Genomic DNA, 60279 nt, shown 5'->3' with positions numbered 1-60279 from the left:
CGGCCACTCGACCAGCTGCACCCGAGCAGCGGGACCGCGAGGCGCGGTTCTGCCCTCGGTGCCCCTGCGAAGCTGGGTGTCCACCCTCCCGAGCCACCTCCACCCTCGCCATCCTGTTAACTCTCATCTTTGCCAGCCTGGGACTTTCTACCCTCCTGGATCTTCTGCCTCCCCCCAATTTTTTTTTTTTTTGGGGGGGGAGTCATTTTTGGCAGTCCCGCGCATAGGGAGCTCCCAGGCCAGGGATCAGAGCCACAGTCCCGACCTAAGCCACAGCTGTGGTAATGCCGGATCCTTAACCCACTGTGCCAGGCTGGGGATTGAACTTGCATCCCAGCAACTCCCAAGAGGCCGCGGATCCCGTTGTAGCACAGCGGGCACTCCCTTAGCGGGAGTGTCTCTCCTGTGTCTGAAGAGTGTGGGACAGGAGCTCCTCTCAGCCCGAGGCTCCTTAATTGGGGAGGGGGTCAGTCAGCAAACAGAGACAGGGATGCCGAGTTCCCCCTCAGGGACTGATGGCGAGAGGCTCACAGAGGTGAGGAACCCCATCTTTTGAGAGAGATCGCAAGTCACTGCTCTGTTCCAGCTGCAACCAAACTGTCAGGTCATTTTAGGAACCATTTTAGGTTCTGACCTGCAGTTGGCAAGACCCCTACCTATCCCTCCCAGCGGGTTGGAATCCTTGGGTCCCATGTCCTGCAGGAGCCAGTCTGCTACCCCATTGCCTGAGCTGGGCGACATCCTGATCCCCACCTTACAGAGGGGGTGACAATACCAGGCACGGGACCCAGGTCTCCTATAGGGTCCAGTGCTCTTTCCTCTGCCCCAACTCCCTCTGTTGTGAAGCGGGGAGGAGATTGGGAGTGATTCTATCCTATCTGGGCCCCTGAGGGCTGCACCCCCACGGAGCTAGCTGCAGGAGAGGTGGCTCTGGGCCTAGATTGTGGGGGGATGGGAAAGAGGGAGAGGGAGAGTCTGGAGGACTTCCCTCCCCTCCCCGCTTCCCTCCCCCTTACTAGAAGGCCCAGGAGCCCTGGTGTCCTATATTGTCATGAGTTCTCTGCTGTATCAGGCACCGGGGCCTAGTCTCCGCACTCTAGGCCTCACCATCTCGGCCGGGCCAGGCCAAGAAACGTCCCTGGTCTCGCCACCTCGCTCCCGCTCCACTTCTTGGCTGTCTCTGGAAAACTGGAGATGAGAGCTGGACTCACGTGACCCAGCCCAGACTCCAGTTAGGATGGGGCCGCTGGGGGAGCGAGGCGGGTGGGTGGTGGTGGGGGGGGTTAGGTGAGGGTCTGTGATGACATAAGGGTAAGAACCATTTTGGAGGCCTGATGGGTGAGGCTAGCAGAGGGATCCGACTCCCCAGGGTGGGGGTGAGGATGAGGGAACTAGCAAGTCCAGGTATGGAAGCGCCTGACTCTCCTAATCATCCAGACAACCCCTCAGCGTAGCAGGTTCGCAGACAGCATTAAAGCCTGACAATATCTGGGTCTCTGAGGAGCAGGAGGTGGTATGCATTGGAGTGCACGCCTGAGTTTGGAGATGGTTCTGTATGAGTCATTTGCAGTCCCTGGGCAGCCATTATGGCACAGAAAGACCTCGAAAACCCTCTGTATTGAAGTGGGCTCTTTGGGGAAATTGGGTGCCCTCTTGTGGACTCTTGAGGAACTACACTAGATCTTCATTCTCCAGGTAGTTCCATTCTCCAGGTAGTTCCACTGTCCTAGTTCCATCTCCACTCCCCTATCGCCCAGCACTCACAGACCACTGAGGCGTCTCTTTGTTAAGGATGAAAGAGTTCTGGGATCCTGAGATTGGATTTAAACACTTGAAACCCTAGTGTAATCTCTTTTTTTTTGTCTTTTTTTGCCATTTCTTGGGCCGCTCCTGCGGCATATGGAGGTACCCAGGCTAGGGGTCAAATCAGAGCTGTAGCCGCCGGCCTACACTAGAGCCACAGCAACACAGGATCCGCCACCTACACCACAGCTCACGGCAACGCCAGATCCTTAACCCACTGAGCAAGGCCAAGGATCAAACCCGCAACCTCATGGTTCCTAGTCAGATTCGTTAACCACTGTGCCACGATGAGAATTCCACCCTAGTGTAATCTAAACAAGCATTTATGTAATACTCAGTATGTGTACTATATGCTTTACAAGTAGCAACTCCTGTATCCCTCATAGCTACTCATGGAATAAATACTATTATCATTCTTATTTTGCAGATGCGGAAATTGTGGCACAGAGAAGTTAAGTGACGCCTAAGGTCACACAGCCACTCTGGATTCCAGACACACCACCATACCACTTCTCACTGGTGAAGAGGTGCAGCCAGAGGACATGTGTGGGTAACGGAGAGACTCTCCCCCCGGCCCCTTCCCAGGCTCCCCCAAAGCTCACCCCACACCTCCAAGAAATGAGGCTGCCATTTATCCTGCCACGTGAATGGAGGGCCAGGAGATTTCCAAGAGCCTCCCTCCTCTGACCTCGTTGGTTCTGGGAGGTGGAAAGTGAAGGAGGCGTCAGGGCTCCCCAAAGCTCCACACAACTCAGGGCGAGGAGTTCCCATCATGGCGTGGTAATGAACCCAACTAGTATCCATGAGGATGCAAGTTCAATCCCTGGCCTTGCTCAGTGGGTTAAGGATCCAGCTTTGCCGTGAGCTATGGTGTAGGTCACCAGCGCAGCTTGGATCTGGCATTGCTGTGGCTGTAGCGTAGGCCCGCAGCTAAAGCTCAGATTCAACCCTTAGCCTGGGAACCTCCATATGCCGTGGTGCAGCCCTGAAAAAAAAAGCAACAACTCTTAGAGTCAGAGTTCTCTAAGGCAACATGGTCTGATCCCTAACTGAACCAGGAGCCAGCGTAGACACAGGCCAGTCAGATGGCATCCACGCTGCCTTCCCATTCTCTACCCTCTTGGCATGGAGGGGGTCCTGGGGAGGGATCCCATGACTCAGCTCTCTTCTGAAACCTGAAACCTGGGGGTGTGAGGGGTCAGGAGAGCTCCCTTTTTACCCTTTAACAGATGAGGAAATGAAGCCTCCACTCACTCACCACAGGCTCGTTGACACCGTGCAGTGGGAGCCGGGGACTCCCGGCTCCCACTGGATAAAGAGTGCTGGATAAAGAGCAGCTCCCTGCGCTGAAGGAGCTCTGTCTAGGACAGAGGAGTGAAGGACAGGTGCAATTCAGAGCCCCGGGGGGACCGTGGGGGCGGCGGCTGCAGAAAAGAGGGCTGGACTCTGCTTGGGCAGGGGGTGGGGGTGGGTAAGCTTTGAAGGAGGTGCCTCTTGAGACTGGCCTTGGAGGGTGAGTGGGGACTCTTGGGCAGGGGGGAGCATTCCAGGCTGAGGCTCAGGCAACGATGCAGCAGTTAGAAGCAGCAGGGCAAGTGTGGAACCAGGAGCAATGATCTGGCTGGCCCAGAGGCTGCCTGGAAAAATGACAGGAGACTGGCCGGGGATTTGGGGGTCAGATCACAAAGGTCTCATCTGCCAGGCGGGGGGAAGGGGGGGTCCAGACTTGACATCACGAGTACAGGCAACCCCTCCGAAGAGCCTAGATGAGGAGGCATCTCGCTGTGCTCAGAGGGAGCCCGTGGGAGAGAGGAGCCCTGGAAATGGGTCACTTGGCTTATTAATGTTGACATTAAACTTTTATGGCTTTTACATTATGTGAAGTTTTAGATAAACTTCTATTAGTCAGAACTCTTTCAGTTCAAGTGGTAGAAACCCACCCTAACACCTTAACCAGAAAGGAAATTTGTTGGTTTGCAGGACTGGGGATGGCACCGTGACAGCCCATAGAAGTGAGGGAAGGGCTCCAGGAGCCGGCAGAGTCCCACCCCTGCCCGTGGCTCCATGTCTGCTTGGCTCTGCTCTGCGGAGACCCCTTCCCGTGGAGAGGAGGTAGCCGCCCACAGCCCCGAACCTGTAGCATCGCAACTCTCTCTCCTAAGGTGGAGAGGAGCATAAATTAACCCCAAGGCAGGGTCTCGGCAGTCCTGCTGGGTCAGCGCTACCCGTGGGTCTAGTCACTGTTGCTGAGACTGTGTCAACCAAGGCAGGGTCACATGTTCATCTCTCTGGAGGAGGCAGAAGTGAGCAAGCACCCCAACTCCTCAGGACCACGTGGAGTGAAGGAGGGAGTTCCTCAAAGTAAGAGGGATTCCGTCACCAGGGGTTACGTATGAAATGAACCAGGCAGCTTCCTGTTTTGAGTGCCCAACGATCTACTAAATGCTGGGGATTCAGAGATGAGATCCCATCGCTATGGTCAAATAGCTACCCTCTGGATGAGGGTTCGAATGGTTAGAAATCATCACGAGGAGTTCCCGTCCTGGCTCAGTGACAACGAATATGACTAGTATCCATGAGGACGCAGGTTCGATCCCTGGCCTCGCTCAGTGGGTTAAGGATCTGGCGTTGCCATGAGCTGCAGTGTAGGTTGCAGATGCAGCTCAGATCTGGCATCACTGTGGCTGTGGTACAGGCCAGCAGCTACAGCTCCAATTGGACCCCTAGCCTGGGAACCTCCATGTGCCACGGATGTAGCCCTAAAAAACAGACAGAAAGACAGAGACAGAGAGACAGAGAGACAGAGAGACAGAGAGACAGAGAGAAAGACAGAAAGACAGAAAGACAGAAAGACAGACAGAAAGAAAGAAAGAAAGAAAGAAAGAAAGAAAGAAAGAAAGAAAGAAAGAAAGAAAGAAAGAAAGAAAGAAAGAAAGAAAGAAAGTCATCATAAGGAAGATGAGATCCAGGGACCCTCCAGACACCTTGGGAACCCAAGAGAGGGCCACTCGGCCCAGACTGAGGCAGAAAAAGACCAGAAAACACTTTTCCTCTCAAAGTCGACCCTCAGCTGGTTTTTTATTTTTGTCTTTTTGCCATTTCTTGGGCCGCTCCAGCGGCATATGGAGGTTCCCAGGCTAAGGGTCTAATCGGAGCTGTAGCCGCTGGCCTACACCAGAGCCACAGCAACGCGGGATCCGAGCCGCGTCTGCAACCTACACTACAGCTCACGGCAACACCGGGTCGTTAACCCACTGAGCAAGGGCAGGGACCGAACCCGCAACCTCATGGTTCCTAGTCGGATTCGTTAACCACTGCGCCACGACGGGAACTCCTCAGCTGGATTATGAAAGAAGAGCAGGAATTAGCCCAGGGAAGAGAGGAACAAGGAAGTTCAGGGTCAAATAGCAAGGCAGAGGGGATGCGCCACTCAGAAAAGGCAGTTCCTGGCAGGCGCAGAAGGGAAAACTGCTGGCAGTTTCTCAAGAGAGGGACATAGAGGGGGTTCCTGTTGTGGTCCGAGGGTTAAGAACCCGACGAGTATCCATGAGGATGTGGGTTGATCCCCAGCCTTGTTCAGTGGGTTAAGGATCCAGCGCTGCCGCAGCTGCAGCGTAGATTGCGGATGTGGCTCAGAACTGGTGTTGCTGTGGTGTAGGCCAGCAGTGGTAGCTCCGTTTTGGCCCCTAGTCCAAGGACTTCCATGTGCTGCAGGTGTGGCTGTTTAAAAAAAAAAAACAAAAAAAAACAAAAAAGGAGTTCCCGTCGTGGCGCAGTGGTTAACGAATCCGACTAGGAACCATGAGGTTGCGGGTTCGGTCCCTGCCCTTGCTCAGTGGGTTAACGATCCGGTGTTGCCATTAGCTGTGGTGTAGGATGCAGACGAGGCTCAGATCCCGCGTTGCTGTGGCTCTGGCATAGGCTGGTGGCTACAGCTCCGATTGGACCCCTAGCCTGGGAACCTCCATATGCCGCGAGAGCGGCCCAAGAAATAGTAACAACAACAACAACAACAACAAAAAGACAAAAGACAAAAAAAAAAAAAAAAGGGACACTGAGCAGTTGCCCACTGGGGTGAGAGGAACAGGAGGGGTCTGGGGGCCCGTGGGGTGGTCAAGTCGAAAGACCAGTTGGTGATTGGATTGTTTGAGAAAAAGGCTTCCCCTGTGAAAATCACTTTGGGATTCATCCCAGTGGGTGGTAGCGAAAGTCACAGGAGGATGCTTGTCAAGAGGCAAGCTGGGCACACCCACGTTGCCTGAGTGGGTGGACACAGAGGACACAGGAAGCAGTCTGAGAAAGAGCCAGGGCAGGTCAGCAGCACGTGGTGGGAACACGATTGGTGCTCTTGGGTCCCAAGTCCTTTGCAAATGCAATCCTCTTCCCACTTGAAGTCTTCCAGGGGAAAGGACAGGTTACCTGCAAAGGAATGAGAATCAGATTGTCCCCAGACATCTCATTGACAACCCCCGATGCAAGAAGCAGGTGGCGCAAAACCTACAAAGGGGAGGGGCAGTGGCAAGACTGCTAGCTGTCCCCAGTGTCTGCACCCCCATTCTTCCTTGGTAATAGAACCGTGGGTGTTCAGCTCTGCACAAAGCCATCCGGGATGAAGCTTTCACTTCCAGCCTCCTTGAAGTTGTGTGGCCATGTGAGTAGGTGCCAGCTGTCCCTCCCACCTTTGCATCTTCTTCCATCCATTCTGTAGCCTGGGAAGCCAATAAGAGGCCATCATCTTGGACCATAAGGACAAGGACCACTTATGTGTGGCAGGAGATTGGGAGAAGCCTAGGCTCCTGCTGTCTTTTACATGAGGAAAAAAACAAAAACAAAAACCCAAACTTCCAACTCATTTGAGCCACTGCTCTTTTAGGTCTCATATTTACAGCTAAACCTGATTCGAAGTGATATAGAGGGGAAAGTATACCCAGCCAAAATGTCAATCAAATACAAAAATAAAATGAAGTCAATTTTGTACAGGCAGCAGTCCCAAGAGAAGTCAGGAAATAGATGTCAAAAAGTATTATTTAAAGCCCTAAAAGTAAATAAAAGAAGTAAATTAATAGGTGATGGGGAGTTTCCCGTGTGGTGCAGCGGGTTAAGGATCAAGATTGCTCCTGCTGAGGCTTAGGTCGCAGCTGCAGCTTGGATTCTATCCCTGGCCCAGGAATGTCCATATGCCACAGGGTCAGTCATTAAAAAAATAAGTAAGTAAGGGAGTTCCTGTCGTGGAACAGTGGTTAACAAATCCGAATAGGAACCACGAGGTTGCGGGTTCAATCCCTGGCCTTGCTCAGTGGGTTAGGGATTCAGCATTGCCGTGAGCTGTGGTGTTGGTTGCAGACTCGGCTCGGATCCCACATTGCTGTGGCTGTGGCATAGGCCGGCGGCCACAGCTCCAATTAGACCCCTAGCCTGGGAACCTCCATATGCCACGGGTGTGGCCCTAGAAATGGCAAAAAAAAAAAAAAAAAAAAGGAGCACTTACTATGTTTGAAAAAAATTGTATGGAGTGGCTCAGCGATAACGAACCTGACTAGGATCCATAAGGACTCAGGTTCCATCCCTGGCCTTGCTCAGGAGGTTAAGGATCCAGCATTGGGGTGAGCTGTGGTGTAGGTCGCAGAAGCAGCTCAGATCCCAAGTTGCTGTGGCTGTGGTGGAGGCCGGCAGCTGTATCTCCCATTTGACCCCGAGCCTGGGAACTTCTACATGCCTCGGGTGCAGCCCTAAAAAAAAAAAAAATTGTAATGTATTTATTTATTTATTCGTTATGAATTTCTTTTTACTGCTACATTTCTGTAGCACATGGAAGTTCCCAGGCTAAGGGTCGAATCAGAGCTGCAGCTACAAGCCTGTACCACAGCCACAGCCACACCAGATCTGAGCCACATCTGTGACCTGCACCACAGCTTGTGGCAACACTGGATCCTTAGCCTCTGAGCAAAGCCAGGGATCAAACCCGTATCCTCATGGATACTAGTCAGGTTCTTAATCCCCTGAGCCACAATGGGAGCTCCTTGTAATGTATATTTTTTAAAAGAGTGTGGAATAACAGACAGGAGTCCACAGCCTGGTAAATACCACAGGCAGAAAGGATTTGCAAAGTCTCACTTCCCTGGCAGTGAAATCAGGTTTCTTTCAGCAAAAGCCTGATGTCCCTGATTTTGGCCACTGCCTGGCTGTATCTCATCCACGGTCCTCCATGGCCAGACCTGAGAGGAGTTTAAAGAGAATCCGCCTCTCGGGAAGTGTCCTGCTCAAGTGCTCCATTTCCTGCTGGCATAGTTATAGCTGGAATTATCTCAGGGCTGAGCAATCAGAGGCCCCTGTTTACCAGGCGTGGGATTGTTCCAGTGATACGATTCTCTTGAACCCTTGCTGGCTGGCTGCCATTTCAGTTCCTAGGGATGCCACGTCCAAGTAACCAGTGCCAGAAATCTTGCCCAGTTATGAAACTTGACTCTGAACCCACTTCTTGTGGTTTGTCTCTTAGCAACAAGCTCAGGGGCTCTGACTATCCACCTGTGTCTTAGGTTAAGATTCTTCCTTTGGTATCACAGCCCAGCATCCTTTCTGTAACCGAGACCTTGAATGTCCTTTGGGGAACCATCTTTTCCCCTCCCATTCTCAGCCAGGAGATTTGCTCTGGGGTTGTTTTGCACCCCCCACATCTAGGGATGTGCCAATCAGTATGTTCCCATCTCCCTCGCCAAAGGGTTGTTCTGGGATGGGCATATGGTCTATGGCAGCGCATTCAGAATTAGTCACAGGACTTTTGCTGAAAATGCTGGGACACGGACTTCTTTCTCTCTCCCTCTCTCTCTCCCTTTTTTTTTTTTTTGCTTTTTAGGGCTGCACCTGTGGCATATGGAGGTTCTCAGGCTAGGGGTCCAATTGGAGCTACAGCTGTTGGCCCATGCCACAGCCACAGCAATATCAGATCCGAGCCACATCTGTGACCTGCGCCACAGCTCACGGCAACACCGGATCCTTAACCCACTGGGTGAGGTCAGGGATCAAACTCACATCCTCAGGGATACTAGTCGGATTCCTTTCCACTGCACCGCAGTGGGAACTCCACATTCTCTTTTGATAATATGTCGAATGTGGAAGCTTGTGGCCCCAGGAGCTGCTGTCAGCTGGGAGGGCTATTGAGACAATGAGAGGAGCATCCAACAATGAGGAAACAGACCAAAAAGACAAAGAAAAAAACCTAGGTTATGACTACAATGGATTGTTTCTTCTGGCTCCTCTTAACTTGAGCATAGAAAAGAAAATTCAGCTCTTGCAGTTACAGGTAGTTCCCGATTGTCTCTCAGTGGTCTTGGAGGATTGGTCTTAGATCATTGGTTAGATCATTATTAACCAAGCTAATTATCCTATCTCCTCTGGTGGTCTGGTTTAAAAGAAAGATTTTTGTTATCTGGTAGCGTCATACGAAGACCACAAGCAATATACCATATTCAATATCTAAAACAAATATCCGATATTTTTCTATCAAACCTCCAGTAACTCCAACAGCATTGGGCATATAGTCTGAGCCCTAAAGTACAAGAGGATGGTCAGATGAGCTGATCCATTTCCATGAGGATAATGAGATTGGAAAGAATGGTTTATTACTGCTTTCCACACCACTCGGCCAAGTCCACCTTTTAAATTCTGTTGCATAAAACAACCCACTTCTGGTACCAGTTCTTCACAGTCAAGATTCTTTTGGTTGCAAATGAAGCAACCTCATTCAAAGTCATGGAAGGGAGGTCCCATCATGGCTCAGGGGCAATGAACCCGACTAGGATTCATGAGGATGTGAGTTTGATCCCTGGCCTTGCTCGTGGGGTCGAGGATCCAGCATGGCCATGAGCCGCGGTGTAGGTCCAGACATGTCTCGGATCTGGAGTGGCTGTGGCTATGGCTGTGGTGTAGGCTGGCAGCCGTAGCTCTGATTTGAGCCCTAGCCTGGGAACTCCCATGTGCCCCAGGTGCGTCCCTAAAAAAGCAAAAATCAAACAAAACCAAAAAAAGTCATTTAAAGAAGAGGAGGCTTTTTGGCTCATAGGATAGGAAAGGCAGGGATGTGGAAAATAGGGACAAAGTACTGCTCTCTCTCAAATGTCTTACTTTCACACTCTATCTCAGCTTCACTGTCTTCTAAGTTAGGGTGCTTTTCTCTAAGCAAATTAGAGATCATTGGGTACCAGTGGCATCCAGGATTATACCTGACAACTGCATAACCAGAAAAGAAACCCACCTCCTTCCTGTCCACAACAACCATAAAGAGTTTCAGGAAGGGTTTCGATGGGTTTATGTTGGGTCATGTGTACACCTTTTCATCCAAGAGCATAAGATGCTGTAATTGAGTTGCACTGGATTATATACGCAGTCCTGCAACTGCTGCCAGAAGAAATGGAGAAGGAGATGATTAAGAGAGAAAAAAAGACCAGTGAAAAAAACGTTTGAGGAGTTACCCTCATGGCGCAGTGGTTAACGAATCTGACTAGGAACCATGAGGTTGCGGGTTCGATCCCTGGCCTTGCTCGGTGGGTTAAGGATCCGGCGTTGCTGTGAGCTGTGGTGTAGCTTGCTGACACGGCTCGGATCTTGCGTTGCTGTGGCTCTGGCGTAGGCTGGTGGCTACAGCTCTGATTTGAGCCCTAGCCTGGGAACTTCCATATGCTGCGGGAGCGGCCCTAGAAAAGGCAAAAAGACAGAAAAAAAAAAGTTTGATAATATTGTGTCCAGATAACAAGATAAATACATAGAAAGCAATGACTCTATATACACTCACAATTACTAACTAGAAAGTGCTCGTTAATAATATCCCGTTTACAAGTTTTAAAAAAATCTATGGATCTTCAATGAAGAACATAAAATACAACATGAATAAAAACAGATTTTGATCTTAGACGGAACAAGTTAATATTCTAATACAGTGGCCCCCTGCAATTAATTTATTGATTTAATGTAATTCTAATCAAAATCCTAGTGGGATTTTTATTTGTTATTTTTTATTTATTTTTGTTGTTTTTAGGGCCACACCCGTGGCATATGGAAGTTCCCAGGCTAGGGCTCGAATCAGAACTACAGCTGCCACACACAGCTGCAGCCACAGCCACACCAGATCCGAGCCCAGTCTGCAACCTACACCACCACTCATGGCAACGCTGGATCCTTAACCCACTGAGCAAGGCCAGGGATTGAACCCATGTCCTCGTGGATAATAGCTGGGTTCGATACTGCTGAGCCACGAGAGGAACTCCCTCCCCTAGCGGGATTTTTAAAAAGGGAATTTGCAGTGTTGAGTCTAAAGTTAATCTGGAAAATAAGTGCATGAGTATAACCGACAAAATTAAAACAGGAAAGTAATGGAGTTCCCACTGTAGCACCGTGGGTTGAGAATCCAACTGCAGTGGCTCGGGTCACTGCCGAGGCATGGGTTGGATCCCTGGCCCAGTGCACTGGATTAAAGGATCCAGCGTTGCCACAGCTGTTGGCATAGGTCGCAGTTGTGGCTCAGATTCAATCCCGGGTCCAGACCCAGGAAAGGAGGTTAGCCTCCTGAGGGATCGGAACATAATTTCCCCTTAGAGTCTCTACCTTGCTAAAATAATAATAACAATAATAATAATAATAATAATAAATTCTCACAGGGGTAAAGTGAGGATGTCGCCTCTGCCCCCCCCCCACCCCCCGCACCCACGCTTGTTCACCTCACTTCCTAATCATCTGATCTTACTTCGGGATGAGCTGGAGACACAGCCTCCCACCAGAGGAAACAGAATGTGAAACCTCTTTTTCATCCTCTTACTCACGATGATATGAGTTGCTTATTATGCCGAGGAAGGGGTGGCTTCCTCAGCGTTCTCTGAGTCGTCCCAGCCTCCTCCTCCAGACTAAAGGGAAACGGTTGTTGGCACATGGATGTGGCTCCGAGGACAGAGAGGAAGTTCGGGAGGACCTGAAGGGGAACTGGAACAGGACGCTCCTGCTCAGTGCACTCTCGCTCTTGCTGTCCCTCCTTCCCTCTCCTGCTTTATTCCCCTGTCTCTTTGCCGCCTTCTTCCGCTCCTCGATCCACAAACTGTATTCTCTGCATTTGCATGTGTACGTGGATGCCCTGTGGCCCCACAGTTTATACAACCTAAAGGCAAGCAATCCCCCCACACCAGCTGGAGAAACCCGTTCCTTCGTGCCTCAATCCTCTTTCAGCCAGCTCTGGTGGGGTATGAGGTGAGCAAGGTCACACAAGCATGACCTTAGGGTCTTACCCCTACAGCGAAGGGGGGTGTGGAAGAGTTTTCATAAAGAAGGCGTATGCGCTACGGACGCAGGTCTCTCCTTTTTTTTTTTTTTTTTTTTGGCCATCCCATGGCATAGGGAGCTCCCAGGCCGGGGATCCAATCTGAGCCACAGTTGCCACCTAAGCCGCAGCTGCGACGACCTTGGATCCTGAACCCCCTGGGCCAAGCTGGGGATCCAACCTGCATCTCAAGACGCTGTCAATCCCGTGGCGCCACAGCGGCGATTCCACAATCTGTTATTTTGCCCCTAGAGCACAACTGTTCAACTTTTCATGTGACTGATGAGTAGGTAAGAATCCCAAGTCGTAAATTGCTTCACTCAATTATTGCACCATTTCAAGATCCAAAAGAAAATTCCAGGGACCTATTCAGCCTCCTCAATTAAATAAAAGAAATCTGTTAGGAGAGAATTGTGATCCCAGGATAAGCAGGCTGGGATGAAGGGAGGATAGAGGAGGTAAGACAAAATTAAAAAGAAAATGAAAATCTAATAGAATTAAAACTCTCAGTGAAGGCTCTAAAGAGCACAACTGAGCTGAAGGAAAACTGAATCAGTGTAGTGAAAGACCTTTTTTTTTTTTGGCTTTTTGTCTTTTTAGGGGTCGAATTGGTGCTACAGCTACCAGCCTACACCACAGCCACAGCAACATCAGATCTGAGTCACATCTGTGACCTACACCACAGCCCACGGCAACGTCGGATCCTTAACCCACTGAGCGAGGCCAGGGATTGAACCCGAATCCTCATGGATCCTAGTCAGGTTTGTTAACCACTGAGCCACGATGGGGACCCCATGAAAGGCCCTTCTGATGGATGCAATTGCACGTGATTCCACCACATGTCTGTGCCACTATATCTCTTTTGTCACAGGATACTTGTCGTGTAAGGACTGGAGCATAGGCAGTTATGTTTTCTCATATTTCCTGAAGTAATTTCTGTGCCCCTTTTCCCCACTTGGAGGAACCACTGGTAATCTATACATAAGCTACTCAAACAGGCTGGGTTTTGCTAAATCTAACTGGTAATGTAGTTTCACACCTTAATCCCAACAGTTACTTTTATATCTAGCTATTTAGAACTCTTGCCATTTTTTGTTTGTTTGTTTGTTTTTTGCCATTTCTTGGGCCACTCCTGAGGCATATGGAGGTCCCCAGGCTAGGGGTCTAATCGGAGCTGTAGCCACCAGCCTACACCATAGCCAACTCGGGGATCCAAGCTGTGTCTGCAACCTACACCACAGCTCAGGGCAACGCCCGATCCTTAACCCACTGAGCAAGGCCAGGGATCGAACCCTCAACCTCATGGTTCCCAGTTGGATTCATTAACCACTGTGCCACAACGGGAATTCCACCCCCCCTTTGTTTTTTTGTCTTTCATCTTTAGACCTTCACCTGCGGCACATGGAGGTTCCCAGGCTAGAGGTCCAATTGGAGCTGTAGCTTCCAGCCTACCCCACAGCTCATGGCAACACCAGATCCTTAACCCACTGAGCGAGGCCAGGGATTGAACCTGCATCCTCATGGAACCTAGTCAGGTTCATTAAATACTGAGCCACAGTGGGAATTCCTTGCCATTATTAACTCTTATAAAACATCAATATTGAGGCACAGCTGTAACCATAGACTTTTACAAAGGTATTCATGTAAATTATAAGTACAGGTATTAACCTTCTGGATCACTCTCCCCTTAGAAATTAGTCTTTAGGGAGTTCCTATTATGGTTCTGTGAACCGAATCCAACAAGTATTCATGAAGTTGCAGGTTCGATCCCAGGCCTTGCTCAGTGGGTCAGGAAGTCAGGAATCCAGCACTGCCGTGAGCTGTGGTATAGTTCTCAGATATGGCTTGGATCCTACATTGCTGTGGCTGTGGTATAGGCCAGCAGCTGTAGCTCCAATTTGACCCTAGTCTGGAACTTCCACGTGCAGCCCTAAAAAGCAAAAAAAAAAAAAAAAAAAGGAAAGAAAGAAACAAAAGAAATAGTCTCCAGCCATCCCCAAGTTAATATTCCATATCTGAGATAAATTTGGAAATCTCTCTCAGAGTACAGAATGTAAGTTTTAAAAGATGAAAATAAAATCATAGGGAGAGAAACAGGGTAGAGATCAAGTCAGAGTATTATAGATGTCCCCGAAAAACGAAAAACACTGACTGTATGAAGGGTAATCAGAGACAAAATTAAATAAAACTTTCCTAAGAACAGGGAATAAAATGCCAACTTATAAAGATGGAAAGGTTTACAAGTTTCCATTCAAAATCAATGAAGAGTATTTAGTTTAAAAATTTTTTATATTAGCCCTGCCCCCCTACCCCACAATCAGCCACCCTTGGAAATAAGCCCACCCACCAGTGGGCTGGGACCAGCCCCAGGACCCCTGGATGCACAGCCAGCTGCAGTGGGACATAGCCCCACCTACCCACTATGCAAGGCAGGGCCTGGCAGCCAACCATGATGGAGGCTTCCTACCAGCTTGCCCGCAATAGTTAGTCCCATCACAACAGAAAGGCCCACGCAGCCCACATACTGGGTACCCCTAGAGCATATTCCCCTAGTGACCAGAGAGGAGTATGCTGCTGGATCCCATAGGATATCTTCTACATAAGGCCACTTCTCCAAATCCAGAAAATGTAACCAGTCTATCTAATACATAGAAATAGACACAGACGAGTTCCCATAATGGCGCAGTGGTTAACGAATCTGACTAGGAACCATGAGGTTGCGGGTTTGATCCATGACCTTGCTCAGTGGGTTAAGGATCCAGCGTTGCCCTGAGCTGTGGTGTAGGTTGCAGACACGGCTTGGGATCCCGCATTGCTGTGGCTGTGGTGTAGGCCGGCGGCTACAGCTCCGATTGGACTCCTAGCCTGGGAACCTCCATATACCGCGGGAGAAAAGGCAGCCCTAGAAAAGGCAAAAAGACAAAAAAAAAAAGAAAGAAAGAAACACAGAAAATTAGGCAAAACGAGGAGACTGAGGAATATGCTCCAGAGAAACAAGGCAAAACCTGAGAAAAAGAATTAAGTGAAGAGGAGATAAACAATCCCTCCAATAAAGAGTTCAAAGCAATGATTATAAGATGCTCAACAAACTCAGGGGAAGAATGGATGAACACAGTAAGGATTTTAACAAAGACTTGGGAGATACAAAGAAGAACCAAACAGAGCTGAAGAATACAATAACTGAAATAAAAAATGCACTAGAGAGTTCCTGTCGTGGCTCAGTGGTTAACGAATCTGACTAGGAACCATGAAGTTGTGGGTTAAGGATCCCTCATTGCTGTGGCTGTGGTGTAGGCTGTTGGCTACAGTCCGATTCGACCCCTAGCCTGGGAACCTCCATATGCTGCAGGAGCAGCCCTAGAAATGGCAAAAAGACTGAAAAAAAAAAAAAAAAAAAAGCCCTAGAAGGAATTGGCAGTAGATTAGATGATACAAAGGAACAGATCAGCAAACTGGAGGAAAGTATTGGGAGTCACTCAAGTTAAATAAGAAAAATAAAACAAGAATTTTCTTAAATGAGTATAGTTTAAGAGACCAATGGTATAACATCAAGTGAACTAACATTTGCATTATAGGGGTCCCAGATGGAGAAGGAAGAGAGAAGAGGGCAGAAATAATTTTTTTTTTTTTGCTTTTTAGGGCCACGCCCACAGCATATGGAGTTTCCCAGAATTGGGGTCAAATCAGAGCTGTAGCCACCAGCCTGCACCACAACCTCAGCAACGCCAGATCTGAGCCACATGTGCAACTTACACCACAGCTCATGGCAACGCTGGATCCTTAACCCACGGAGCAAGGCCAGAGATCGAACCTGCATCCTCATGGATACTAGTCAGATTCGTTTCCATTGAGCCATGATGGGAACTCCAAGGGCAGAAAATTTATTTGAAGAAATAATAGCTGAAGATTTCCCTAACCTAGGAAAGGAAGCCGACATCTAGGTCCAGAAAGCACAGAGAGTCCCCAGCAAGAGGAACCCAAAGAGATTCAGAGCAAAACACATTATAATTCAAGTGGCAAAAATTAAAGCTAAAGGGAGAATCTTAAAAGCCTAAGAGAAAAAAGCAATTACTTACATTCACAGGAATTCTCCTAAGACTATCAGCTGACTTTTCAGCAGAAACTTTGCAGGCCAGAAGGGAGTGGTACAATATATTCCAAGTGATAAAAGGAAGAAAATCTCCCCTCACGAATACCCTACGTAGCAATGCTATCATTCATATTTGCAGAGCTTTACAGACAAGCAAAACCTAAAAAAGTTCAGCCCTACTAAACTGGCTTTATCAGAAATGCTAAAGGAAATCCTCCTCCTGGAAGAGAAAAGACCACAACTGAAAAAATGAAAATTATGAAAGAAAACATGTCATTGGGAAAGGCAAAAATCCACAATATATTAAGCAGGTAGGAAGGTTAAAGTAGGAAGATCTAGATCCACAATCAGTTGGTTAAAGGATGCACAAAACAAGAAGGTATAAACAACGTCAAAATCATGGGCTGACGGGAATAAAAGGCAGAGTTGCTAGAATGGGTTTGAACTTAAGTGATCATCAACGTAGAACAATCGCAAACTAAAGTCTCAGTAAATTTAAGAAGGTTGAAATCATATCTTATCAAGCATCTTTTCCAACCACAATGACTTGAGACTAGAAATCAACCGCACACATACACAAAAGCCCTGCAAAAACATGGGGGAAAAAAAAAAAACCCCACAAATGCGTGGAGGCTAAACAATATGCTACTTAACAAACAACGGGTCACTGGAGAAATCCAAGAAGAAATTAAAAATACCTGTAGAACGGTGAAAATGGAAACCCACCAATCCTAAATCCATGGGACACAGCAAAAGTAGTTCTAGGAGGGACTGTTACAGCGATACAAGCCTACTTCAGGAAATAAGAAACACCTAACTTGGTGCAGCCACTATGGAAAACAGCATGGGGAATCCTCAAAAAGTTAAAAATAATCCAGCCGTTCCACTTCTGGGTCCTTAGCTAAAGAATACAAAAATACTAATTTGAAAAGCTATACGCACCTCTATGTTCACTGAAGCATTATACAACGGGCAAAATATGGAAGCAACTAAGTATCCATCGATGGATGCATGGATTAAAAAAAAATGTGGTATATACTTAGCAGGGTTACTCAGCTATAAAGAAGAATGAAATCTGGACATTGGCAACAATGTGGATGGACTTAGAGGGTTTATGCTTAGTGAAAGAAGTCAGAAAGAGAAAGATGAAAAAAAAAACTATAAAATAAATAAATAAATAGAATAAAAAATAAAAAAAGAATAAAAAAAGGAGAAAGAAAATACTCCATGATCTCATGTATATGTGGAGTCCAAAAAACAAAACAAATGAACAAGCCAAATAAAACAGAAACAGACTCACAGATACAGAGAGCAAACTGCTGGTTGCCAGAGGGGAGGGAGGTGGAGGGGTTTGGTGAAGGTGAAACGGATTAAGCAGTACAAACTTCCAGTTACAAAATAAACTAGTCACCGGCATGTAATGCATAGCTTGGAAATACTGTCAACAATGTTGTGATAACTTGCATATGACAGATGGTAACAAGACCTATCCTGATGATCATTAATAATGTATTTGATGTCAAATCATTGTTGTATGCAAACCAATATCTGTCAACTACACTTTACTAATAAAGCATCTAATTTAGAAAAAAACAGTGGAGGAGTTCCCACTGTGGTGCATCAGGATTGGAGGCATCTCTGCAGCAGCAGGATGCAGGTTTGCTCCCTGGCCTGGCACAGTGGGTTAAAGGATCTGGTATTGCCGAAGCTGCGGCATAGGTTGCAACTTTGGCTTGGATCTGACCTCTGGCCTGGGAACTCCATATGCTGGGGGAAGCCAAAAAAGGAAAAAAAAAAAGTAAGAAAGAAAAAGGAGTTCCCATCGTGGCTCAGTGGTTAACCAATCCGACTAGGAACCATGAGGTTGCAGGTTCGATCCCTGGCCTCGCTCAGTGGGTTAAGGATCTGGCATTGCCATGAGCTGTGGTGTAGGCCGAAGACGAGGCTCGTATCCCATGTTGCTGTGGTTGTGGTGTAGGCTGGCGGCTACAACTCCGATTAGACCCCTAGCCAGGGAACCTCCATATGCTGCAGGAGTGGCCCTGGAAAAGGCAAAAAGACAAAAAAAAAAAAAAGAAAAAAAGCTAAAGACCACTGACAACCACCCTTAACCAACTCTTGCCCTGGAGGTAACTATTATTGAGTTTAAAAAAAAAAAGAAAGAAAGAAAACAAACAAACAAACAAAACGGGTAGAGAAGATCAATGAAATAAAGAGAGGTTCTTTGGAAAGATTTAAAAAGTTGACAAACCTTTACCTAGTCTCATCAAGAAAAAAAAAACGTGAGAGGGCCCAAACAACTAAAATCAGAAACGAAAGAGAAGTCACAACCAACACCACAGAAATACGACGGATCAGGAGTTCCTGTAATGGCGCAGTGGTTAACGAATCTGACTAGGAACCATGAGGTTGCGGGTTCAATCCCTGGCCTTGCTCAGTGGGTTAGGGATCCGGCGTTGCCGTGTGTGGTGTGGGTCACAGATGCGGCTTGGATCCCACGTTGCTGTGGCTGTCTCGTGGGCCAGCGGCTACAGCTCCAGTTTGACCCCTCGCCTGGGAACCTCCATTTGCTGCGGGAGCTACTCAAGAAAAGGCAAAAAGACAAAAAAAAAGAGAGAGAGAGAGAAAGAAATACAATGGATCATAAGAGATTACTAAAGACAATTATATGACAATAAAATGGACAACTTGGAAGTAATGGACACATTTCTAGAAATGAACACTCTCCCAAGACTGAGTTAGGAAGAAATATAAAATACCAGAGTTCCTGTCGTGGCTCAGTGGTTAACGAACCCAAGTAATAGCCATGAGGATGTGGGTTTGATCCCTGGCCTTGCTCAGTGGGTTAAGGATCAGAGCTCCCATTCAATCTCTAGCCTGGGAATTTCCATATGCTGCAGGTGTGACCCCAAAAAGCAAAAAAAAAAAAGGAGGGAGAGAAAATAATCTCCAGAAAGAACAAACCTGGAAGTATCATGCTCCCTGATTTCAAATATATTACAAAGTTACCATAGTCAAAACAGTACTATAGAACTAGCACAAAACAGACACATAGATCAAGGGAACAGACTTGAGAGCCCAGAAGCAAACCCACACTTATATGGTCAATTAATATATGACAAAGGAAGCAAGAATACACAATGGGGAAAAGACAAAAGATAAATTGCAACAAAAGATAAATTGCATTGGGAAAACTATGCAGCTACATGCAAAATAATCAAACTGGACTACTTTTCTCATACCATATGCAAAAACAAACTCAAAATAGATTAAAAACTTAAATAAATATAAAACATGAATCCAGAGTTCCCGTCGTGGCGCAGTGGTTAACGAATCTGACCAGGAACCATGAGGTTGCAGGTTTGATCCCTGGCCTCACTCAGTGGATTAAGGATCTGGCGTTGCCATGAGCTGTGGTGTAGGTTGCAGACGTGGCTCGGATCCTGCGTTGCTGTGGCTCTGTCGTAGGCCGGGGGCTATAGCTCTGATTCGACCCCTAGCCTGGGAACCTCCATATGCTGCAGGAGCATAGAAATAGCAAAAAGACCAAAAAAAAATAAATAAATAATTTAAAAAGTTTATAAAAAAAAAAACATGAATCCATATAACTCCTAGAAGAAAACATAGGCAGTATGTTCTTTGACATCCGTTTTAATAATATGTTTGTGGATATGTCTCTTCAAGCAAGAGAAACAAAACCAAAAATAAACAAATGTTACTACCTCAAACTAAAAAGCTTTTGTAGGAGTTCCTATTGTTCCATTCTTTTTTTTTTTTTTGTCTTTTTGTTATTTCTTGGGCCGCTCCCGCAGCACATGGAGGTCCCCAGGCTAGGGGTCGAATTGGAGCTGTAGCCACTGGCCTACGCCAGAGCCACAGCAACGCGGGATCCGAGCCGCGTCTGCAACCTACACCACAGCTCACGGCAACGCCGGATTGTTAACCCACTGAGCAAGGGCAGGGACCGAACCCGCAACCTCATGGTTCCTAGTCGGATTCGTTAACCACTGAGCCACGATGGGAACTCCTATTGTTCCATTCTCAGTGGGTTAAGAACCCGACTAGTATCCATGAAGATGTGGATTCGATTCCTGGCCTCCATCAGTGGGTTAAAAATTCGGCATTACTGCAAGCTGCAGTGTAGTTCATAGATTCAGCTTGGATTCCCCTTTGCTGTGGCTGAGGTGTAGGTGGCAGCTGCAGCTCCGATTCAACCCCTAGCCTGGGAACTTCCTAGGCTGTGGGTGTGGCCCTAACAAGGACAAAAGACAAGAGGCAAAAAAAAAAAAATCAATGCAACAAACAACCCAATTTAAAAATGGGCAGAGGATCTCAAAGAGACATTTTCCCAAAGAAGACATACAAAGAGCCAACAGATGTGTAAGAAAATGCTTTCCATCCCTAGTCATCAGAGAAATGCAAATGAAAACCACAGTGAGATACTATCTCACACCTGTCAGAATGGCTTTCATCGAAAAGATAACAAATAACAAATATTGGTGAGGATGTGGAGAAAAAAAAAAACACTTGTGCACAGTCGATGGTATTGTTCATTGGTGCAGCCACTATGGAAAGGTTTTGAGGTTCCTCCAAAAATTAAAAATAGAACTCCAATATGATTCAGCAATTTCATTTCTATTTAACCAAAGAAAACAAAAACACTTATTTGAAAAGATATACGCACTTCAATGTTCATTGCAGTATTATTTACAATAACCAAGGTATGGAAGCAACTTAAAGGCCCATCAATAAATGAATGGATAAAGATGTGGTATATATCTACAGTGGAATATTATTCCGTCATTAAAATTGAAATCTTGCCATTTCTGACAAAATGTATGGATCTAGAGGGTATTTTTAAATTACAGTTGAATTACAATGTTCTGTCAATTTCTGCTGTACAGCAAAGTGACCTAGTTATACATTTATATACATTATCTTTTCTCATCATCCTCCATCATGTTCCATCACAAGTGATTTGTGATTGTTCCCTGTGCTATACAGCAGAGTCTCATTGCTTATCCACTGCAAATGCAATAGTTTGTATCTACTAATCTCAAACTCCCAGTCCCTCCCACTCCCTCCCAGCAGAGGGTGTTATGCTAAGTGAAATAAATCTGGCAGAGAAAGACAAATACCACACGATCTCACTCCTATGTGGAAACTAAAAAACAAAACAAATAGGAGTTTCAGTCATGGCTCAGCGGTTAATGAATTTGACTAGCACCCATGAGGACACAGGTTTGATCCCTGGCCTTGCTCAGTGGGTTAAGGATCTGGCATTGCTGTGAGCTGTGGTATAGATTGCAGACATGGCTCAGATCTTGCGTTGCTGTGGCCATTGGCGTAGCCCAGCGGCTGCAGCTCTGATTCGACCCCTACCCTGGGAACCTCCATATGCCACGAGTGTGGCCCTAAAAAGCAAAACTAAAAAAAAAAAAGGAAATGTAATTGTAATGTATACATGTAAGGATAACCTGACCCCCTTGCTATACAGTGGGAAAATAAAAAAAATTTTTAAAAATTAAAAAAAAAAGGGCAGAAACAGACTCAGATACAGAGAAAAAAACATGTGGTTGCTGAAGGGAGATGGGTAGAGAGCAGAAAAAAATGGTGAAGAGGATTAAGTGGTGTAAATCTCCAATTATATAATAAAGTCATGAGGAACACAGCACAAGGAATATGGTCAATAATGTAATACCTTTGGGGACAGCTGATTAGTAGATCATTTCATAATGTATGCAAATGTCAGATCATTATGTAGTACACCTGAAATTAATATAATATTGTAGGAGTTCCCATTGTGGTGCAGCGGAAACAAATCCAAGTAGGAACCATGAGGTTGTAGGTTCCATCCCTGGCCTCACTCAAAGGATTAAGGATCTGCTGTGCCATGAGCTGTGGTGTAGGTTGCAGATGCAGCTCGGATCCTGCGTTGCTGTGGCTGTGCGTAGGCGGCAGCTGTAGCTCCCATTTGACTCCTAGCCTGGGAACCTCCATATGCCGCAGGTGCAGCCCTAAAAAAAAAATAATAATAAAACAAAGAAGATGCAACAAGAGCAAAAATGGACAAGTGAGACTAGTGAGAGTATATCAAAAGTTTCCATACAGCAAAAGAATCAATCAACAAAATGAACCCCCCCAAAATATATAATATTGTACATCAACTATATTTCAAAGAAAATTGTACATTGATTACAAAAATGATAATATGAGACTTTTTTGTGTTTTTAGGGCCACACCTGCAGCATATGGAAATTCCCAGGCTAGGGGTCAAATCAGAGCAGCAGCTCCAGCCTACACAACAGCCACAGCAATACCAGATCCAGCCTCATCCTCAACCTATGCCACAGCTTGCAGCAACCCCAGATCCTTAACCCGCTGAGTGAGGCCAGGGATCAAACCCACATCCTCATGGAGATGCTGCTGGGTTTTTAACCTGCTGAGGCACAGTGGGAACTCCAAGACTTTTCTTTTTTCTTTTCTTTCTTTTTTTTTTTTCCTTTTTAGGGCTGCACCTGAGGCGTGGAAGTTCCCAGGCTAGGGGTCAAATCGGAGCTACAGCCACTGGCCTACCCCATAGTCACAGCAACATGGGATCTGAGCCTTGTCTGCCACGTATACCACAGCCACGGCAACACCAGATCCCAACCCACTGAGTGAGGCCGGGTGTTGAACCCGCATCCTCGTGGATACTAGTCAGATTCATTTCCACTGCGCCACAGCGAGAACTCCCCAAGACTTGTGTTCAAGTATAGAACCACAGAAGCAAAAAGAATAAGAGAGGCAAAGGAAGGAGACATTAAATTCCACACATTTTTGGAATATAGAAAACCGATGGAGGGAGTTCCCGTTGTGGCTCAATGAATCCATGAGGATTGAGGGTTCGGTCCCAGGTCTCGCTCCATGGGTTAAAGATCCGTCGTTGCTGGAGTTCCCGTCGTGGTGCAGTGGTTAACTAATCCGACTAGGAACCATGAGGTTGCGGGTTCGGTCCCTGGCCTTGCTCAGTGGGTTAAGGATCCGGCGTTGCTGTGAGCTGTGGTGTAGGTCGCAGACGCGGCCCTGAACCCGCATTGCTGTGGCTCTGGCATTGGCTGGTGGCTACAGCTCCAATTAGACCCCTAGCCTGGGAACCTCCATATGCCATGGGAGCGGCCCAAGAAATGGCAAAAAGACACACACACACACACACACACACACACACACACACACACACACACAAATTGGAAGACAAGAAGAGGTTGTAGAATTTTAAAAAAACAAGATAGGAAAAATTTAAAAAATAAAATCAGAAGATAAAGACTGAAACCTTCCTTAAAATAATGATAGAAAAGGATTAAAGTTAGGAAATAAAATAAGAAATTGCCTTGGATATCTACCATATGATTAAAAGAAGTTGAGAAACAAAAGAATGTAAACCAACTGTAGTGGAAAAAATAAAAATCATTAATAAAAAAATGGATAAAAGGGAAACGTTGGGAGTTCCCGTCGTGGCGCAGTGGTTAACAAATCCGACTAGGAACCATGAGGTTGTGGGTTCAGTCCCTGCCCTTGCTCAGTGGGTTAACGATCTGGCGTTGCCGTGAACTGTGGTGTAGGTTGCAGACACAGGTCGGATCCCGCGTTGCTGTGGCTCTGGTGTAGGCCAGTGGCTACAGCTCCGATTCGACCCCTAGCCTGGGGACCTCCATGTGCCGCGGGAGCGGCCCAAAGAAATAGCAAAAAGACAAAAAAAAAAGGAAATGTTATAAAAATTAAGAACAGAGTCTCCAAATTGGTAGGTCTTATTGAGTTTCCCAGAATAATAAATAGACAAAAAAATCTTTCCACCAAGACATATAATCTAGAATGTTCAAGGTTCTGGGGATTAGGTGTTCCTTCATGGCTCAGCTGATTGAGGATCTGGTGTTACCATTGCTGTGGCCCTGGTTACAGCTATGGCATGGGTTTGATCCCTGGCCTGGGAACTTATGCACGCTATAGGTGTGGGGGAAAAAAAAAAAAACACTGGAGATAAAGAGAAGATCCAAAAACCTAATACAAAGGATCATGAATCAAAAAGACATCAGACTGATTTAGGACCAATACTGAAAAATAAATACAAAGGAAAAATGCCTTGAAAATTTCAAGAGAAAATTATTTCCGGCTGAGGACTTTATTTATTTATTTATTTATTTATTTATTTATTTATTTATTATTTTTTGGTCTTTTTCTAGGGCTGCACCCGAGGCATATGGAGGTTCCCAGGCTAGGGGTCTAATTGGAGCTGTAGCTGCTGGCCTACACCACAGCCACAGCAATGTGGGATCCGTGTCACATCTGTGACCTACACCACAGCTCACAGCGACACCAGACCCATAACCCACTGAGTGAGGTCAGGGATCGAACATGCAACCTCCTGCAACCTGCAGGAACTCCCAGCTGAGGCTTTTATACTCACTCAGAAGAGCAAGTGAAATAATCAAACAAGTGAAATTTTCAAACATGTTAAAAACTTACGTGTTTTATCTCCTGTGCACCATAAAACTCCTTCGGGGAGGGGGGGAATGTCCTTCAGAAAAACAAGAAAATAAGCAAACAGTAAGACTATCATGATAAAGAGGAGTTCCCGTCGTGGAGCAGCGGAAACAAATCCGACTAGGAACCATGAGGTTCGATCCCTGGCCTCACTCAGTGGGTTAAGGATCCGGTGTGGCCGTGAGCTGTGGCATAGGTCACAGATACGGCTTGGTAGGCTGGCAGCTGTAGCTCCAATTAGACCCCTGGACTTGGAACCTCCATATGTCTCGAATGTGGCCCTAAAAAAAAAAAAAAAAAGACATCATAAAGAAGATCTAGGAGTTCCTGTAGTGGCTCAGTGGGTTAAGAACCTGACACTGTCTCCATGAGGACATGGGTTCGATCCCCTGGCCTTGCTCAGTGGGTTAAGAATCTAGTGTTGCTGAAAGCTTAGGTATAAATCATAGATGGGGCTCAGATCCATTGTTGCTGTGGCTGTGGCATAGGCCTCAGCTGTAGCTCTGATTTGACCCCTAGCCTGGGAACTTCCATGTGCCAAGAGTGCAGCCCTAAAAAGCCAAAAAAAAAAAAAAAAGTCAAGGACAGGATAAACACAAAATTCAGGGTATTGGTTATCCATAAAGGAAAGACAGGAGATGGGATGAGGTGATTTATAGCTGGCTATGATGCTATAAATGTTTTAGTTCATAAGTTGTGTGGTGGGTTAATAAGTGATCATTATATTTATAAATTAGTAGAAAATATTTTAAAAGTCTTAAAATGTGTTTTTAAGTTCATTAGCTTGCTGCTTAACACAGGAAAAACTCAACAAAATGAAACAAAGGCGCTATCAACTAAAAATGAGAAAAATTTATCACATGAGTTCAAATAAAAACAAAGCACATTAGCATATTAATACCAGACTGTATAAAATTCATTACATTAACTAAAGGCTCTGTGTACTTGTATTCATATATAAATATAGCATATATTTATATATATATAAATATAGCATGTTTATTCCAACGTATATATATATATTTTTTTCAGTCAAAGCTACATCAAATAGTGAAGAAAGTATAATAATGAACTTTTGTGAGTCAAATAACAAAGCATCAAAACTTCTGCAGCCACATTTCTGGAAAAGATAGAAGAGTGTGACTTGATCACAACGCCCCGCACTGCATATCTAATGAAATGAACAAGCATCTCAAAATAGTGAAGGATGGAGTTCCCTTCCTGGCTCAGTAGTTAACGAACCTGACTAGTATCCATGAGGATGTGGGTTCCATCCCTGGCCTCGCTCAGTGGGTTAGAGATCCAGCGTTGCCGTGTGCTATGGTGTAGGCCCCAGATGCAACTTGGATCCCTCGTTGCTGTGGCTGTGGCATAGGCCCAGCTGTAGCTCCAATTTGACCCTTAGCCTGGGAAACTCCATATGCTGCTGGTTTGGCCCTAAAAAAAAATAAAAATAAAAATAAATTTAAAAAGAGCAACAAATAAATAGCAAAGGGAAAGAAAATAATAGTAATAATAATAATAAAAATAGTGAAGGAGAAGAGTGTTGTAGTGACCCAGAGCAGTTCTCCAAGAAAGGAAATTGGCTCAACTTAATTCTATTCACTCCAAAGAGTGGCAGCCAAGGCGTGCGGTGATGAGGATTTAATCTGCATTCACGGAGTGCAGCATGGTGGGACTCCTAATGTCCTTTTATTATTTTTTATTTAATTAATTACTTTTATTTAATTAATTTTGCTTTTTTAGGGCTGCACCCTCGGCATATGGAAGTTCCCGGGCTAGGGACTGAATCAGAGTTGCAGCTGTCAGCCTGTACCACGGCCACGGCAACGTGGGATCCTGGGCGCATCCATGACCTACACCACAGCGCACAGCAATGCCAGATCCTTCACCCACTGAGCGAGGCCAGGGATTGAACCTGCGTCCTCATGGATACTAGTCAGATCCGTTTCCGCTACACCACAGTGGGAACTCGCCTAATGTCATTTTAGAAACGTGAGTTTCCAAATCCAAAGAGGATGGAACCAAAAATGTCTCTTTATCTTTTCCTCCTTCGGACTAGATGGTGATGAAAATTACCTCTGGGCAGAGACCAGTAAAGGAGAGGACATGCACTGTGTGACATAAATGAAGTTTTCCAGACCTCAAACAGATTTGGAAGAATACCCCAAAGCCCGTAACGGTGTTCCCACATTAGAATGGGGTACCCTCTGGATGGGGGTGAAACAAACTTAGTACCTCCAACCTCTTTTTTTTTTTTTAAGGCCGCATCCACAGAGGTTCCCAGGCTAGGAGTCAAATCGGAGCTGTAGAACCTGCCACAGCAACTCAGAATCTGAGCCACGTCTACAACCTATACCACAGCTCATGGCAACGCCAGATCCTTAACTCACTGAGCGAGGCCAGGGACTGAACCTGAATCCTCATGGATGCTAGTTAGATTCGTTAACCGTTGAGTCACAACGGGAACGCCAGGACCTCCAACCTCTTAATGTTTCACACAAGCTCCTTTTTTAACCTTAGAGTACTCTTTCAGGAAATATATCTTATCATGAACGAAGATTTATTTTGTTTTTATTTTTTCTTTTTTGTCTTTTTAGCACCGCACCCTAGGCATATGGATGTTCCCAGTCTAGGGGTTGAATCGGAGCTGCAGCTGCCGACCTACGCCAGAGCCACAGCAACATGGGATCCAGCTGTGTCTGCGACCCACACCACAGCTCATGGCAGCACCGGATCCTTAGCCCACTGAGTGAGGCCAGGGATCGAACCCACATCCTCATGGATACTAGTCGGGTCCCTTACCACTGAGCCACAGTGGGAACTCCGGAAGATTTGAGTCCAGCAAAACCCTTCATTTGATTGAGAGTTTTGGGGGTTTTGATGGTTTAGTGGGTTATTATTATTAAATTCTGTTAACTCAAATCCAACAGCTTTAATTAAGAAAAAACATATTCAGGAGTTCACATTGTGTTTCAGTAGTAACTAACCCAACTAGTATCCATGAGGATGTGAGTTTGATCCCTGGCCTTGCTCAGTGGATTAAGGATCCGGTGTTGCCATGAGCTGTAGTGTAGGTCGCTGACACAGCTCAGATCCCATGTGGCTGTGGCTGTGGTGTAGGCCTGCAGCTGTAGTTCTGATTTGACACCTAGCCTGGGAAATTCCATATGCTGCAGGTGCGGCCCTAAAAAAGCAAAAAAAGGAAAAAAAGAAAAATCATATTGAGTATTATTCCAATATTATAAAAATCTTTCCAGAGTTCCTGCTGTGGTACAGCGGGTTAATGATGCAGTTTGTCTCTGTGGTGTTGCCAGTTCCATCCCCAGCCCAGCGCCATGGGTTAAGGATCAATTGTCATTAAAGCTTTCGTGTAGGTTGAAGATGTGGCTCAGATTTGATCCCCGGCCCAGGAACTTCCATATGCCTCAAGTGCAGCTGAAAAAGGATAAAAAAAGCTTTTTCTATCTAATCCACCTAATGTTAATAATAATTATTGATAGGTAGGTGGTACATTTTGGGATAATATATGGTTGTTTTTATACTTTTCTGCATTGCTTCAAATCTTTAAAAGAAGCAGGTATTATTTGGAGTTCCCGTTGTTGTGCAGTGGTTAACAAATCTGACTAGGAACCATGAGGTTGCGGGTTCAGCTCCTGGCCTTGCTCAGTGGGTTAATGATCCGGTGTTGCCTTGAGCTGTGGTGTAGGTTGCAGACGCGGCTCGGATCCTGCGTTGCTGTGGCTCTGGCGTGGGCTGGTGGCTGCGGCTCCAATTCGACCCCTAGACTGGGAATCTTCATATGCCACTGGTGCGGCCCCAGAAAAGACAAAAAGACAAAAAGACAAAAAAAAAATGAAGATGGAGATCCAAAGCTTCTAGAAATGCATAGAAATCAAGTGCCATCCTTCTCCACAGAGCCCCCACCCCCCCATCAGCCCCCCTCCTCTGACCTTGCCCCACTCCAGGGTCAAGAGGTCTCAAGAAGCCTTAATAGGTGGCATCCACCATCAACCTGAGCACCAAAGGCAGGACCCGTGGACTTGCTCTAACTCAGTCTGTCCTCTGAATGAAGCCACCTCTGGTTTTGAGGAGGTATGGGGTCTTCAGAACTTCAGAGAGCACAGAGAATAGCTTTGGTACCCTTGTGATTTTCAGTGGAGTCCCTGCCCACGTCCCCAACCCAGGCACCGAAGCAGCACACACTTGACAGTTTTGTGTTTATTTTCAGAAAGTGATGGAGACAAAAGCAATATATCCAGACACCACTTTCTGTACAATAAATAGCCATTCCAAAAAAATAAAAATAAAAAAGAGAACAGAAAAATGCAAATTCGCACCCCATTACCACCCAAGACTTTGTTGTTGAGTGGTGCCCTGTCCCCCCCACTTCCCAGCCCCTTCCTCATGACCCCACTGTCTCTGAGCTGGCGGAGCCCAGGCCAGTTGCCCAGCATCACTTGGCTCCTCCCACTGACCCTGGCTGGCTGGCTGGCTGGCTGGCTGGCTGTTATCAAACTCATGTGTCTTTATTTCCAGATCAGGGCATAAACACACGCACAAACATGTTCAAAGTTCCTCTGCAAAGGAAGAGATCTGAGTCTCCAGTCCCACCTGACCCTGACCCTGACCCCGATCCCAACCCCCACCCCCACCCCCACCCCGCAGAAGAGAGGAAGCTCCTTCGTGTCCCAGAACTTCTGTTGTCCGTTTTCTGTTCTCCAGCTGGGGACCCACAGCCAGAAGCAGCACCAGGTAAAAGACTGTAGTTCGCGCGGAGGAAGGGGCAGCAGACTCCTCTCGGGTTTCCTTGTGGGCCAGGAAGCCGCAAGTGAACCCCAGAACCTTTCTGCGCCCACCCTCTTCCCCCACCAACGACAAAAGGAGACGGGGCGGAGGGAGCTGGGGACCGCTCAGTCCTGAGTCTGTGGTCAACGCCAGTCAGCGTCCCCCAACCTCATCACACTCTCGCTGTTCCTTTCATCCTCATCTGCTCAGTTGGGAAAATAGTTATAAAACTGGCCTTCGGTCTCCTTATCAAAAGGAGAGGGGGCCCCCGCAGGGGAGGAGCTGTCCCCACTGGAGGGATAGGGGGACACACGCCTCCGCTTAGAGTCTCCTTCGCCCAGTCCTGAGTCACTGGACTCTGGCCGGATGGGGGTGATCTCAGTCCACAAGGAAGGGGAGCCCTGGTCCTCCGGCCCCCGCCCCTCTGAGGCTCCAGGGCCAGGTTCCATGGGCAGAGTCCGCATGGAGCGGAACCAGCCAGCTGGGCCCATCTTGGGAGGGTACTGCGGAGCCACAGGCCAGCCAGCTCCGGGCGCCAGGACCTCTTGGCTTCGGAAGTAGGACATGGTTGGCCCAGGGGCTGAGGGCAGGAATGTAGGCTTCATGCTGACAGCTCGAAATTCGGCCTCGTAGCTGTGGTCCCGGGGGGCCCCCAGCCAGTAAGGCTGGGGAACCGCATCCTTGGCCTGGCCGGGAAGGTCGGGGTAGAAACGGCTGGGAACGGGATACTGGTTGGGGAGGAGAGGAGAGTAGTGGTCTCCCCCAAGCAATTGACAGTTGGGTCCAGGAGGGGAGGGGACGCTGGGGTCAACAGATGCATACATGCTAAAAAAAAAAAAAAAAATCCAGGTAAGAAGACAGGGGTCACTTATGAGCCTGCCTGGTGCCCATCCCACCCCCAGGCCCTCCTGCCTGCCCCACCCCCCACCCCCCACTTTCCCACCCTCAGAATGCCTTAGGGGGACGTGCTGAGCACGTGTCTGGAGTCCCAGTCTCAGAGGGACCAGAGGAGACCTCCCTTGGCAGAGGTGAGTTGAACCCAGGGGCACTTACGACTCAAAATTCTCCCGGAATCCTTTGGCGAAAGGGTTATTATCAATTTTCAACTGAGTAATCTAGAGAGAGGGAAACAGAGTCGCTGGAGCCTGAGGCTGGGGCAGTTCCAAAAATCCCTCCCAGGGGAGAACCTCCACCCCCAGCCCCGCCACCCTGGCTCAGCCAGCCCTCACCTCTGCATTCTGGTAGGCGGTCACAGCAATGAACTGGGTTTCTTGGAAAGTAAAGATGTGTGTGTTGGAAGCGTTGCAGGCTGCCTCTGGCTCACCATCATTGACCTCGACAATGTGCAGCCGGGGCTGGTACTTATGGAGGGACTGCAGCACGATCATCTGAGAGGGAGAGGGAGCCACAAGGCTGTGAGGGCAGGAGGAGGGCGTTCAAAGCCCCCCCTCCCCGAGGCCGGCCCCACAGCCAAGCTAGAAAGGACCCTGGCATCATCATGGCCATTCCCCTGCCCTGCCACTGAGGAACTTCCCCCTGGCCTTCCGACCCCAGTCCCCGTCCTCCTGAGGGCACCAATTCTATCTTTTTTTTTTTTTTTTTGGTCTTTTGCCATTTCTAGGGCGGCTCCCATGGCATATGGAGGTTCCCAGGCTAGGGGTCTAATCAGAGCTGTAGCCTCGGGCCTACACCAGAGCTACAGCAACGTGGGATCTGAGCCGAGTCTGCAACCTACACCACAGCTCATGGCAACGCCAGATCCTTAACCCACTGAGCAAGGCCAGGGATCGAACCCCCAACCTCACGGTTCCTAGTTGGATTCGCCAACCACTGCGCCATGACGGGAACTCCCAATTCTATCTTCTTGCCTCCTTTCCTTTCACCTGATGTCCACCGAGACCAAGGTATTAGCACACACTAGGCTTTTCAGGGATCAGGGTACTTTGAACAGACTTGCTGAACTCAAACTCTGCATCCATTCCCTGGGACCACTGGTGCCGACCCTTACCCACAGGGTACACGGAAAAATGGCAGCCTGGGATTCAGTGAAGAAACTCCGAGGCTGGTTTGGGCCGTGTGGTGACTGACCCCTGTCTGCCCTGAGATTTAGCTTCCTCCCAAAGTGGGTGGGAAGGAACCTGAGTCTGAGGAGAAGAAGAAACGTCATTCTTACAGAAGAGAATCGGCCTGCGCGGGACCCACTGCGGCCGCAGGGATGGGGAGGGGGCGGGGCTATCCCGGGGGCGGAGTCCCACCTGCGTCATGTTGTTGGAGGCTCCCTTGTTATTCGTGAGCTTTAATTTCCCGAATGAAACTTCCTGGCGCATCCAGTGGGCTCCAGTGTTGGGGGAATCTGGGTGGACGTACAGGCGGTTCCCTGTGGACAGTTAATCTCTTTGGCATGCAGCCCCTGGGACCAGACCCCTGGTGAGGTGGGGCTTCGTTGCCTGTTCTGAGGGGGATGGCAAGAAGGATGCAGGGGGAGGACGGATGGGGCCGGGCAGCGGGAGGTGTTGGCAGAGGACTGAGCTGAAGACAGTCTAGGGCAAAGCAGAAAAGAGAAGACGAACAGAATGGAAGTGAGGAGTGGGAGGGGCTTGGGCAAGTGGGATGGGATGGGATGGGACAAGGGGGGACAGAACGGAGAATGAGCCCCCTAGGAGTCGCGGCGGGGCCTGGGGCACCTTTTGGATCCACCAGGGGGCGCACAGTCTTAGGAAAAAAGCGCTCCCACGGCTCCCAAGGAGGTGCATACCTGGCATGCTCCCCTCGGCCTTTCCACACTGCACCCACTTGCCGCTCTGATACCGCCAGTGGTGCTGGTCCACCAAGACCACGTCCACGAACATCCGGTAATGGCTGGTGGGCTCCAACCCGGCCACAGTAAATGACAGGAATGGGAACATCCGCCTGGGGAGAACAGAGAGAGGCCCACCAATCTCCATCAGCCCCCGACTCCCTCCCACAGCCGTCTCTTGTGCAAAGCCCATCCGTCCGTGGTGTGCTGGATCCGGCCCCCAACACAACCACCAGGGCCAGCTGGCGGTGTCGTCCAGGAAGTCTGCCAGCCAGTTGTTAAACAGTCATGATTAACAATTAAATTGTATAAACTTACAATTAAATACATGACATTACAAGCCAAGCAATAAATACTCAAAGATCGTCACGTCTCAATTTTTTTTTTTCTGCATTTTACTATATCTCTTTCCTGGAGATTGGTGAGGTCCACTCTACCCATATGGTGGAGACACTGGACAATGTGAGCTACCACACATCTCTTCCTGACTCAAAGTGCACTGATATCACTTGGGGAGCTTACAAGTGGCTATTTTAGGGGTCTTTACCATGGAAATCAGCAAACACTGTGAATCAGGGCTTTAAAAAGGTTTTTCCTTCAGAGGCTCAGTTGCTAGACATTAGCTGTACACCACTGTCTCCAGCGGTAGATGGTTTTGGGGGGGGAGCAGGAGGGGGCAAAGCCACAAGCCAGCCCCATACAGGTGGTTCCTAATGGTCCTTATCTTTCAGTTCCCCAAACCCGGGTCTGTCATCCATCCCCTCCACTGTAGCTCTCACGGCGCTAACAGGTGCCTAACCCCAGAGCACCCATCCACAGGCTCTTCCTGCCCCGTCCTCCTGGGCCTGATGTCTGTAGCCCAGCCTGCTCTAGGCCTGGGCCTTCAGAAGCAGCTGACGTCCTAGTTGGAGCTTTCTATCCACTTCAAAGAGGACTCTATTGAACACAGTTCTCATGTTCGAGGTCCTGGTTCTTAGAAAAGGAGAGAAAGTTGGATTTGGGATGCTGGGCTATTATGTCAGAGTAATAGATTCAGAGCAAGAAATACTACCATACCACTACCATCTCCGCCACCTCCACCACCCCATCACCCCATCACTCCAGCCACCCCCCTATCCTCGCCGCCACTCCAACCATCACCACCCCATCACCCCACCCCCACTCCAACCACCCCCATCCTCACCCCACTCCAACCACCACCACCCCATCACCCCACCACTACAAATGTCCTCACCTCTACCACCACTACCATTACAACCATCACCAACCCCATCACCGTCACCCCTACAACCACCACCACCCGAATCACTAGCCCCACTACACGTACCTCACCACCCCCATCACCTCCATTGCGCCAACCATCCCCACGCCTATCACCATCCCCATCACCCCCGTCACCTCCGTCATCACTGCCCCCAACACCACCGCTACAACAATTAACACCTCCACCCTCCCCACCCCCACCCTCCCCACTCCAACCAGCACCGCCCCCATCACTGCGCCCGTCCCCTCTGCTGTCACCATCACTGCAATCATCTCCTCCACCATCGCTGGCATCACTATAACCACCACCTCTACGGGTTAGCCTTTTTCTTCTAAGGAGGAAGAGCAGAGTTGTTAAGATGGCAGAGCCACCCCTCACCCAAAAACTTATCATTGCGACATCCGTCTCCCCTCCTCCTGTAAGAAGCCCTGCAGGATGGGAAGAAAGGTCCATGAGTCAGGGAACCTGAGGGAGGGGGAGTTCCAGGGGCCTAGGAACACTTTGGGGTGGACACTACTCCCCAGAGAGTCCCAGAGCAACATCCCTGACAACCTTGGAAAGATCCCCTGGCGGGGGCGGCGGGGGGAGGGGGGGGGGAACAGTCCCATCACTGTCTTCCCCAGACTCTCCTGTGCTGAGAAAAAGAGACTTATTGGCCTGATGACCTTGGTTAAGGTCATTCTCCAACCAAGCCTCAGTTTCTTTCCCTGTAAATGGAGAGATAACTCCTGTCCGTCTTTCCTCTGAGAGCTGTTAAGAAGTTCAAAAGATGTGCCACTCAGCTCAGCCTCTCTCCTGTCCACCCCCATCCCGCCTTTTCCCAGGCCCAGCGCTGTCAAAGCCCCCTGGCCTGGCCGAAGGACCCCAAGCAAGAGTCTGGAGTTCCTGTTTGAGGCCCTCGGTCCCAGGAGATCAGCACAGCAGTCAACTGAAGAAATCAAAGCTTAGAGATGAGGCTGTGAGCCATCGAGAGTGAGAGAATATTTTTAACCTCTTTCTTTCCCTGGCCGCACCCTTGGGCACGTAGAAGTCCCCAGGCCAGGGATCGAAGCTGCGCCACAGCAGTGACGACACCGGCTCCTTCACCTGCTGCGCCACCAGGGAAGTCCTCAACCTACTTCTACCAGCAACTCATTCTATAACAGCAGTCGCGTCACTCGTGTTTCCTACCCAAACGTGTCGGAGTAAGAAAGAGAAAGGAACAGGTTCATTGAGCCTCTACTTATGCGGCAGCCAGTTCACTGAAGCAGTGCTTTGAGATATAAAATGTTATTTCTAATTTTACACCTGAAGAAAACGGGCCTCCGAGAGGTCTGGTGACGGCTCCTTGGTGGGAAGGCAGAGCCGTGTTCTTATGATTGCAAGGTGCATGCCGTCGTTGCCTCTGCTCCTCCACCCTGCTTATCACTCGTGGAGGGAAAGGCAGGAGACACAGGAAGCCAGTGGGGAAGAGGGAGGGGAGAACGGAGGTCCCACCTCTGCCCGAAAAGGCTAGCTAGGATCACCACCAGCTGGGATCCCAAAATAGCCCCTGATTTCCATGACACTCTGCTACGAAGGAACTGGGAGTAAAGATGGGTCTGGCACCAAACCAAGTCCCCCCAAAAGACCACTTACCACCTCTGCCCTCAGAAGACAGGGTCCAAGACCCCAAATTCCTCTGCTGCCCCAAAGAACCCTCCCACCTTGAAAGGATTCTCAGGGAGTTCTTGTTGTGGCTCAGCAGGTTAAGGACCCAAGATAGTGTCCATGATGATGCGGGTTCAAGCCCTGGCCTCATTCAGTGGGTTAAGGATCCAGCATTGCTGCAAGCTTCGGCATAGGTCGAAGATGCAGCTCGGATCTGGCGTTGCTGTGGCTGTGGTATGGGCCGGCAGCTGCTGCTCTGATGGGACCCCTAACCTAGGAACTTCCGTATGCCACAGGTGCGTCTGTAAAAACAAACAAACAAACAAAACAAACAAACAAGCAGCCACAGCAACGCCAGATCCGAGCTGCATCTTCAACCTATGCCGATTCTTGGGGTCATTTTATCCCTTCTCCATCCTGAATATCTCTGACAATGCTCCAATTCACCATCGTTAAGTACAACTTAAAAGGAGATGAGGAGTTCCCGTCGTGGCGCAGTGGTTAACGAATCTGACTAGGAACCATGAGGTTGCGGGTTCGGTCCCTGCCCTTGCTCAGTGGGTTAACGATCCGGCGTTGCCGTGAGCTGTGGTGTAGGTCGCAGACGCGGCTCAGATCCCGCATTGCTGTGGCTCTGGTGTAGGCCGGTGGCTACAGCTCCGATTCAACCCCTAGCCTGGGAACCTCCATATGCCGCGGGAGCGGCCCAAGAAATAGCAACAACAACAACAACAACAAAATAATAAATAAAAAATAAAAAAAAATAAAAGGAGATGGTTTTGGAGTTCCTATCATCATGGTTCAGTGGTTAATGAATCCAACTAGGAACCGTGAGGTTGCGGGTTTGATTCCTGGCCTTGCTCAGTGGGTTAAGGATCTGGTGTTGCCGTGAGCTGTGGTGTAGGTTGCAGACACGGCTCAGATCCCACGTTGCTGTGGCTCTGGTGTAAGCCAGCAACTACAGCTCTGATTAGACCCCTAGCCTGGGAAACTCCATATGCCATGGGAGCAGCCCTAGAAATGGCAAAAAGACAAAATAAATAAATAAATAAAAGGAGATGGTTTTTATCAGTTATGTTGGCAAAATATTTGAAAAATAATACTATCTAATGCTGATGAACCTATGGGAAAAAATGGGTCCTCTCAACCACTACTGGGGAGGGTGTGAATTGGTACCACCTTTTTTTTTTTTTTTTTGGCCTTACCCACAGCATGCAGAAGTTCCTGGGCCACACACCGAACCCGTGCCACAGCAGCAACCCAAGCCACAGCTGTGTCAATAGCTGATCCTTAACTCACTGCACCCCCATGGAACTCCAGGTACTACATTTTACAAGGGTATTCAGGCAGTGTCTGTGCTGATCCAAATACAAAAGGCTCTACATCAAGAGACGCCTTCTCCCACCAACCTCAGACCCACTCGACAGAATCAGACAGCCACCAGCAATGGGCCGAAGAGAAAGCAAAGCCACTTTTACCTGCCCAAGAGAAATGAAGCCAGTCAGCTCAAATTAAAGCAGGCTTAAAGCTACATTTTTTTTTTTTTCTTTTTAGGGCCACACCCATGGCATCTGGAAGTTCCCAGGCTTAGGGGTCGAATCAGAGCTGTAGCTGCCAGCCACAGCCACAGCCACAGCCACAGCCACAGCAACGCAGGATCCGAGCTGCATCTGCAACATACACCACAGCTCACATCATCGCTGGATCCTTAACCTACTGAGCGAGGCCAGGGATTGAACTTGCTTCCTCATGGATCCTAGTCAGGTTCATTAACCACTGAGCCACGAAGGGAACTCTTAAAATTTTTTTCTTTAAGATCTGGGAGTTCCTGTTGTGGCTCAGCAGGTTAAGAACCTGATGTTGTCTCTGAGGGTCTGGGTTCCATCCCTGGCCTCACTCAGTGAGTTAGGGATCTGGCGCTACCGTAAGCAGTGGCGTGGGTCACAGATGCGGCTCAGATCCTGTGTGGCCGTGACTGTGGCGTAGTCTTCAGCAGTGGCTTGGACTGGACACCCCCCCAAGCCCCGGGCCTGGGAACATTCACGTACCACAAGGTACGGCCTTAAAAACAAAAATTAAAAAAAACTTTCAGTGGGAGTTCCCGTCGTGGCACAGTGGTTAACGAATCCGACTAGGAACCATGAGGTTGCAGGTTCGGTCCCTGCCCTTGCTCAGTGGGTTAACGATCCGGCGTTGCCGTGAGCTGTGGTGTAGGTTGCAGACACGGCTCGGATCCCGCGTTTCTGTGGCCCTCGTGTAGGTCGATGGCTACAGCTCCGATTCGACCCCTAGCCTGGGAACCTCCATCTGCCGCGGGAGCGGCCCAAGAAATAGCAACAACAACAAAAAAAAAGACAAAAGACAAAAAAAAAACTTTCAGGAGTTCCCGTCATGGCTCAGTGGTTAACAAATCCAACTAGGAACCATGACGTTGCGGGTTCAATCCCTGGCCTTGCTCAGTGGGTTAGGCTGTGGTGTAGGTTGCAGAGGTGGCTTGGATCTGGCATTGCTGTGGCTGTGGCGTAGGCCGGCAGTTGTAGCTCCGATTAGACCCCTAGCCTGGGAACCTCCATAATATGCTGCGGCTGTGGCCCTAAAAGGAAAAAAAAAAAAAATTCAAAGCTCTACAAAGTCTCGAAGTTGGAAGGTAGAGAAGAGAACACCAAAAGGGCTGAGGCAGGCAATCGAAGACAGTGCGGGACCGAAATTGTTTTATCCAGCCCGAGCTTCGCACATACACACACAAATGCAAATTGAACTGCTTAAAAACAGAGCTACCCAACGTTATCTTAATTATAATAATCAACTAATCACACCCAGAAAAGTGGGGATTGCCAGCAATTACAGCACATCCACACACCCACACACGGAGACAGCCGCCTCTCTCTTCCTCTCCCGAGAGCGCCTGCCATTGACTGCTATTCGCCGGCTAACTCGGCGCCGCACACAGACCACCACCCTCACCAAAAAAAAGGCCCCAAACCGCCCCAAACACACAAACTTGAGCTCCCAACCCTCCAGATGGCCAGTCCATCTCCTCGTGCTCAGTGGCCCATCCGAGCCCCATCTGAGCCACCTGGATGGGTCTCTGGACCCCGGAATGACCCCCTCCTCCCCACCCCATTTCTGCCCATGGAGGAGAGCATGACGGTGTCGCTTCTCCACACCGAGGGATGGGTCTAGGGTGGGTGGGAGAGGAAGGATCTGGGAGAGAGTGAGTCAGCCTAGGGCGAAAGGCTATGGGGCTGTGGGTGGGCCGGGTTGGAAGGATTTTTCAAAAAGGAAGAAGCCTGTGGGTGACGTGGTGGTGACTGGTGGGCCGCCGAAAGCCATGGAGGGACGGGCCAGCCCGCCAAAGCAGGAGGACAGAAGGGAGCCGGTCTCGGAGCCCAGGTCTCCCTTTTTTCAAAAGCCAGTAGCAGAACGAAATGGCTGCCGACTTCCCAGATCACTGGAGCCCCAGCTCAGAAACGGGGGTGCCGACCTGGCGGCGGCGTGTCCTCTGTCCCCTCCACCCCGCCCTGGGCCCCCGATCCAAGAGGCGGCATCAAAGGGAGTGGTGAGGGTGTCCCTCAGCATCCGACACCCCCCGCAGTGTCTGAAGCAGTCCCTCGGGGTAGACGGAACGTGCAAGGATTGTATAACACACACACACACTCTCACGCGCACGTATGAAACAATCAGGGAAATTTAATAACATTTAAGAGTTTCTTTTCAGGTGCGTTAATGGTACTGTGTTTATTTTTAAAAAGCCATTTTTAGAGGGGCACAGAGAACTACTTAAGGATAAAGTAATATAGTGTCTAGGATACTTAACTAATGACCAAGACTATCGCTACCACGGTTCCAGAGCAGAGGGGGGCAAGGTGAATGAGCGAGGATAAAGAAGAAACAATATTGGACCCGTACTGACAACTGCTGAAGGTGGATAATGGCCAGATGGAGATGGGACTTTTTTTTTTCCATTTTGGTGTATATTGGAATTTTTCATAATAAAGGAAATTGTGTGTGTGGATCTAAAAGAGAGACAATAAAAGTCATCAAGAGAGAATTTTTTGGCAGGAACATAAAGAAAAAAAGGAGGTCATAGGAGAGATGGCGACCTGTACTGGGAGATGCAACCCCCTCTCCCCCCAGACCTCCAGTTAGCCCAGCGCCCCCAAGATCCCTGAAGTTCTGGCTGAAGCTTCGTCTCCGCCATCCCTCAGGACTGCAGGGGCCGGGGCCTGGCAGCAGGGCTGTGGGGAGATCCCACCAGGCCCCAGGTGGGACGGCTTTGGGACCACCTCACAGAGTGGAGGCCTGAGTTTGGGTCTGCCATGTGACAAGTGCCAGCCACCAGCCCCCCTGCGCCTCAGTGCCTTCAGCTGTAAGTGGGGAGGCTGCCTGGCCTACCTAGTGCAGAGTGAAATAATGGAAGTGAAAGCACTCTGAATGCATCAAGGCCTTCGGACAGTGTGGGTGGCTGTTTTTAACTCCTAGCCATGGGGGGCTGGAGAAAGAAACCCCAGCACATACCATCTGGGCGCTGGCGCCCATTGTGCCAGCCATGGGTATGCAGTGCAACCTCAGAAGAGTCTCCAACCATCTCTGCACCCATTTCCCCGTCTGTCCACAGAAGAGACATGACAGGATCTTCTGGGTCCCCTCCAATTCAGACACGATAGCCTGGAAGCCTGGGCTGTGCCTGGGTGTGCCCAGCCAGGGGGCTAGCGTTGGGGGAGCAGAGAGGAATTATCAGAAGGCTTAGAAGATGAAGGCCGTGCCATAAAAGAAAATGCCAACTTTCGTGGGGGCATCCCAGAAAAAGAGGACCAGCTCAGCAACTTGATACCAATTGAGGCCAGTGGACAAGGCCCTCGATCCCAAGCCACCTTGTAGAAATCACCGGGAGAGACGAATATTTCAGCAGTGCCCAGGTTGAATGCCAACCCCCTCTCCCCAGGCCCAGCATGGCCTCTCCCCTCTCCCTCCCCAAGCCCCACACTTGGTATCTGCTCCTCAACACCTGCCGGGTCCACTGATGACACAGCCCTGCCACACAGAGGTTCTCCCTGGTCCCCTGCCCACAGGGCTCCCCCACTGGGAGGGGTGGGTGCACACTCTGACACACCAGACACAGGCAGGGCTCACTCAGAGCGTTGCTTACTAAACAAACAGCACACAAATCGCAAGTTTCTCTTTCTTGCCCTCACGAAGAAGGCTCTCTCCGGAAGCAACACCCTTGGCCCCAAACCCTACCCTGCATGCACTGGGCTCAGGGGCGCCTGGGCCCATGGAACCATGGCTCTCCCAGGATGGACTGGTGAATAAATATCTGGATACGGGTGGGGAAGGGTTTCAGGAGACAGGCTTTGAAGGGTCCAGAGTGTGGGACTGAGCTGCCAGCTGGGACCCACGGGTTAGCTTCACCTGCTCAGGCCCATGGGCATCTGGGCCTTCGGGCATGGGGCTGTGCCTGGAAGGAATCTGTGCCTCCTCCCATTTGACCGCCATTCCCCACACACACACACACACACACACACACACACACACACACACACGACATATGATCTCAAAGTCCTACCGGAAAGGAAACTTGGCGACTGCTTCTCCATGTCACCAAATCCCAGTCTTACTCTCCTCCCTCCACACCACCACCACCACCGGAGCTGATCTGTACCCAACAGCAAGGGGGCTGGGAGAGGTGGGCACAGGGGCGGTGCCCTGGACATGGGGGCTGTATAATCGTTCACACACACACACACAAGACTCTGCCCTCCCCTCTGTTTCCCACACCTAGGGGCTAAGAGGTGCCTTGCTCCATCAGACCCGTGGCCAGGCTTCCCCTGTGCCCACGGCGTCCCCCACTCAGGCAGAGAAACCACAGGCACCCTCCCCCAGATCAGGACGAGGGTTTGAGGCGCCCCTCTCCTCCATCTCCCCTTGGAGTTCAGCCAGTTGGTATAACGTCCTGAGAGTAAAAAACCCCAGAACGTTCCTGTCCCCGGTACGACTTCTTCCTTCTCACCAAAGCCTGAGCCAGAACTATGGGGGCCACGGAGACACAGCAAAGTCAAGACAAAAAAAAAGAAAGAGCGTGTCCCTGTCTGGGCAGGACCGAGGCTCCCGCTGCTCGGCGCTCTCGGCGCGCGCCTCACTCACCGTCCCTGCTTGGTGATGATCATCTCGGTTTGGTGCTGATTAAACTTGGACCACAACAGGTGGTTGTTGAGCGCGACTCTCAGCTTCCCGGACACCTCCAGCCCTGCCGGCAGCGCGTAGTCCTCCCGCGGCCCGGGATAGAGGGCTGCGCGCGGGTCTGGGGCCGCGTAGCCGTCCCCCGGCTGATAGCCCTCGGCGCCCGGCGTCGGCGGGAAGGGCTCGCCCGCCCCAGGGAAGCCGGAGGCCTGGGGCCGGGGCGGGTAGGCATAGGCTCCGAGGAAGCGGCCCTGCGGGGCCGGCACCAGGGCGCCCCCGGCGTAGGGCGCCCCCAGGCTGGGACCCCCGCGACGGTCGGCCGCGTCCTGCGCGCCCGGCTCCGGGTAGAAGTAGCGGTTCTGTGGGTCGGCGCCTGGCGCCCGGCCCTCGTCGCTCGCCGGCATCGGCTCGGTGCCCGTCAGCATGTCTCTGCAGCCCGGCTCCACGATGCCCATCCGGGGCGGGCTGGCACCTTCCCGAGGCCGTCGAGGAGCGGCCCCTCTCCGCGCGGGGGCGGGCGCGGGGGCCCGCGGGGCGGGGGCGGGGCGGGGGCCCCGGGGTTGGGGGGCGGAGGCCGGGGCCCCACCGGAGCCCGGGCTCGGACGCCTGGGTCCTGCGCCCGCGTTTGGCGGGCGCGCGGCAGCTCCCGGGCTCCCTCTCCAGCGGGCCGCTGTTACTAGCGTCGCGGCGCCTTTGCTGTGGCTTTATGAAGCTCTCCGGGCCTCCCCCAACCCCGCCACCTTGGCCCCGCCCCGCCTCACCCCGCCCCTCGTGGCTGATCCTGGGCAAGTTCTGCGCGCTTGACAGGGACTGGGGGGACCCCCCGCCGTGTGGACCAGCGAGTCCCCGCGCGCCTGGTAGTTGGCGCTCAAAGACTTTGCCTTCTGAGAGTTCCCCCGCTCCACCTGTTTCCCTCCTCTGGACCCTCGTGGAAATTCCATCCATCCTTGAAGCCTCAGCTCAAAGGCCCCATCGTCCAGGAAGATGGAACTCACGAGGCCTTCTCACCGCACTCGCAGGCCCTCTGCCGCTTCACCTACAGGCATGTGGCTGATATTCACGGATGCCCACTATGTGCCCAGGATCCGTGCTCGGTGGCCTTGCGGGAAGTGCAGGCCTCCCTTTCCAGAGGCCCCAGGGGGCTGTATCAGAAGTGTCTCATTCATTCCTTCTCCAGCCCCCGGGCAGACCCGGGACCTGGAGGGCAGCAGGAAAAGCTCCTTGAAGCAGATTGCATCGCAGCAGCTGTGGGTTTGCAGGGCCCACAAAAGCCCCCACCTGGGCCTGGCAGCCCTGGGCACAGGAAGCAGTGCTGGGCTGCCAGTGCTCAGAGACCCAGGACTGGCTCTGCCTGTCACTCAGGTAGAGGTGGCCTGGGCAAGTCACTTCCCTTGCCTGAAAGTCAGCCTCAAGTGCCTCAAGTCCCCTAGGCTTAGGAAAAACACACCAATGTACTTTTCAGAGGGGCTGTGAGCCTTCCATAAGAGGGGACATCTGTGTGGCACTTTCCAGTCTAGTATCATACCTGGATGGAAAAGCCACTTTGAACAGCTTCAGAGCCGGGTGACAGGAAGGAAACCCACCACATGTTCTGAAGGGCTGCCTTGGTGATAGCACCGCGGGCGCTTGTCTTTCTCTATTTTTCTTTTCTGTTGACTAATGTAGTTATATTCCTTTTGTGATGGAAAGAATCCCCCCCCCATTGAAAATATTATTGGGCATTTTCCTACGTAAAGGTAAAACACACTCATATAGAAATTTTCAGCAGTACCAAAAGGTAAAAATAGCAGAGGCACGCAGGATTAAGATTTTGGCGAATATTCTTCCAGACATCACTCCCCAAATACCACTCTTTTGCATGTGTGCACACGCACACACGCGCACACACACACACACACACGTATATATGTCATTTTATGTAAACGCCACACATGCTGCTTTGTAATACATTTTTTTTCACTCAACAAGTTGTCATGGAATTTTTTGCATGGCAGTGTGTACAGATTTGTTAGAGTGTTTTGAAAAATACTATAATATTTTCGTCATGCAAAGGTCAGCCTCTCCTCTCCCAGCTTCCACCCCAGCCCCCTCAGTTCTCCCCTGGGAGGCTGGCCCCATCTCTGCATCTCTGTCCCAGCCCAACAAGGGTTCACCCTTAGGGGCCCACGGGGACTCTCTGCTCCCAACTAGAGCTGAACCAAGAGGCAGGTTGGCAGGTGAAGGCGAAGCTGGGGACCCCAGGAGGCGGGCATGACCTAGGAAGGGTGGGAGGGAGAGAGAATCAGTGCATCCTCTGAGTGTGGAGGCCAGACCCCAACTACACCTGAACCAGGGACTGATCTCCTCCTGGCCCTTTACCCACCATTCCCCATCCTTAAGGAGGGGGGATGTTTCTGCCTGCTGTTCCAAGTGGGCAGCATTGCTTGAAAGAGAGGGTGACTTTGGGACCCTTGGCTACTTTGGGGGAAACATGAAAGATTTAAGTCTTCCCTGAATGACTGGATTTCCCCAGGAGACCTGAGACGGTTGAATGCTGACACCTCCTTCGGGAGACATTTTTGCTAAGTGCTTGGCTGTGGCGGCCCAGTGGAGCCTTGTTCCTGCCTCTCTCTTTCACTCCTCTTCTCCATGCTCATCCTCAGGTCAAGTGAGCCACCCCCCTACCTTTGAACAGAAGGACCTGAGCTCCCACCAGCTTTCTGGGGCAGGAGGGATTAGGAATCTCAGAATCAGGTGGACCTGGGGACACATCCCAGGAGGCAGAGGGTGGCGAGGGGGGGGGGTGCAGTTTTTCTGTAACCTGTAGGCTGGTAGAGGGTTGTCTTGCAGCCTGGCTCATCAACCCCAGATTCCTCACCCCCTCCCTCCAATTCCTTCCACCCAAAAAAGAAAGTGCTTGCGAAAAGCGGGGGCTGAGTGGCCCTGGTGTCACCACTGCCAGCCCCGCCCCTCTGCCAGCTTGGGTGAGAAGAAGAACCCTGGCAGTGACACCTCCTCCTCCTGTCGCCACCTCACCCTCTTCCCAGGCCCCAGGGCTGGAGAGGTGGAGAAGATGGAGCAGAAGACAGGCCCCCTGGGATCCCCTCACTTCCCATCACTGCCCGGCCCGGCCCCTCTCTCATGGATCAGCCTCTGAGCATCCAAAAGGCTGGACCTGGGTGCAGGGAGCAAAGGTACACAGAGTGTGTGTCCAGGATGGGAGAGACACAGTCGCTAATGAACAGCAAAGGTTACCAGACAGACTGGAATCTGTCTGACTTCCTGAACTCTCATACCCCCTTCACGGCAGAGCCAGGGTTGGAAACCTAGTTTCTCTCTCTCTCTCTCTTTTTTTTTTTGGTCGCCCCTTGGCATACGGAGTTCCCGGGCTGGGGATCAGATCCCAGACACAGTCATGACCTAAAGCCACAGCTGTGGCAACACCAGCTCCTTAACACTTTGTGCCGGGCTGGGGATTGAACCTGGATCCCAGTGCTTCCAAGATGCTGCTGATCCTATTGCATCACAGAAGGAACTCCTGAAACGGCAGCCTCTTGACTCCTGATCCATGGCTCTTCCCACAAGAGTATTTGTCTTCCCATTTTTGAGAGAAAACAATCATAATACGATCATGTCAGAAAGGGCTTGGAAAAGAGAAAGGAAAATTGCCCTTAGGCCACCAGTGTGGACAGCACTTTTCTTCACCCTGGTGCCCTCTGCCTGTAGCCAAGTCTTCTTTTCAAGCCATTTCCTCTCAAGGCTCAAAAGGAGCGGAGTTCCCGTCGTGGCGCTGTGGTTAACGAATCCGACTAGGAACCATGAGGTTGTGGGTTCGATCCCTGCCCTTGCTCAGTGGGTTAACGATCCGGCGTTGCCGTGAGCTGTGGTGTAGGTTGCAGACGAGGCTCGGATCCCGCATTGCTGTGGCTCTGGCGTAGGCCGGTGGCTACAGCTCCGATTCAACCCCTAGCCTGGGAACCTCCATATGCCGCGGGAGCGGCCCAAGAAATAGCAACAACAACAACAAAAAGACAAAAAAAAAAAAAAGGAGCATGGCTCCCTGATGTCACATAGCACCTGCCATGCCTGTGGGTCCTGGGCCATTCTAGGAAGCTGTTTAGAGTATGGATTCCTGGGACCTGCCTCTAGAGATTCTGATTCTCAGGCCTATGGTAGGTCTTCAGAATCTGTGTGTTTAAGAAGGACTCCAGGTGGAGTTCCTGCCTTGGCTCAGTGGTTAACGAACCAGAGTAGCATTCATGAGGACTCGGGTTTGATCCCTGGCCTTCCTCAGTGGGTTAAGGATCTGGCGTTGCTGTGGTTGTGGTGTAGGGTAGCAGCTACAGCTCTGATTCGACCCCTAGCCTGGGAGCCTCCATATACGGCAGGTGCGGCCCTCAAAAGACCCCAAAAAAATAAAAGGACTCCAGATGATGCTGGGCCCCACAGAGTCCATGCCTCCCACTCTCAGGCCCCGTCCCACTTTGCTTGTCCACCTCCAAGTCCCAGCCTGAGAGCCTGTGCCCTGACCCTGCTTTCTGTGTGCGCCTCAGCGCTTAGAAGAGTGTATAATGGCCGAGGACGGCCGCTACAGGCTTCGTAATCGAAGATTTTCTTTCTTTCTCTTTCTTTTTCCCCACTTTTTAGGGCCGTACCTGAAGCATATGGAGGTTCCCAGGCTAGGAGTCGAATCAGAACTACAGCTGCCGGCCTACACCACAGCCACAGCAATGCCAGATCCAGCCGTGTCCTGCGACCTACAGCACAGCTCATGGCAACGCCAGATCCTTAACCCACTGAACGAAGCCAGGGATCGAACCTCATGGATACTAGTCAGATTCGTTTCCACTGAGCCATGATGGTAACTACCTAAGAAGATTTTCTTATTAAAGCTCCAAGACCAGACACTTCCTCACCCCAGAATCTAATAGTCACTTGGGTCCTGTTCTTAAATCGTGTGGGTGCTGAGCCCTCCCAGGACCAGAAGGCTCTTGAAGGGGTGCATGCTGCATGGTTCGGGGAGGGCTGAGCGGCCACTGGGGGAGTTGAGGGGCTGCTGTTAGTGGGGACCCAGCGCACAGGGGCCTCAGGACCCAGGATTTCTGCCCTCCACCCTGCTGGGCACAGCCAGGGAGGCTGTGGGAGGGTAGATGTGTGATGTGGGGGTAGCTGGGTGGGGATGAGGCAGGACAGAAAGGAGAGAGCCCAGGGCAAGTCCTGGGCTGAGTTTCTGAGAGATTCAGAGGTGGGGATGGAACATGACTCAATGAGAAAGTCCCAGGCCTGGCAAGAGGAGGATTCGAGAGAGAAGACGAGAGGGAGACAGGCCAGGGAGAGGGAGCTCTGCAGAGGCTGGGATGCCTGCGGGAGCTGGAGGCCGGGGCAGAGGGAAACGGGGTAACTGGTTAGGAACGCTAATTCCATCTGGCTGTGTGGCCTAGTCAAGTATCTTCACGTCTCTGGTTTCCTTGTCTGTGGATGGAGCTGACAGACATTCTGCCAGGACCAACTTGGTCTCAAGTGAGGTGAAAGGTAGTGAGTGTATAGGCTGAGGGGTTCGGCCCCAAGGCAGGACCAGCGCAGAGGCGCAGGCTTCGCTAAGTTGTCTCTTCTTCCTCCCCTCCAAGCTGCCTGCCGTGTCCCTTTCCCCCTCAGGCATCCACTGGTTCCCCACAAAGGGTCCTTCAACTAGATTTCTGCCTCCACTAGGGCCTTGTCTTTTTTCTTTTTTGTCTTTTTGCCTTTCTAGGGCTGCTCCTGCGGCATATGGAGGTTCCCAGGCTAGGGGTTGAATCGGAGCTGTAGCCACCGGCCTACGCCAGAGCCACAGCAACGTGGGATCTGAGCCACGTCTGCGACCTACACCACAGCTCACGGCCACACCGGATCCTTAACCCATTGAGCAAGGCCAGGGATCGGACCCGCAATCTCATGGTTCCTAGTCGGATTCGTTAACCACTGAGCCACAATGGGAACTCCCTAAGGGCCTTGTCTTGTAAGACCCCATCTCAGAAAGGACAGGCTTCCCCTCCTGATGCCCAGACACCATTCCCTGGAGACTGGGATATGCCAGACCCCGGGGACACTGGGGTCACAGAGATAAATTGGGCTCAGCTCCTACCCCAAAGAACTCCTAGCAAGGTGGCCCCAGGGTCAGAGTTCTCGGCACATGTGCCCTTCAGATTCGGACTCAAAACACACCAGCTTGGAGTTCCGTCGTGGCGCAGTGGTTAATGAATCTGACTAAGAACCATGAGGTTGCGGGTTCGATCCCTGCCCTTGCTCAGTGGGTTAACAATCCGGCGTTGCCGTGAGCTGTGGTGTAGGTCAAAGACGCGGCTTAGATCCCGCGTTGCTGTGGCTCTGGCGTAGGCTGGCAGCTACAGCTCCAATTGGACCCTTAGCCTGGGAACCTCCATGTGCCGCGGGAGCAGCCCAAGAAATGGCAAAAAGACAAAAAAACAAAAAAACAAAAAACACACCAGCTTGTGGACATACATCACCCACCAGTGCATACACATGGCTCACGGAGCAAAACTGGACAAATCCCTGTGGTCCAGTTCCTGCACCCACACCCCCCCTTTTTTTTTTCTTTTTTGGCCACACCTGTGGTATGTGGAAGTTCCCAGGCCAGGGACTGAACCCATGCCACTGCAGCAACCCAAGCCACCACAGGGACGATAATGGCTCCTTAACCCTCTGCGCCACGAGGGAACTCCTGCACCCTCTTCTCTTGTCCCACATGCAGCCTCCCTGAGCTCCTTGGGCGTCTGCTCCTGCCCCCTCTTCCACCCGCCCTGAACCCCCTCCCGCTCTGGGCCCAGATTGGCAGTCCTTCAGAGACCACTGCCAGCCGGAATCATCGGATTAACAGCCAGGGAGGGCAGAAGGGGAGCGACAAGCACCTGTAGGAGCCCCTCCCCCCGTGACAGCTGCAGGAGTTCCAAGGCCCCAGCACCCAGCGCCAGGTGGTCGGCGTGGGCTCATTCTAAGGTCAAGGGCTCCGGCTTCTCACCTCCAGGCTGGCTCCCCTGCCCCACCCCATACACGTTCAAGGCTGGGCAGCCTTACCCTCTGGCTCCAGGCATGCCCGGGTCCCTCTGCACTTCAGTCTTCACTCTGTGGGCATTCTATTTGAGTTCAGCTCCTCTCTCTGTCTAACCGCTGTCACTCTAGTCCCCAGCTCTTCACACTAGTATCAGCCCCTACACCCACACCCACACAGCACCGCACTCCCACTGTGCCCCGGGCTTAGGGCTCCTGCCCCTCTCGAAAGGACCTGAAGATGTTGGATACATGAACAGTCTGTAGTCTTGGGGGGCATGGCTGGTTATGGGTGGGCAAGCCTGAGCTTTGGGGAGGCCCCGGGGAGAGACTAGTGTCCCTCCCCTTCCTGGGGAATCTCAGCAGACAGGCCCTTAATCTCAGGCAGGAAGCAGGGTCCGGTTACCAGGGGCGGGGGCAGGGGGGGGTACTACCCAGGGCTTTGGGTAAAGGGAGATGGGGTTTGGGGGGGAGGGGGAAGAAGGGCTGAGCAGTGGGATGAAGGCCGAGGGGTTCACCCCTCCACAGCCGGGTTCCTCTCTGCCCCCCACCCTGTGCTCCTGGAGATCAGGCAAGCCCTGGGCACAGTCAGGCCTCCCACGGAAGGCCAGTCCCAGGGGCCTCTGGCCACAGGACAGCCAAACAGCCTCTGCTCGGGTTCCCTCTGTCCCCAAGCCCCCTCCTGGCTTCCTGTACGTGTCCCTGTTTGCGCCGTGACTCTACTGGTCTCTCAGGGCTTCTGAGTCTCGGTGTTTCTCCACTGTGTTTGTCTGATTCTGTGTCTCTCAGGGTCCCTGGGGCTTCTGCCTGCCTCGCTGCGTGTCTTCATTGCGTCCACCTCTATCTCTGGGGTCTGTAAAATCTTGACGTGCTTGTTCTGGGCCGACCCCTCGGTTTTCATCCCTCTGCTTCCTCGGGGGCCGAGTCTGCAAACATCCCTGTATCTCCACGTCGCTGTCATTGAGGTCTCTCTGGGTCTGGGTGTACCTGCTGCATGTCTGTCTGTCTGCCTGTCTGTCTGGGACCCGCCTCCATCTGTGAGTCTGCTCTGGGCCTGTCCCTGGGCAGAGGCCCTTTGGCTTGTAGGGTGGGGATGAGATGGGGCAGCATTATGGATTGGACCAGGCATAAACTGAAGCAGGAGGGAAAAGGGGGACACAGGCAGGAGTGGGGGAGGCAGTGAAGGGACAAATCCCATTCCTCAGTGTTGCCTGGAGCAAGCTGGATGGCCCCGAACAACCAGGATGAAGTTCTTCCAGGCCAGTAGGCAAGGGGGAGAGGGCGAGGGCGCACTCTGGTCAGGGCGGAGGGTGGAGTCAGTTTCACAAAAACTGAAACAGGCACCAAAGGGGGAGAACCCCAAAGCAAATGGAAAGACAGAAGGGGAGCTCTGGGTTCTGACCCTGGCGCCGCCACCAGCCCCTGATCACCTGGGGCCCCGGTGCGTCCCCTCTCTGGGTCTCAGTTTTCTGCTCTGTAAAATGAAACAGTCAATACAGAATCCTCTAGAATTCTGTAAGAGAGCCGGGGGGGAGAAGATGTCCCTAAAACCCAGGGCAGGAGACCGGTCGCCGCTTTCTGTCCCTTGAGGGGTATCCCAGGGTCCCTTCCAGGACCTGCATCCGCCGCATCTGCAATGCGGGCTCCTGGGCAGGACAGAGGGAAGAATGAGGGTTAGAGAGCAGGAAGGACTTCCTGCCACACAGCAGGAGGGTGAGGGGGCCCCAGATTCTCCTCCCAGTGGTCCGGGGCCCCTCTGTTGGCACTGGGGGTGGAGGGGCAGGGTGGGGGTGGGGGCTCAGCAGCTGGGTAATTAGCCATCGCTCTCAGGCCCTGGGGGAGGGGCCGGCTGGACCGAGAAACCAACGCAAAGTGACAGGGGCAGTTTTGACACGCGGTGGAGCTGACGGGCCCAGGGGGCCAGGGCTTTGGTTTGGTGGGGGGGGGGGGAATCCATCAGATGATTAAAAAATAGGTCAGAGGGAAGAAGCAGCAGCCGGCACTGGGTCCGTGCTGAGAACGCCATGAAGCATCCCCAGGGCTGCAGGCCAGAATGGGGTGGGCTTGCAGGGGGCGGGTGAGCCAGGGGTGGCGAGGAGGCTGCCGGCCCAGCAGCTGGCCCTGCCCTCATCCCTGTCTCACGGACACACCTTGGAATTCTACCTACAGCCCACCTTCTGGCCTTCCTGTTGTACCATCTTCCTCCTCAACGGCAGGAAGATGCAGCTCTTGCTCTGTTCAGCCCGACCCCACCCGCAGCCTGTATACAAATTCTATTCCAGAAACACGGAGACTACGGCCCCCTTTGGAAGCCCCTCTTACCTTCCACCCCACGTCCCCCTGCTGCAAGGCAGCTTGCTGACTTAGCCTACATTTCTCGCCCATCTGAGCAAAGTCACCTACCCCCTATCCTCTTTGTCATCTTGCCAACTCTGCATCCTGCTTGGGGTCCACTCTGACCCCCCAGCTTGTTCTCAGAGCTTCCTTTTTCCTCCTTCCCTGCATTTCCTCCCCACAACTCCGTGACACATAACAGCGGCCTGGGATCAGCATAAGGCAGAGCAAGGAGTGAGATTGGAGACCCAGGAACCTGGGGCAGGGCGATCTCCCAGTTCTTCTTAGATGGAGGCTAGGTCACCGAGTCTGGATTATATAGAACTGAGACATCCGGTAGTGTTCCCTCCGTGTAAGCACATCCCACCTCATCCACTTAAGGTGGTTTTTTTATTTGTTTGGTCGATTGGTTGGTCGGTTTTGTTTTTAATTTTAATTTAATTTTATTTTTTGTCTTTGTCTTTTTAGGGCTACACCCGAGGCATATGGAGGTTCCCAGGCTAGGGATCTAATCGGAGCTGCAGCTGCTGGCCTATGCCAAAGCTATAGCAACGCCAGATCCGAGCTCTCTCTGTGACTTACACCATAGCTCACGGCAATGCCGGAGCCTTAATCCACTGAGCGAGGCCAGGGATCGAACCCACAACCTTGTGGTTCCTAGTCAGATTCGTTTCTGCTGCTCCACGATGGGAACTACTTATTTTATTCTATTTTATTTTATGTTATGTTATATTTTGTTCTTTTAGTTTTGCTTTTTAGGGCACACTCGTGGCATATGGGGGTTCCCAGCCTAGGGGTCAAATTGGAGCTGTAGCCGCTGGCGTACACTACAGCCACAGCAACATCAGATCCAAGCCGAGTCTGTGACCTACACCACAGCTCACGGCAACACCAGATCCTTAATCCACTGAGTGAGGCCAGGGATCGAACCCAAAACTTCATGGTTCCTTGCCAGGTTTGTTTCTGCTGCGCCACTACGGAAACTCCCTATTTTGTATTTTAGAGCCACAGGTGCGGCATATGGAAGTTCCCAGGCTAGGGGTCAAATTGGATCTACGGCTGCCACCCACACCACAGCAACGCCAGATCCAAGCCAGGTCTTCGACCTACACCACAGCTCATTGCAATGCCAGATCCTTTTTTTGGTTTGTTTGTGGTTTTTTTTTTTTTTTGTCTTTTTGCCTTTTCTAGGGCTGCTCCCGCGGCATATGGAGGCTCCCAGGCTAAGGGTCGAATCGGAGCTGTAGCTGCCAGCCTACGCCAGAGCCACAGCAATGCGGGGATCCGAGCCATGACTGCAACCTACACCACAGCTCACGGCAAGGCCGGATCTTTAACCCACTGAGCGGGGCCAGGGATCGAACCGGCAACCTCATGGATATTGCTCTTCTGAGCCACAACAGCAACTCCCACTTAAGATTAAGAAGCTGTTTTCCCACAGCCCCTCGCACTGCAGCTCAATCTCATTTCCTTTTCTATCATCCCCCAAACCTAGGGGAAGGAAGATTAGCTCCTGCAACTTTGGAGTGGAACAGAGGCCCTGTGCTCCATTCCTCATAAATCTCAGGCACAGGCACAAATCAAGCAGACAACCAGCACTGAGGCAGAGGGACAAAGCAGGCACTAGCAGGGCCACCTCCAGCTGAGTGGACACCTGGGTTCCAGCCACCACCATGGAGGGCACCCAAGGCCATGTTGGCGCGGAAATAGATTGGCTGGGTCTGACCTTGAGTTTAACCCCACTTACCACACCAGACACAGATCCGCTCTGACACGCAAGTTGGAGATTTCCCCGGGAGCCTCTTGTCTGCTACCCACCCCCCTCAGTTACCCAGGAAGTGTCACAAGGCGTCCTGCCAACCTCTTTCCACCAGAGCCATGGGCAGCTGGCGCTCTGTACAGGGCCCTGAGACAGCCCCTGGACCCTCATCTCCAGCCACAGGGGTCATGAAGCTGGTGTGGTGGCCCATGGTCTTCCCTCCCCCCCCATGCCAGGCTCCATTTCTTTCCAATCACTGGCACCAGAAGCTGACATGTTCTCTGGGTTGGGGACGGATGGCTATGGATATGCAAGTCCTTAGCAACTGGGCCAGTGGCTTGAGAATAGAGATCCTGGGCTCAAGGTCTTTGCATTTCACACACACACACACACACACACACACACACAGACGTATAATGACGTGGAATCACCACCCAAGGGGCAGAGCTCCAGGAATGGTCTGCATACCCACGTTCTCAGGCTCCCGCTACCCTGAACATATTGCTGCTGAATCCTACTTGTATTTCGTCTCATTCTTTGACACCACTGAGTTTGGAAATTGGAAAAACCTGAGATCTTGGAGTTCCCGTTGTGGCTCAAGGGAAACAAATCAGACTAGTATCCATGAGGATGCAGGTTCGATCCCTGGCCTCACTCAGTGGGTTAAGGATTTGGCATTGCCGTGAGCTGTGGTGTAGGTCGTCGCTGCCACGGCTGGGATCCCGAGTTGCCGAGGTTGTGGCCAGCAGCTACAGCTCCAACTGGATCCGTAGCCTAGGAACCTCCATATGCTTTTGGTGTGGCCCTACAAAGACAAACAAACAAACGAAAAACTTAAGTTCTTCCTGATGCACCCACTGTTGCTTGGGGCATGGAGAATAAGAAAAGAGAACACCCCTCAGGCAATGCGTCCCTTGATTTCATTAGGCCCCATGATGCTGCAGGGCAGTGGGGCAGGGATCACTATACCCATTTTGCAGACAAGGAAACTGAGGTCTAGAGAAATTAAGTATCTTGTCAAGGTCACACAGCAGGTGACCCAGTGCTGAACCGTTATGCTTGCACAGTGCCCTTCTCATGACCCCACCTGAAAACAGGATACTGTCATTCTCCATTTTACAGATAAGGAAATTGATGCTCAGAGGGTGACTTTATTTTCCCAGGCTCTTATTTTTATTCCCTGCCCCTCTCTGCTCACAAGGGAACCTCCCCAACCCAATTCCGGCTCAGAGTCCTTCTCCTTCCTCCGGGGAAAGGCAAGATCTTAAGGCCTCCCTCGGTCACCCCTGGTGTGTTCCCCTGTATGCTGGGAAGTCATTCCTAGCGTCCTTTTCTGTCTGATGACCTCGCAGAAATGAGCTCCATTACTCAGCAAAAGCCATCCCACTTATGGGGCAGGAGAGGGAGAAGCGGGACTGGGGAACTAAAAGGGGGCGGGGCCTGGCTCGGTCGCTCGGTCCAGGCCCGGCTGGGCATGTGGCTGCCGGCGAGGAAAACAGGTCCAGATGGAAGAACCCAGGAAGCCTGGTTTCCAGGCGCAGGGGCGGGGGCAGAGACATCCCTCACTTTTCTGAACTCTCTGCCCCTGAACAACTAGGCCCGCTGCTGCAGATCCACGCTGGCAGGTATTTCTGGGGGTGTGGGGTGGGGGCCCGGGCAGCTCTGAGATGAGAGGAAAATGCTGCTGGGCATGCTCCGTGCCGGTCCCTGCTGCCCCCTCTCCCTGCCCACTCCGAGGTTCATCACACCTTCAGCTCTGCCCTTCTGCTGATAAAACCTGCAGGCAAGCCCCATCTTGCTTCTCACCTTGGGACCTGTAAGCCAGTAGCCAAGACGCGGGGGGGCGGGGGGGGGGCAGAGCCAACTGGAGCTGCCAGCAGCCCCGCCCCTCTCCATGCCAACCCAACTGGCACCCTGTGTGCTGCTGCTGCAGCCTCAGTAGCTCTGGGACAGCAAGTAGAGGTGAAGAGCTCCTGTTCTGGAGTTCCTGTCGTGGCTCAGGGGTAACAAACACAGGTTCGATCCCTGGCCCCGCTCAGTGGGTTAAGGATCTGGCGTTGCTGTGAGCTGTGGTGTAGGTCACATACGCAGCTCTGATCCTGCATTGCTTGGCTCTGGATAGGCCGGTGGCTACAGCTCCGATTAGACCCCTAGCCTAGGAACCTCCATATGCTGCGGGAGCAGCTCAAGAAAAGACAAAAAGACCAAAAAAAAAAAAAATCTCCTGTTCTTGGCTGGATGAGGAGGGGGCTTTTGCTGACAGCTGATATAGGGAAACTGAGAACCTCATTCTCCAGCCCCAGCCTCTTCTCAAGATCTATGCCCCCGAATATGCCATCCTTAACAAACCCCGGGAAGAACTTCCACAAAGATCATTTGAGACAGGGACAGGGTCCCTTTCTCGTCCTGGACTGTAAGTTCTTCCCTGAGTCTAGCTGTGATCCCTTACAGAGGGGTGGAAGGGGAGAGAGATGAATCGCAGTTTCTTATAAACCTGGTGGCTTCTTGTTCCCCGACAGCGGAGGAGCTCTGTGGTTCTGGCTCTGAGTCAGGTCATATCGCCCGGGCGTCCCCAGTGCCACCTCGCTACGCCCCGCCCCAGACTGGAAAATCAGGCTCATGCCTCTGCCCGAGTCAGTGCTTCCCCTGCTTCCCCTCACGATCTCGCTTTCCCCTAAAGGGAGGTATTTCCTCGAAGCTGGGAAAAGTCAAGGGGGCAGAGACCCGCCAGTTACCGGGAGGCAGGAGGTGGGAGGCGTGGAGGCGGACGCTGGGCATGGGGCATGGGGTGGGGGTGGGGCTCCCTGCCTTCCTGCCCATCCCCCCACCCCATTCAGCCCAGCAGTCCTGCTCTTCTAGCTCAAAAGATGCAGGAGCGTGGTGTGTGTGTGTGTATGTGTGTATCACACACATGCATGGTTGGTTTAGGGGGTGACAGTGGGGTGGAGGAGAGGGGATGTCATGCTTCTGGTGCCTCTATGAGTGACACAAGTTTTTTTCCACATGTATGTTCTTCACATGGACCCTGTCCACATGCCCTCTCTCCATCTCTCCCAGAATCAAAAAGTTGGTCCTGCAGATCCTTGCTCTTGGCAGCCCGGGGGTCTTAAACAGATTCCCTCCCTGGCTTCCCCAAAGTTTGGGGGCTTCAGGAATCAGTGAGGAAGAAGGCATGAAAAATGACCCCATGAGTCCCACGAACCCCACTCCTGGATCCTGGATGAGGGCAGGGCAGTTTGGGGAAATGGAACCCTGGCGGGGGGCGGGGGGGGGGGCGACCTCAGCGTGTGCCCACCTGCCGCCTGGGGGCGGGGTGGGGAGAATGAGGGAGTGAAACAGGAAGAGAGATGGAGAGACAGAGAATGAAAGCCAGAGAGAGAAACTGAGATGATGGACAGTCAGAAAGAGATCGAAGGGCAGAACCGGGAGGAGTGGGCACTGGGAGCTGAAGTGTGGCGGTGAGTTGGGGGCGCTGGCAGCAGGGGTCTTCGCTAGCATCACCGACGCACAAAAGCTCAGCGCTGAAAGGGTGCAAGTCTTTCATCTCAAGAAGGGGACATCAAGGCTTAGCGATGGAATCACTAAAAGGGAGAACCGAGCCCAGAAGAACCCACCCCCTTGCCTCCCAGAACTTTTTTTTTTTTAAGCCCAGAAGGGTTTCCAGAGCACCAGGCACTGGAGACCTTCAGGTCAGCCAGCACTTCCCAACTTCTCTGGGGTGGGGCCGGAGGCCTTATTACAGAAGAAGACTGGAGATGGATGTGAATTTGCATGGCAAACGCACTTCTTCCTTTGAGCTGTTACAGGTCAATAAATATAGCAAACCTTTCTAAAGGATGCTCTTCCTCCATTTTACATACCATCGTATTGAGATGAGGGCATGCAACCTCCTCCTTTGGTGCCAGCTACCATGATGCACAGGAAGGAGATGGTAGAAAAAGGGGCAAGAGTATTTCAAATCCAGGAGAAAGAAAGAAAGCGTCCCTCTTAGCCATTCCCCTTCCACCCCGGACTCAGGATCCCCTGGGTCCTCTCTCCCAACGGGAGGATGGAGAGAGGCCCTGTCACGCTCCAGAACTATCCAATTCTAAGTGACACTGACCGGGAGCTGGGGGCTTGTCATGCACATTGCAGCCTGGCTTCTCCCATCTGCAGCACCCCTGCCTGAGAGACCACCAGGAGAACGTGGCCCAGAGATGGGAGGAGACTGTCTCCAGGTCACACAGCCACTGGGAGGGAGGTGTGGGAACTCCAACCAAGGACTCTGGTCTCAGGCCTGGGCACCAGCTGGGCTGCCAAGCTGATCCCCATGCAGCTCTGCCTGTGGTACGACTGTGCCCAGTCACGCCCTCAGCAGCAGCTCGGCTCCTGCGTTCCTTGAGAATTAGAGCTGGAAGATGCAGACTGAAGAGGGGCTCTTTGCAGACTTAAGTATCCTCATCCTCAGCCCCTCTCTTCTCCAAGCTGTTAGGCGAGGTGGCCCAGGAATAACGTCACTCCCCTTCCTTGGTGACCCCCCCCAAGCCCTTGGGCCCACAGACATGCTGGGGTACATGCAGCTCTGCTATTTGGGAGCGCAGGTTCCAGCAAAAGCCTCCACAAGAAAGCACTTTTCCACGTCTGCCTCTGACTCCTCTGAAAATTTGGGGGGCTAGTAGGAGGGGCTTCCAACCCCCTTAGTCATCCTAGGAAGCCAAGCTGAATAGAAGTGACTGATATTCACCCAACCACAAGCCAATTTTGTGGTTTCAGTTGTTTTCAGAAGGAGCAGCAATGCAGCGGCAGGAGGCCCTGGGCCCAGGAGTGGGCTGTTTTGGGGACCCCAGCCCCTGCCCGGAGCACTGACGGGGTGGAGGGGGGCCCTCAACTCTGCCCTGGCACGATTCAGCCCAAGTTCAGGAAAGCCCAGGACTGCCCACTTCACAGATTCACATGGAAGGGTTTGTAACAACTAGGAAGGCCATTCTCCCCCAGCCTCTCCACGGCCTGCTGGCAGCTTTACTGGTTAGGCTGGCTGCTTCCTGGATCCAAAGTGAACACTTTCTTTTCTTTCCTTTTTGTTTCCTTTCTTTTTATTTTTTTATTTATTTTTTACTTTTTTGGCTCCCTTTCCTTTTCCTCCCTTTCTCCTTTTCTTTCCTTTCCTTTCAGTTCCTGGGCCAGAAAATGAATCCAAGCTGTAGCTGCAAACTCCATGGCAGCTTCAGCAACACCGGATGCTTTAACCCACTGATGGAATTCTTGCCTCTGCAGTGACCTAAGCCCCTGCAGTCAGATTCTTTTTTTTTTTGCTTTTTGCTTTTTAGGGCTGCACCCACAGCACATGGAGGTTCTCAGGCTAGGTGTCGAATCAGAGCTACAGCTGCCAGCCTACACCACAGCCACAGCAACATCAGATCCGAGCCGCGTCTGTGACCTACACCACAACTCACGGCAACACCGGATCCTTAACCTACTGAGCAGCAAGGCCAGGGATCATCCGAACCCCCAACCTCATGGCTACTAGTCGGATTCGTTTCCACTTCGCCACAACGGGAACTCCTGCAGTCGATTCTTAACCTACTGTACCACAGTGGGAACTCCCTTTCCTTCTTTCCTTCCTTCCTTTCTTTCTTTTCCTTCTTTCTTTTCCTTCTTTCTTCTTTCTTTCTTTCTTTCTTTCTTTCTTTCTTTCTTTCTTTCTTTCTTCCTTCCTTCCTTCCTTCCTTCCTTCCTTCCTTCCTTCCTTCCTTCCTTCCTTCCTTCCTTTCTCTCTCTCTCCCTTCCTTCTTTTCTTCCTTCCTTCCCTACTTTTTTCTTTCTTTTTCTTTCCCTCTTTCCTTTCCTCCTTCCTCCCTCCCTCTGCCCCCTTCCTTCTTTCCTCCCTCTCTCCTTCCCCTTCCCTTTTCCTCTAATACGTGTGTGTAGCAGGAAAAATTCAGGAGCCACAGCAAAGAGAAATTCCCCCAAACGAACGTAGCCTGCCAAGGCCCCAAACCCAAACCTACAGACTCCCAGACCCAGGCTCCCGCTCCTTTGCTGCGGCACTCACTAACCCCGAACCCCCAGCCACATCTGTTCACCTCCCTCGTGAGCTGGGAGGAGACTCTAGAAGCATCTCAGAAGCACAGCATGCCAAAATGTCGAGCCAAGAGGGAAATTAAAACTACCCGGTCCAGTCTCTTCCCTTTTTTTTCTAATCGAAGAGCAGAAGCTCTGAGAAGTGATGCAACGTTCTCAGAGCTTGATTAGAACAAGGGGTCCTCACTTGGAACAGGCTCTGAGCACCTCCCCTTACTGCCCCGCAAGGAGCGAATTCTTCTCCTTCTCAGCTTTCAGTGTTGACCAGACTCCTGGTCCTGGGGACCAGGGAGAAGAATCAGGAAATGAGAGGTTGGCCAGGCACAAGGGGGGCCGATCCAGAGCATCGGCAGCCGGGCACAGGGAGGGTTCACATTTTTCTGAGAACATGCAGCATCTCCTGGTCCTCTTCCTCCTGGAAGCCTGCCTGAATTAGCTTTGGGCTTGTCGCCCTCCACACCTGGGGCAGGAAGTAGGGTTGGGACAGGAGTGGGGACAGAGAAGCCAGGGAAAGGGAGGTCTCCCCATGGGGAAAGAAGCTGCCCTAATGAGTCACTGCTGCCCAGGTGCAGCCCTCCTGGGGCAGGGTGGGGGGGCACGCGCCCATCTGTGGTTAAAGTTTATCATGTGATTGCAACAAAGGATAACGGAGCAGTGGACTGGAGCTGGCTCACAGCAGTTCGCAAGAGCTGATTATGTGTCTCGTCCCCAGGCTCGGTGCCATGCTGGTGCAGCTTAAATTGGAGAGCCGCTTGTTGGCCACTTAGCAGCACAGCCCTGGGGAATGGGGTCAGCTTCAAAGCCAGGAGCATATGCATGTGGGACTTCACGCATGTGTTGGCGTGCACTCTTCCTGGGGTCCACGTGGGGTCCTGTGCGAATACATGGCCGTGCTTGCGGGCCCATGTCCCCATGGCATCTGGGACATACTGTGTGGCCCTATGTTTGTTCCTGGTTATGCGAGACTGTGTGTGAGCGCCATGTGTGTTGAGAAAAGTGGGTCTGCAGGTGGGTGTCCCTGAGAGCCTGGTAAGTGAGAAAGTGTGTGTGTGTGTGCGCGCGTGCTTTTTTTGTGCATCTGGAGCTATGTGAGACAGGGTAAGTCTGGAGGACCCAGACACAGAGAAGAGACCCACATGTGCCCACTGCCAGAGCCTAGGGCTGCACCTGAGACCAGAGACACACAGACCCCTGAGCTCCAAAGACCCCCTGTGCCACGTCCCGCTCAGTCCCTGCTCTGTCCCCAGGCTTAACCACCTGCCGGCCCCGGAGGGAGTGGGACGCCGGGGCAGGTGAGAAGCTCTCTGATTCTCCCCCAGGTAAGTTCTCCGTGTGTACGGGCACGCCATAAAGGCCAGCACCAGGGGGCACTCTCCTCTTCCCTGCCCCTCACCCATGCTTCCGGGTGACCTATCTCCTTCACACCATCTCCTGAGCCGCCCCCATCTCCCATCCACACATTGTTTCTGCCGCTCCGGGGGTGGGAGCGGTCAGCTCTGGCAAATACCCACAAGGCCTCGGGCCCCAGGAAGGGGGCAGGGCGTGGGCATCACTCCCTGGGCCCCATTCCCCTATTCACCTGGGGGCCAAAAGCCGAGATGGGGTATCATCTCCAGAGCAGGGGTCCTGGACAGAACTACATGGGCGCCCTGCACCCCCCTGCCCCTCTGCTGACCACCCCGGCTCCTCCACCCCAGGGCATTTGGCTCCACGACCCCATCCCTCTCCAACC

At 51.3% G+C, this 60279-nt stretch overlaps 1 protein-coding gene across 1 annotated transcript; it reads right to left on the bottom strand.

The window, feature by feature from the left end:
• Positions 1-28919: 28919 nt before the first annotated feature.
• On the bottom strand, positions 28920-42035 carry TBX21 (T-box transcription factor 21). The gene is made up of 6 exons (XM_047758175.1): positions 41336-42035; positions 32257-32411; positions 31757-31878; positions 30731-30889; positions 30555-30616; positions 28920-30326 (listed from the first exon to the last, which is right to left on the bottom strand). The coding sequence occupies exons 1-6, from the start codon at positions 41824-41826 to the stop codon at positions 29708-29710; spliced, it is 1608 nt and encodes a 535-aa protein (XP_047614131.1). The 5' UTR covers positions 41827-42035; the 3' UTR covers positions 28920-29707.
• Positions 42036-60279: the final 18244 nt, after the last annotated feature.

The sequence above is a fragment of the Phacochoerus africanus genome, chromosome 14 (assembly GCF_016906955.1).
Source record: "Phacochoerus africanus isolate WHEZ1 chromosome 14, ROS_Pafr_v1, whole genome shotgun sequence".
NCBI lineage: Eukaryota > Metazoa > Chordata > Mammalia > Artiodactyla > Suidae > Phacochoerus > Phacochoerus africanus.
This window is presented reverse-complemented; position numbering and strand designations above follow the sequence as displayed.

Coding starts and splice junctions, on each gene's coding strand:
- TBX21 (XM_047758175.1), bottom strand. CDS start 41,826: ATGGGCATCGTGGAGCCGGGCTGCAGAGACATGCTGACGGGCACCGAG. Junction 32,412..41,335: donor ATCATCACCAAGCAGGGACG/GTGAGTGAGGCG, acceptor TGTTCTCCCCAG/GCGGATGTTCCCATTCCTGT. Junction 30,890..31,756: donor CCTCCAACAACATGACGCAG/GTGGGACTCCGC, acceptor TCTCCCTCTCAG/ATGATCGTGCTGCAGTCCCT.